The following is a 54,960-nucleotide window of genomic DNA, read 5'->3' on the forward strand; positions in this document are numbered from 1 at the left end:
AAAAATATTTTGGTGTCGCCACTGCTAGTGACGATTTCATAAAAAAAAATTAAAAAAAAAAAGATATCGCCACACTATTCTTGTAATTAAATCAAAAGTTGCACTAGTTTGGTAAATTTATTTGAAACTTGCACTAGTAATGTAAAAAAGTCTAATTTCTCACTACATTTTTTTACAGAATATGGAAGGAAAGTCTTGGGATAAACACATCGAAGCTTGAGGATTTCTGACACTAAAGACAAAATATGCATATTAGACATAAGATTTGATTATCAAGATTTTATTTTCTTAGTTTGTATTGAAAAGTTAATTAAAATTATATGGCTTTTCGGGACAAGGTTAAGGCTCTTACTTTTTTCTCATGCTAGAGGTGGTTGGTACTTCCAAGTTTCACATATGCTGCTTTATATTGTTGCTTGGTACTTCCACGTACATTACTTTGAAAATTGTTCTATTCGAATCATATATAATTTTATAGTTAATATTCAAATGTAACAATAAAACCTAAAATTGGAAATAGAAATTAGAGAGAAGTATTGAAGAGAGATTCCACAAATTTATTTTATCATAAAGTGTTTTTAGGATAAAAATTATATATATCGTAAAGAATTGTTATAATTATTCATTACTATTTTCAAAAGAATTAAAATAGTTTTAGAAGGAAATATATTAAAAGGAACATAAATTAGAAGGTAAAACTAGAGCTTCCACGAGTACTAAAAGATTTTTTTTCTTGATAAATTAACTCCTATTAGCAAGATTAATTTATGTTGTTACTCGGTACTTTCATATTACTTTGAAAATAGTTCTATTCGAATCATATATAAAGAAATAGAAAATATTTTTTAATGTTACTTTTTAAATACAAAAGCATTGCAATCTGATTGTCAAATTAGGGATCTCACGGAGAAGAACATTAACACTAAAATATTTCTGAATTAAAATAATTTTTTTTATCAATATTATAATTTTTTTTAATAAGTTTAGAAGTAAATATATATAAAAATATAAAATTTTGATATTAAAAATTTGTCACACGGGGGAGTGGAATAAATTAACAAATAATATGGTCTATATTTATTTGTGTAAGCTACTTAAAGCTCATACAGGGATGAACATTTTACATGAAAATAGTTTCAAGTTGAAATTAATAGAAAATAGTTTTAATTTAATTTTAATACTTTTCCCAAACTTTTTAAATAACATAACAGTAGATTTACAAAATCATTATAATTTGATTGTGAATATAGGGCTCCCACAGGAAATTAGAGAAGAATAAACATATTTAGTATATATTTATTAATTATATAGTAAAAAACTCCTACATGAGGAACAATTTGCATGAAAATACTTTCAAGATGAAACTAATAGAGAATTTTTTAATATAATTTTAGTAATTTTTCATTCCTTTTAAAATAATTTAAGAGTAGTTATACAAAAGCATTATAATTTGATTGTGAATATATGGCTCTCACGGGAAATTAGAGTAGAATAAACATATTTAGTCTATATTTATTAATTATATAATAAAAAGCTCCTACATGAAGAACATTTTGCATGAAAATACTATCAAGTTTTTGAGAATATAAAATGTTTTAATATAATTTTAGTAACTTTCATACGTTTTTTAAATAATTTAAGAGTAGATATACATAAGCATTATAATTTGATTGTGATTATAGGGCTCTCACGAGAAATGAGAGAAAAATAAACATATTTACTCTATATTTATTTATTATATAGTAAAAAGCTTCTACATGAGGAACATTTTGCATGAAAATACTTTCAAGTTGAAACTAATAGAACATATTTGAATATAATTTTAGTAATATTTCCAAACTTTAATTAATTTTAAAAGTGGATATACATAACCATTTTAGTTTTATTGTGAAAATAGAGATTCCACGCGGAAGAAAATTTATATTAAAATATTTTCAATTTGAAAATAACAAACAATACACTTTGATATAATTTTAGTTTTTTTTCATAAGTTTAAAGTTAAATGTATTATATGTAACTTTTATTTATTTATGTTTAAATTACATATTAAATAGCTCATACGCGTAGGAAATTTTTACATGAAAATACTTTGAAGTTGGAATTAATAGAAAATATGGTTTAATTTAATTTTGTCCTTTTCCCAAAATTTTAATTAATTTAGGAGTAGATATATATAAACACTATAATTTGATTGTGAATATATGACTCTCACGTGGAATTAGAGAAGAATAAACATATTTAGTATATACTTATTAATTATATAGTAAAAAACTCTTACATGAGGAACATTTTGCATGAAAATACTTTAAATTGAAACTAATAGAAAATGTTCTAATAAAATTTTAGTACTTTTTCCATACTTCTAAATAATTTTAAGAGTAGATATAAAAAACCATTTTAATTTGATTGTGAAAATATAGATCTCACGGGGAAGAACACTTATATTAAACTATTTTAAAGTTGAAAAAAAAAGTGTAATTTTAGAATTTTTTCATAACTGTAAAGGTATATGATATAAGGAAATTTTGACGAGAATTGGAATAAATGAAGATGTATAGTTTAAATTTTTTATGTTTAAGTTACATATTAAAAAGCTCATACGGGGAGGAACATTTTTCATTAAAATACTTTCAAGTTGAAACTAATAGAAATATTGTTTTGTTATCATTTTAGTTCTTTTTTCAGACTTTTTAAGTAATTTTAAGAGTAGATATACAGAAGCGTTGCAATGTGATTGTGAAAATGAGGATCTCACAGGGAAGGACATTTACATTAAAATATTTCCAAGTTAAAAATAATCAAAATTAAATTTTAAGAAGTAAATATATATATAAATATATAGGAACACGAGGATTGAAAATATATATTCTATATTTATTGGTGTTTAGGTTACATAGTAAAAAGTTGATATGATTAGGAACATTTTGCATGAAAATATCTTCAAGTTGAAACTAATAGAAAATGTTTTAATATAATTTTTTATACTTTTTCTAGACTTTTTAAATATTTTAAGGAGTAGATATACAGAAGCATTACAAATTGATTTTGAAAATAGGATCCGACGGGCAAGAACGTTTACATTAAAATATTTCTAATTAAAAATAACAAAAAAGAAAATTTTATTTTAATTTAATGGGTCGAGTGAGAGAGGGGGGGGGGGAGAGAGAGAGAGAGAGGGAGAGAGAGCAATTCCCAAATTACATGAAAGCTTCTCCATCTTTTTACGCATATCCCCATTTCAAAGCCTCCGTTTCAAATGCTCCGAATGAGCTATCTGTTGCATTCTTTATATATTTTTTAAATGTCCGTATTTATTTAGGGATTATGAAATCAAAATTATACAGTGCAAAAATATTGTAATTTAATGTGATCCATTTTTTCTATCACATTTTCCATATGTTCTAAATTGTGTATAATTATTTAGAGATAGGAAAAACGAAATAAAAAAACGAAAATCATGTAATTTACTATATTCTTACATCATAAACACATTAATCAAATATACAATTTATTTTATATTTATTTTCATTTATATAAAAAAATTAATCCATATATTAAAAACAGTTTTTAATATGTTCGGAAATATGCCCCGGTGCAACGACACAGGTAAATTTAATATGTAATCCATATTTTCTATCATCGTATTTGGTGATATGAAAAACGAAAATAAAAGGATAAAAAAAATCATACAAATTATTGTTTTATTATATCATAAACAAATTAAAAATACAATAAATTATATTTAGATTTTTTGTTCATTCATACAAAATTAATAATTCTATATATTAAAAACAAATTATTATATACTTGGAAACATGTCCCCCGTGCATAGACACGAGTATACATACTAGTACTATATAGTTTAAGACTCATCAGAATCCTACGTGTCAATTATATAGAGCTTCATCTTTAATGGACACGTGTCAATCAATCAAAATTCAACAAATAATCAATATGAAATTTTAATTATACATTAATCCTATTCTTTTTTTCAAAATTTTAAAATTCAAAATTTATGAATTCAAAAACTTGAAAAAATCGTAATTGAATTTAGATTTTTTAACTAACTCTGAATTTGTGGATTAGTTTAGATTTAATCAAGAAGAAGTATTTGAGGTTAACAATGCACTTGGTCTTATATTCATCCATCTTCAACTCATAAAAAAAGAGGCAAATTCAAAATTCAAAATTTAAAATAATTTAAAAAAAAAACCTTCATTATTAAAAACCATTATCACACACTTCAGAATTCACTTTCTCCATCTAAAAAATTCTCACACAACTTTCTCTACTTCCCCCTTCTTCCTCCCAACCATGACAGACCTCATATCAGATATTTGTCTTTCAAAAGGCAACAAGTTCCTTTGCTGCAAGGTATATGGACGCTACCTTCCTTTGATAATCCATCAGATATATGTAGTATTGACATGGTATTGATAGCTCATCATAGGTATATTTACAAACTTTACAATTGTTTTCTGGTGTAAGGGTTGAGAGATTTTATTCATGTGTGCTTCACAATCTATTTTAAGATTCATGAACTGAGAAAATGACATCTATAAGTGTTTTGTAATCTAATTTATACTTTAGATACCAGTGTTTTTTCTCGGTAACAATTCATAATCAAAAGATATTAGCCTATTTCTATGTGCTTCTCCTTTTAGTCTCTATTTTTGGTTTATCTACTCATAGTACCATACATTCATATTGTTTTTATGTTTCTCTACTTGATTACTGACTTTGGTTGTATTATGCTATTGGTATCTGGTTTTTAGTGCATGTTGGTAAACACTTTTCTTTGTGACTCCTTCATCATGTGCCCTTATATCTTATGATTCTTATGTTAATGCTCATGTGCCCAGCTTCTTAGGTTTGCACTGCATATGATTTGCTGCAAAATATCTTGCAAGTCCCAACATTGAGGGTATGCTATTGGGGCAAATGTGATATCACTGTTTCATGTGTACCCATGGATGAAAGGTGTAACGCCCCAATTTCTCAACTGAGGAGTTACATTAGTAACCTAACAAAGTCTAAGGACTATTTCGTAATCCTAAGAAAACACGATATATTTTTTTTCTTTTCAAAACAACTAAACATAGTTGAATACATAACATAGTCTTAATTAAACAACCCGTTCCCGACATATAATAATAGTATCTTACAATATCATAAGCAAGTTTCCAAAATAAGTACGCACACTTAAACAGTGGCGAAAACAGGGTTTTAGTAGCAGGGTTTTCAGATAACGAAGAAGACTCAAAGCATAAACTACTAAGAGGAAACTATACAACTTCTTCCATCCTTGCTCCGCCGGTTACTATCCCTCCTCCATCTCAGCATGGCTAAGCATTGTCGGAAGGCTCTCCATCGCCTAATAGCGTTAAGCACCCAAACAACAAGTAGCAAATAGAAAGGGTTAACTCCATACAACTACCACATATAAAAGAGAAAAGCATGCTATTCAAATTTGTTTACTTAGCATGGTAAATAAACTAGCAACTTAACTCAAATTAGATGACAACTCATCATATCGATCATGAAATCAAATCATATATTTAACAGAATCAAACGATATGGTTTTAAAACAGATATCAACAACTTAACAACCTAAGTTAACTCAGGAATCAATAACTTAACAGCATAGATAAATTCAGATAACAATAACTTCAACAATATAGATGTAGATCAAATTTCAACAAAACCAACAATACAAATCAACTCATATATCAACAAAACCCACAATATAAATCAAATCAGATATCGTCAAAACAACAATTTAAACCAACCCAGATATCAATAGAACCAACAATATAATCAACTCGGATATCAATAACCTCAACAATATCAATCAAACAATAACGTCTCGCAAGACAGGACAATCACGTGGGACAAACCCACCTCATCGCCACTTTATCGTCTCAAAGGACGGGACAATCACGCGGGACAAACCCACCTCATCGCCACTTTATAACGTCTCAAAAGACGGGACAATTCCGTGGGACAAACCCACCTCATCACCACTTTAACGTCTCAAAAGACGGGACAATCGCGCGGGACAAACCCACCTCATCGCCACTTTATAACGTCTCGAAAAGACGGGACAATCCCGTGGGACAAACCCACCTCATCGCCACTTTAACGTCTCAAAAGACGGGACAATCGCGCGGGACAAACCCACCTCATCGCCACTTTATAACGTCTCGAAAAGACGGGACAATCCCGTGGGACAAACCCATCTCATCGCCACTTTAATGTCTCAAAAGACGGGACAATCGCGTGGGACAAATCCACCTCATTGCCACTTTATAACGCCTCGAAAGACGGGACAATCCCGTGGGACAAACTCACCTCATCGCCACTTCAAGCAAACCAAAACATCTCATCCAACTCAGTGGTCACTCAAACAACAATCTCAAATTCAATAATCAAATCAACATAATCACATGTTATTCATATTATCAACAAACATACGTCTCATCAAAATTCATACTAACTCAGCTCAATGACAGAAACCAGTAAACGGCCGAAGCCTCTTAGAAAACGGAGACACACGTCTCAATAAGTTCACTCGGCCGAAGCCTCCAGAAAACATTTTCCCAGTTCAGCATAATAATCATAATCCAATGCCAATCAATATAAACATCTCCATCTCAAACGCAGACAGTGCGATAAAAGCATGCAAGACTCAAAGACGCTATAAAACCGAGTTACCCTTACCTTCGTGAGTAGAAGTTGTGCATGGAAATTGCGAACCTAGAACAAGGAAACACAATCGTCAACACAAGCCCTACTAGAAACAACACTATCTAATAACACTAATCGAAACCGGAAAGAAAGCTTTTAAAGCTTCAGAGTTCACATTTAGGCACAAATGGACAACGGAGACTTCGTTCGCTAAAACGAGCATAACTCGAGCTACATAACTCGAAATGACACGAAACCAACGCCAAAATTTTGACAATTGAAAGAGCTACGCAATGGCTCAGGTCATAGAGACCCAAAAATTATTTTTGGACACAGTACCCTAACAAACAGGTTTCGGCCACTTTAGAAAATAGAGCTTCCGAACTTTTTCTTCGATCTAAATCAATTCCTAGGTATTCTTAGGCGATATCTAGGCCAGGGAAACTCTCAGAAAAATTATCGGATCGAAAACTAGAACAGGGGTATTTTGGTCAAGATTTTTAGCTCAGAAACTCAAAATCGGAATTTCGAAAAATAAATTTGATAAGCTTGATCCTAATGAAATTTATAACAACTAATCCTACTGGCGCTAAGCTCAGTCGAGAGTTTTCGAACCAAAAAGCAAGGCTTTCTCATAAAAATGGGTATTTCTACAGAATTTGATCTCTGCGGAGATTTGGCGAGATTCAGCGGAAAACAATTGGATATTCATGTTCTTGGGCATGCAGGGAATAAGTTTAGACAGAGAAATCAAGTTATTTGGACACTTTTACAAAAAGTTCGAAACTTTGAGCACAGAAAGATATAGAGAAAAGCGACAGAATTTACGATCAGAGGTAAGGAAAATCATCAGTACCTCGAGGCCTACGTATAGCAACTGTCAGTGCGACGATCAGGCAAGAAACGACGAAAATCTTCCTCTCCCTCCTTCCTCTTGAGCTCGCGGCCTTGGTGGTGAAAATGGTGAGGATTTTGAGTTTTTTATGCTATTTATAGGAGATGGAAAACGCAGGGAAATGAAAATTTCGCGATTCCGATTTTTCCTGTGCATTCTTCGGTGAATTATAAGATAGAATCCGACGACAGAATTCCAGAACTCGAACCAGGTTTCTTGGAATTTGAGCAAACGATTCACTAACGGTGTTAATCGATTTAACCCGAAAAGTTACTTTTTGCAGTTGATGTCGGAAGAGAAAACTTCCTTCTGAAGAAAGGTCGAAAACATCGAAAGAAATGGGTGCATGGGTGTGGAATCTTCATTTGAAGCTCCGAATAGAAAAAGTCTTCATCGACAGTTTACTTTAAGGTTCTTGAGCTATCAGGGATTCAGTTTCAGCAAACTTCCGAGAATTGAAATCGGTCGTTCGTACAGTCCAGGGTTTCGTGTCGAAACACTTGTCAAGGAAAGGAATAAGAGAAATTCTTATATTCCTCTGAATATTTTTGAATATCGTTTCTACAGTGCTTTAAGAGCAGATTAGTCATTTACTAACGTTCTTGCCCTAAGGCGGAAGTGAATAAGACTCCTACTATAACCTATAGCGACTATAGAACTATTCTTAGTCATTCCCTGAACTTTCTTTCTCATAATACTAATCCAAACATCAAACATAAGTCAAGTTCCTCTCACGCTTACACAGAATCCTATGCATGAGGTGAAAATTAATTAATTTATTTTAATTCTAAAATCCTGGGTCTTACAAAAGGTATATATATCTTATGATTCTTATCGCACAAGTAAGGCATATACCACACAATTTTGCAAGAGGGCAAAAACCTTAACTACCAATAGTCTATTTTACTATATATTGATATCTATTTTACTATATATTTATATTGGAGCTGATAATTGTCATGTATCTAGCAGTCATGCATTAGATTATGAGCTGTTAACAATTGATAGAAAGGGATAGATTGTTCAGTTTGCAAAAAAACTAAAAGGTTTTTATCTGAAGGCAATGATATATTAATAGTTCTTCAATATTGTTTGAATATGTCATGTCCCTTTTGCTTCAATGAATATGTTCATGTAGATTACTTCCCATCTAATCATAATTGAAACCTTTAATTAGTGCAGCATGTTGACACCGAGCGGTGAGTAGAAAGAATCCCGCAGGTACTTCTCTTTTTCGGTGTTTGCCAATTTTTATTTTATGAGTTCTTTGTGATTGTGTTGGTTGAATGTTAGGGAAAAATAGTGGGTTGAAATTTTACGTCTATATCTCTTTCATATTTATTAAATAGGTGTGACCCTTTTATATTAATGAACAAAAGATAAACATAATATTTCACTTGACATTCTCATTCTTTATTAAATTTTCAAATTTCAGGATACAAAACACACACGAAAAGGAACAATTTACATAAAAATGTTAGAACTAATAGAAAAATAAAATTTAATAAAATTTCAAAAAAGTGTTTCTTAACCTTAATCATTTCAAAAAAATTGTTTTAGTATCTTAACCTTAACCATTTGATTTATTTCAATTTAAAAAATGATTCAAAAGTTTTATTACCCATTTTTTCTTAAGTGATTTTTTTTTAATTATATGAAAAAAATTATTCGTACATTGCACAACATTGGGTAGATACACACACACACCCTAAATTTTATTTTTCTTCATTATTCACCCTTCACCCGTGCAGGGCACGGGTACGAATACTAGTATCAATATATTAACAAGATAGGGAAGCTGCCTGCCGGTGAGAGTAATTCATATAGTCGATAGGTGTGAGATTAATTTTTTTCTTCACGGTCAACGCACTAAGCGATATGAGTTAGACAATGAGTTTTTTCATTCATAGAAGTTGAGATTTGAAACTTCAATCACTCATTTAAATGACGTAGTGCTGAACTACTACATCAACACACTTAAAATGTGTATTTTTTTTTTTACCAAAGTATTCATATGGTAACCATGAGATTAATCTCTCGTTGCTCTCATAGTGTGCTAATCAATAAGTTTTTCATTCAAGAGTTGAGATTGCAATGTGTATTTAGAAGCAACAACAAGTAAGAAGTTAGCTTAAAAACAACTTCATACACAATTTTGTAGCCATAATATTGGCTTTTTGCATTGATCTCTTGGGCCCGACTAGAATTAAAAAACTGGGCTTACTATCACTTTCGTTTGACACTGCCTCCAAACTTGTTAGCCTTGGGCTTGTGATCCTGAAATGCTTCTCAAGCTTGTTAGCATCTTTCTTGGGTATGCAAGCACTGACGGCAAAGTGAGACTCCATTTGGTGGTATGAAGATTGAAGAGACAGTTTGTTAGCAGACAAAAAAAAATAGACAGTTTGTTCTATTTACTATTATAGGAGGCTATTCAATGCCCGTTCTAGCAGAATTGAGTGTTCCCTCCTACTAAATATTTGAAGGCATCGTGACCTGGTAGGAAGACGTTGGAGATTTGTATTATTTTCATTCATTTATGATAGTATAATGTTTGTAATTTTTTTTATTTGCGGATTTGTTTTGTTTTTGTTAAATGAAAAAAAAAATCAGTCCAACCCAAGGATTAATCACATAACAACAATAATACTCGCAGGAATTCCTGATCAAATATAGAAAAAGAAACATGACTGTTCAATGCTCTGCACAGATTCAAGTTGTGTAAAATGTTATGTGCAAAAATAGTTAGATAAATAGTTTAATCTAACAGATCATTGATGGGTATTGAAAGAAGATTAATCAGGTTAGTTAGTTAAATAAACACACAAGTCATATGGCAGGTGAGGCTTGCACTTTACCTAAAAACGTGAATGGGTATTAAAATGGTTGAGTGAGCCACACTGATAATACAACAACCCCCTTCATGGGTCATGGCTCGTGTCCCCACCGACACTGGTTCACTTTAACGCAGAGGCCATGTCTCTATGCGCTGCTAGCTTTTATTGGATTTGGATCCACACCGCATATGAACATTATCCGTGACACATGCGTTTTTTTCCTTCCCTATAAACCAGTTTAATATAATTATTATCAACCATTTAAGAATGAAAGGTAAATTTTTACCCCTATAAAATAGAAAAAATTATATCGCCACACTACTTTAGAGATACTCTATCCAATTCAATTAAAATAAAAAATATAAAAAAAATGAAATTTTATTTCATATTTGATTTTCAAACCCAATATAATCCAATTCAAATCAAAATTTGCAAATATATATATATATATATATATATATATTTATATATATATAATTATGTTTATTTTTTACATCGGAAAAATAAATTACACTTTTTAAGGATTGATCAATGGATCTCTCACTCTCAACCCATATATCCCTAGCTTTTACCACTTGAGTTATTTTTTGGGACATATGGTTATGCTTATACATATATCATTCACTATTTAAAAAAGAAATATCATATCATTCATACTTACATATTAACATTTTTACATGTTTATATATTTATTATATGATACATCATACCATTAACACATCATCAACTAGAGATAGATGAGAAGAGAAGAAAGGCACATGAGTAAGATGATGAATGATGTCATGTGAAAAATAAAGATAAAAAAATAAAAAGCGGGTTGAAATGAGAAAATGTAGTATAAATATATCAAAAGTACTAATAATATCACGTACCCACATTTTTGTATTAAAAATGACAAAAGATGATTGGCAGAGTACTTTGGAGAAAAGGTTTAGACACCCAAATATTAATAAGAGAAAATGAAGAAAGATGGGTAAATAATATATGTGATATAATAAAGAAAAAGAGAAATAGAAATATGTGTGTGTGAAAATGTTATCATTTGAGTAATGATATATGCACACCTCATTTTCTCTTTTATCTCATTTCCACATCTTTTTTTTTATCTCTCTGCATTTCCTGTCACATCACAAATCATATTATTCATTTCTCTCTCATTTCTACCTAATCTCACAAGGTGGAGTTGGAATTGGTATGTCAACTAAACATTATTCTAACTCAGCATTTGTGGTTCATATCATCATCCATCTAATCATAAGAGTGGAGGGAATCAAAGCCTACACCAAATTCAGTGACTCCTTACATAATCCTAAATTTAGTTATCAATCTTTTAATGATGATAAGTACAAAATAAAAATAAAAAACTCTTAATTAATAATTAGTATTGTTTTTTTTAAACCACTAATTAAGTATTGTTTTTTTTTTGAAAGAATTAAGTATTGTTGTTACTTGTTAGTATAAGTCAGAAATCATATTAATGGATATCTTTAAAGAATTAATTACAATTAACTATTAACATTTATGTCATTATATGTTGTATAATTTTATAGAAATAGAAAATAAAAAACAATCACATCCTAATTCTACGAAAAAAAACTCATTAGTCAACTCTTATCACTCAAGGGTTGAGTTAATCATAAACAAGAGATTAGTTTGACAATAGAGATACATTAGTCTCAAAGCTGACTACTGTGAAAATACATGGTCATCAAGACAATTTTTTGGTGTTGTAAATGTCAAGTTTTAAGTTGGGGGTTAACCAATATCATAATACCACTCAATTAGTGCTCACAAGGTATCATTACACCACCCCTTTCCCGTTTCTCATTCCGCCACTCACCGTGACACACTGCGCATTTCACCCTCTTCCCATCACTCTCTGCTGCATCACTTCAGCTCCAACCATGGAAACCATCACCAAGCACCAACAACAACAACAACAACAACAGAAGAAGCGAAAATGGTTCCTCCCCTTAATCTTCTCCCTTCTACTCTCCACCATCCTCATCCTCCTTTCAATCTTCGTCTCCTCCGATTCCTCCTCCCTGCTCTACCTCTACCGCTCACGCGCCACCCCAGACCAACCGCACTTCGTCGAGTCCAAGCTGAAACCCTCCACCACTTCACCCATCAACTCTGTTCCCAGGATCGCCTACTTGATCTCCGGTTCAATGGGTGATGGGGAAACTCTCAAGAGGACGCTTAAGGCCCTTTACCATCCCAGAAACCAGTACGCTGTGCATTTGGACCTGGAGGCTCCTCCTCTTGAGAGATTGGACCTTGCTAACTTTGTCAAGAACGAGCCTCTGTTTGCTCAACTGGGTAATGTTCGGATGATCGTGAAAGCTAACTTGGTTACCTATAGAGGACCTACCATGGTCACCAATACCCTTCACGCTGCTGCTGTTTTGTTCAAGGAAGGTGGAAACTGGGACTGGTTCATCAATCTCAGCGCTTCTGATTATCCATTGGTTACACAAGATGGTACCCTTTTTTCATCTCATGTTTGTTCTTGACGGGTATAACGATGTAGATTTTTTTGTTGGTTAGTGTTAGTGTGTTTTTTATGGAAATTCATTTAAAATTCGTTATATTTGAGATGGGGATGGATGGATGATTATTCATTGGCTTGGCTGTTTCCTAGTTACCGATTTGGTGTTTGGTGATTTAAATGCTGTTTTGTTTTGTGATGCATTAGTTGAAAGTTAGAAGCTGACTTGCTTGTTTCTTAGTGAGGTTATTGCCAGCTGACAGCTGCATTTTGTTGCTAATTTTGCTTATAGATATATGTAGAGACTTTCTGGATTTGGATTAGTCTGATCTGGTCCCAAATTGTTGTTATTATTACAACATTTGTCAGCAGGAACCCCCCAATTATGCTCTTGTATTGTAGGCCAGGTTTGGAGGGAGGAATGCTGGGTTTCAGATAGAATTCATTGAAACTCCAGTCCACTAGTTTTATTTTTTACTTTGAGTTGACTTTATGTTTGCAAGTGTGTAACCTCTCTGCCATGTGTGTTGGATGGATACCATATAAGAAAAAAATCTAATGAGAATTTTGATGGTTGCTTGTTAACTCCGTTAATTCATTGGAACATAAAAGAGAATTAGGAATGTGAATCATATTGTCTTGTTTTCACAATCATCCACTGACTCTTTCAATTTACTATGTCTCTTTTGCACAACAGATCTGCTGCATACGTTATCATCTGTTCCGCGGCACCTTAACTTCATTGAGCACACCAGTGATATTGGATGGAAGGAGTATGTTGCTGATCCTTTCATCCCTTCTTTTTATTGTATGATTTGTTTGAAATTCAAAAGTAACCTGCAGTTTTATGAAATATAAATGTGTCTTATCTTGATTAGTAAATCTTTACTGTTTTCTTTTTTCAATAGAGATCAGAGAGCCAAGCCTGTTATAATTGATCCGGCACTTTATAGCATCAATAAATCTGATGTGTTTTGGGTGACAGAGAAAAGAAGTGTTCCCTCAGCATATAAACTGTTCACAGGTGAGAAACCTGGTTTCTGATGCCCTCTCAGCTTTATTCAATCTCTATTTTAATATTTTTCTTCTCGCCAGCTTAATTATTTTGCTCTTTCAAACTTGTAGAATGTTTCAATAGTCTATGAGCCATCTAACCCTTGAATAGATTGAAGATATTTCTAAAACCCAAATAGCTGTAAAAAAGTTCTGGAATGAAGTCAAACAGCCATAATAAAAAGGTAAAAAGAGAGCAATCATAGTGTTGCCAATCCAATTTATGGACTAACTTCAGTATCCAGTGGTTTTGAGTATGATTACTCAGAATTATAGCACCTTTTCCCTTTTCTCTTTTCACATAATTCTTGGACTCATTATGCCATATGTCATGGGTACTGGTTGGTAATTCTAAAACAGCCTCTGTGTATCCCTTCTCCGTAAATCATTTCATTCTCACATTAGGTCTAATTGCACATGCTCATTCTGGTTCCTTTTTCCTTATTTTGAGTTCTTTTAAACAAGAAGCCATTTGCAGCTAAACTACCTCATGAGATCACCCACTTTACTCGAATCTGTGACATCAAACAAGCTTTTTCAATAGCTGTTTATTACCTGGAAAACTCAAGATCTGGAGATCATAACTTGCAATATCATTAGTCTTGGCTCTGTGCTATCTATCTGACTTTAATTTTTGCTACCTGATTTTGTTTAGGTTCTGCGTGGATGATGCTCTCTCGCCAATTTGTTGAATATATGTTATGGGGATGGGATAACTTGCCGAGAGTAGTCTTGATGTATTATGCCAACTTCCTATCTTCCCCTGAAGGGTATTTTCACACAGTCATCTGCAATGCCGAGGAGTTTCGTAACACTACTGTGAACCATGACCTCCACTTCATATCATGGGACAACCCTCCAAAGCAACACCCACACTATCTCACAATGGATAACTATCAGGGAATGCTGGACAGCAATGCTCCTTTTGCTCGGAAGTTCGGCAGGAATGAACCCCTCTTGGATAAGATTGACAGTGAAATCCTGGGACGAAATGATCATGGTTACGTACCTGGCAAATGGTTCACTCAAGCAAATCCAAACATCACCAAATCGTATTCTTTTGTAAGGAACATCACGGAACTCAGTCCCGGCCCTGGAGCAGAAAGGCTTAAACGGCTTATCAATGGCTTATTATCAGCTGAAAATTTTAAGAACAACCAGTGTGCTTGAAACTCAGGTTCCCAAAACCTGCTATGCTCGTTGCTGTTTTTCCATCAGCTAACAGTTACAACAGGCAAACAGTTGTTATGTCCTCCAGTTGACACTGAGGTTGGTTGCTTTGAGACCAATCATGATATAACAGATTATACAACATAAAGGATAGCTTCTTCGGAGATACGCGCTGCCCTCGATTTATATTTTTACACTAATTTTAACATGACCCCGAATTTTGAGTCCATATGTATCACTTGTTATTTCACATGATTCATTAAAATTTTACTGGATGGCTGTGTCAAGTCATCAATGTTGTTCTTGTACTCTTTGGACTGTCTTTATAGCAAATAATCTTCAGTTATGTAATACAGGGACAGGATACCTGTTAGGTTGGAAGTGCCACAAACCAGTGAAAAATACTCACCAAAACATCTTATGCAAGTAGCTGGAGTATACCCCTCTTTTCCTTCTTTTTCAGGTAATATACTTCATAAATTCGAGATTTGAAGGCCAACTTCTATATGAATTTTTTTCCTTTGATGTAGACTCTTGCCAATAGGTAAAGGAATTACATTATACTAGCATGTAAGGAGGCCATTTCCTACTGAGCAATCAAATGTAGTTCACCAAAAGGGTCTCACAAGTATCTCATATTTTTATCTCTCATGACCTAAGTTTATGTATATTAGATCATAGATTTCCAATCAGTAGCTTGATCACAATCTTTACATGAACACAGACATCCCGGGGGCTATGAATCTAGCTTTTCTACTTGTAAATTAACCTCTCTTCTTCATTAAACTACATTAACGTTGAATTGAAGCTCTTAATTCATAAATCTTATACTCTCAAATTTCTTTTACATTCCGTGTACCTAATTTATTGAGAGAGACAATAACTGGATTCTTTTGTAGGGGAGATCCTACATTTCTTTGCCAAAACCCTTCCATATCGTTCCAAAGCATAAAAGGCACTTAAACTCAGGCTAAGTTTGTCTACTTGTTGGGGTCAAACCCTATGTTGGCTCAATTTGACAACATAGCTTCCTCCACTTTCATCTCTTAGAATTCAAGATGCCGATATGAATTAACGTTCTAATAAAAGGAAATGTATAAAGCACCACCTCAAAAGTTATGTTGAGATTAACTAAAGATACATTCAATTCAACTTCATTTCTCCAACACCATTAGGTGTTACAAGAGGTTGTGAGACAAATCGCAAGAACAATTCGCTAGTCATATCATCCTTAAAAATAAAACTCGATAAGACATGATTGAAATGTTAAAACAATCGGACGTGAGAATTTATTTTGTGACTTGATTTTCGCTCTGAAAAATCTTCCTAACAACAATAATTCCCCATATTTCTCAAGTGATTATATACATCAAAACTAGAAAAAATGCAAATGATATTTAAATTAAAACTCTTAAAAATAAATTATGGAACTAAAATGGTTGTTCTCTGTGATTTATCAAATAATAAAGCATTATTATGAAAGTGAAAGAAATTCTTCAAAGTTCACCTCACTTCACGAGAGCTGGATTTGGCACCCCAACCCTTAGATTTCACACTCCCAATTTTCGGATTTTCGGGTTCCGAATTATTTCGGAATCTTATATTCCGAACTTAATTCATGATTTGTAGTGCAAAATACATGTAACACCCCACTTTTGAGTGAAAAAATACTTTGAAAACCTTATTTCCGAAATATTTCGGAAACTAAGTTTCCGAAAGTGGGGTGACATTTCTAACGAGTGGGGTGCCAAATCTAGTTCTCCACTTCACTTATCACCCGAGAATTAGATTTCCCACCCCATCCATTAGAATTGTCGCCCCACTAAAATACTCCGGAAGATTAAGTTCTCTGGAAGATAAACTTTTAAAGTCCTTTAAAAATGAGGGTGCCAAATTTAATTGCGTAGTAAATAAATCAACTGATACGATCCGAAAGTTTAACTCCTGGAGCACTCCAGAACTTAATCTTTCGGAGTATTTTAGTGGGGTGACAATTCTAACGGATGGGGTGGGAAAACTAATTCCCTTATCACCCCTCATCCTAGTTCCCAGAAGCTGTCATTACCACTCCACAGATCCAAATCTCAATTTTCCGGGAAACCAATTTCCGTCACTTTCTCGAGAAAATCCCCCTTCCATAGCAGAACCTTTGATCCTTCCCACAGTCCTTTTCCATGGCGAATGCCTGGAAAAGAGATAAACCCACAAGATTCCTCTCCCCAAAGTTTCTATTTTTACTCTTGACTTCCACTCTTCTCTTACTCATCTTCTTCTTCGTCTTCCTCACCCCAACCCCCTCAAACCCTAACCCTAGCTTCCTCACCATCAACACCCACCTCTTCTCCACCGCAATTCCCCCTTTCGATTGCATGAAATCCCCTCAAGCCCACCCCGTCGTCGCCAGCGTCGTCGAAGGCGTTCGGTACCCGTTTCTCTTCTCGCTTTCCGATTTCGGAAACCTACCCGATAAGCCGCACAAGAACATCGTGAGGATTCTCAAGGGGAAGCCATTTCGGAAGCCTGATATCTCGGTCACTGTTCAGGAGGTTCTGGAGAAGGCGAAGAGTGAGGGGAGAGATGGGTTTGTGGTGGATGTGGGTGCTAATGTGGGTATGGCGAGCTTCGCCGCGGCGGCTATGGGGTTTCGGGTTGTAGCGTTTGAACCTGTTTTTGAGAATTTGCAGAAGATTTGTGAAGGGATTTACTTTAATAGAGTTGCGGATTTGGTTACTCTCTTTGAGGCTGCTGCATCTGATCGTCTTGGTAACATTACTGTTCACAAGGTGAGATTTCTCTCTATTGTATCTGAGGTTTTGCGATGTTTGAATTGAATTTTGGTTGCTATAGTTTGTGGTGAGTTTGTTATTGAATTATAATGAGAGACTGTGGAAGAAGGGTTTGTTAGTGCTTCGTTGTATCGTTCGATACTAATCTAATTAACTCCGAAACGATTCCAGTTGATGGGGCAATAATGAACAGAACTGTAGATTTTTGTGAAGTATAAGTCTGGATAATGATGAATGGACATGTGAAAACTGAAAATGAAAACTGTTTTCCTCGAATTTTTTCAGTGTGTTTATCTGCCTCTACTGCTCCCTGGTGTGTCAGCCCAAACTTCTGGTTGGACATACCATAGTTAAAGGATTATAAATCCAAAAATTTAAGGATGATCTTACATTTTAACTCTACTTTGAAGATTGACCATGAAATGCCATATGTAAATATAAATAGTCAACTTCTCCTTGGAGTTGGTTCTAATTTTAGTATAGGAAACAAATAGTGCTGTTTCAATCTAGTCTCTTTCTTCAGTTTATGGTGGAATTATTTTGCCACTAGCTTCCTCAGGAGTCAGGAGCTATCTTTTGCATTATCCTGTTTCATTTACCCAATATAAAAGATGACAACCTTCCAATTTAAAGTTATGCTGAAGTATAAGGGAATTTTTCTTAATGAGCCGTTTAAGAAAACTTGATATGGTGTTAAGATTTATGTAAGATTTTGAAAGACTTGATATAGCTTAGGTGGTTGGGTTGGTATGGAGATTTAAATATGGTGTTAAGTTCAGGTGATGGTAGTAACTTCCTAATATGTCCTGCTCAAAAAATCCACAAAGTGCTGATTAAAATTGTTAGGGAAGGTTAGACCTGACAATTGCATTACAATATTTTGAACAAAGATCCGATGATCCATTATAATACGTATTTAAAGAGTCTGCTGGTTTGTATTAGTTGGATAGGCTTGGATGAATGTAGTAAGTCTCAATATCTCTTGGGAAGTTGGGATAGCAGTGTGATCTTCAAAAGTTTAATATAGCGCCGACAGTTAATTTCTATTACATCTTAAACATAATGCACACAGGGGTGTACATTATGGTTGTAAGACTTGATTTTTGTTGAAACGTTACAACAAAAGTTTGTTTCTATTATTAATTTTGATTATAATTGTGAAGTCTGTCTCCGTGGTCCCATATGGAAGTTTATGTTTTTGGAAATAAGATGATGAGGAAGTTTAGAACATGAGGCCTTCAACTTTACGAGTTAGAGTTAGTAATCTTAAGCCAAGGCCCTATTGTTTCTGACATGAGAAGATAAAACAACAAGAAAATGAAATCACATATTGTGCAATGCAACTTCTGCTTGTCTTTTGATTGCTGATCATGTCATTTTTCTTTTTCAAACTTTAATTTGCCAGTTGGTTGGTAGGCTGGACAACAGCGCGGTTTCTGCCACAGGTGCAAAGCTGGCATTTAAGTCCAATGAAGAGATCGCTTTTCAAGTAAGAACTGTTCCTCTTGACGAAGTGATTCCTGAATCAGAGCGTGTGCTACTGCTCAAAATAGATGTTCAGGGCTGGGAATATCATGTTCTTAAAGGAGCATCAAAGTTGCTCTCGAGGAAAGGAAGCCAAGCCCCTTATCTCATATATGAAGAAGATGAGCGTTTGTTACAAGCCAGTAATAGCAGTGCAAAAGAGATTCGAGACTTCCTCCGGAGTGTGGGTTATCATGATTGCACCCAACATGGCACGGATGCACATTGCACCAAGAAGGATTGATCATAAATTTGGTTCAGTTTTGCAGCCCCTAGAAGTTAAACTAAGTCATTGCTAGTTTCTGTCTACACATTGCAGTTGACAAAAACCACATCTCACCTAATTTCAGAGTGGTGAAAAATTAGATGAATTGATCATAGATGCTGATGGGAACATATTAAGACGGGTTGGCAACTGCACACATGACACAACTAACAGGAAGCTGCTTGATAATGATCATTCCAAAGTTTCTCTGTATGGAAGTTGGAAAAGACATAGGTTCCTCGACATGCATTCCACTATGATTCTTGTGTAGATCTTTTTCAGTTTTTTCTAGGATTTTGTATACAAGCTTTTAATTGTAGGCATTTCTTAATGCACGCCTTGAGTTTGGATCACATTGAAACCTATTTATAAGATATTTGTATCAGACTTACAAAGAAAAGAAAGCTCATGTTTGATTTGTCATAGCCAGTATGAAGTGCTAAATTATACAAGGAATTGTATCATCTGTGAAGGCCAACATAACTGGCCAAGCTCAAAGAAATAGTTGAATTGTTCATTTAGCTTCAATTGCTAGGTTCTTAAAACAACCGAGAGCAGTGCTTTGGAAGGAAACAGGAAGTCTTAGTTATCTTCTCATGAACAAAATCAACATCAATCGAAACTTCAGAAGCCTCTAAGTGGAGGTCCCAGAATTATTTGGTTTGAGGTACCCAACTGCAAAAATACAAGCCGTTTGAGAAAATTTAGAACCATTCTATTATAGGGTAACTTATCAAATAACCAATTCTGCAGACACCGATACCACATGAAAATTTATCTGTTGATAATTTGTCAAACATTAAAGCAAGGGCTATGTAACTTGTGGCACATCAGGAGAATTTCAGTAGACTTACAGTTATCCTTCAAAAATTTGCTTAGACCCTCTTATGCTAAATGATTAAGGGGAGAAAACATAAGTCACACAACTAGTGACCTAAGCAGGGACCTCATACAAATTAGAATTTTACAGCCTAATGAGGTTGATGCTCAATCTAGTAAGTTAAAACAGGATGCACGAATGGAAGACAATTGCCAATTGTCAAACTATACTGCCTAGTAACATTGGCATATTAAACAGAAACCTGTATCTCGTTACTAAATTTGGTATACCTGAGGTTTTAACCATACAGCGCAGACCTTAGGATTCTCTTGGCCCACTATTTTTTGAAGGGCCGGCTCTTTCCACCATGATGTCATAAAGCTGCTTTCCATTCTGCTTGCCAAAATATATCAGCAAGAAACTATGAACTTGTTAAAAGCTTAATGTTGGCAACTCAAGTAAGAATGAAATCTAATATCTGAACTAGTTCCTATATGTGTATTCGCTATACTTTTGCTTCCAAACTATTAGAAATATAATATAAAATCATTCATCTATCTTTTAACTAACAACTAAAGCTTTTGAAGTAGTTAGTTCATGACATGGTTACAAAGTCTCTATGACCAAGTGGTCTATGTTCAATTCTTGTTGCCCCATTATTTTAATAATATTGAATTTCAGCACAAGGTAATTGATCTTATGGGTTGTTCACGCTTCAAGCCTGTCAAACTCTTGCAAGAGGAGGGCATATCAGAAATATAATATAGAACTCATTCAGATATGTTCACCTAACAACTTAAGTTTTTGAGATAGCTAGTACTTACAAAGATTATTGGGAAGAAATGAATCTGTCCCTCGGGCTTTGTTTGTGTCTCCTTGAAGTAAACCAAGATAGGGAAGTTTGGCCACCAGAATTCCCAATTAACAAATGTTGAGTAACTGCAGCATATCAAACGGGTTTTCTTGTCAACTGTTTTGAAATTCTAGTTAGTGTGGATATGTAATAGGATACTTACTTCCACCGGTTTTTTCCTCCCACAAAAGCATTCTCACCTGACTCCTCGAGCTGATCACCTACCTTTACCTCCTAAACCACAACTTTGGTGTATAACTCTTATATGAATAACTAAAGATAACAGATTACAAATCACTCTACAATTAGATGAACATATGCATACACAAACAATATGCAGATGATGTACTGAAGTTGGATGATGATTTTAATATAAATATAAGCCATACTTAAAGAAATAACAATTGGTCAAGCTGCAGAATTTTAGAACTCAGTATGTCTAGTAACGAAGTTTAGTCTTTTGTATCAAATTGATGAAATTTAATAATAAACTCGCGGAACAATTTGAAGGAAAATGAGGCAGAGAAACATAAATGTTTGAAACATAATTGTTCTCAGAAATCACGGGGAAGAATTCTATAGGTGCACAGCAGGGGCACTTGCTTTGTGGATACAGAGAAAAAAGAATCTGATGGATTCAGTTATGTAATGGCATGACACATTGACACTGAAAAATTGCAACATATATGAAAAAATTACGAAAGTGTATAAGTGGTGGCTTTTGTGGTTAATTTGAACTGAAATTTTAAATCACTGGTCAACAATGGTAAAACAGAATTTTATGATTTTAGGAAAGAAATGGGGATGAGTAAATACTACACATAAATCAAGAAGTTCTTGAAGGGGTAAGGGAACAAACCAGAGCCTCATCATCAAAGACGAATCTCACTCTAGTCGTCTGGGGAAACAGAAAACAAACAACAAGAGAAAAAGTCAGCTTTTGAAATTGGAGCAGAAAGGACAATATGTTGTTTAGCAGAAAAAAATGATGTTATTGCAGCTATGAAAAAAGTACTTTGGATCATCATGCTAGTTTGCAACTTTCTTAATTACACCTTCCTCTACTAATAATTACCTGGAACAACAGAAGCAATCCAAGAAGACCAACAGGTACTGCAGGCACTAGATTATCTGTGTAAACCAACCCACCAGCTATACCTGATAGTACAATTGTAATTGTAAGAGTCATAATAGTTTAGGTGGATGTTTGTGAACCCGCTTACATAAGAAAAGGTGAAAAAGACCAAGTTAACAACACTTGCAGATTGTCAAAAGAATTCGCTAATCTCATTCCTCAAAATTTCAATACAATAAGGCTATGCTAGAATTGATGGAAAGGCATGGAATTGAGTGGAGTGAAATGAAAATATATCAGGCTTTGTTGTTTACTTGTTTGGATTGTTTAAGATATGCTATGACACATACAAATAAAGAGAGAATCAGTAACCACCGAGTAACACAATAGGAATCCTGTAATCTGGTTCAGGAATCACAGTCTCTCTTCTACTCTTAGTCTTCACCCTCTTACCAAATCCAAGCTGTCAACAAAAAATTCCCCATTCAGAATCCACAGAGACTATATATATGAAAGAGACTTACAATAAATGCAAAACACAACATAAAGATGAAGTATTAACCAATGAGTTAACAACAAAACGGTTTCCATTGCTTCCACTTATTTGTCTCCCAGAGAAATTTGGACTGAACACAACTTGTCCACCACAAATTGAAGTCCTGAAACCACTCAAGCATCCAATCTTTTCCCTCCCTGAAACAAATACATTAAACTTTCCAACTTTCCCACATAAGCATCACAAAGTACAGTATCTTAATCAAAATATCCACATTTTTTCAAAAGGGTAGTGAAATTTTGACTAAAACTGACACAGAACATTGATGAGTAATCAAACCCAGACGAATTTACATGCAAATAACTCACTTTGTGAGAGAAGACAGGTGTGAACAGACAACAAAGTGCTCGCCATTTGTTTCTGCTTCAAAAAAATCTATGTCCTTGTTTTATGTGGGGTGAAGCAGAAAAAGAATTTTACGGAAATGCCCACTATTTTCTGATGCCAAAGTTGTTATCTTTCAAGGTCAATGGAATATCCCCAAGGACATTATAGTAAAAAGGAGTGAACTTTAACCACGGATATGAGTGCCTTATCTGCTGAAAACTGAGAGAAGCTCACTCCTTCATTCGGTTCAGTTAAAAGAACCAAGCTTTACTACCCCTTTTGATATTTTGAAGTCTCTGTGAAGTGATTTTTCAATGGCTCACTCTCTGAGTTTTGCTCCTATTTGTTCTTTGAAATCTTCAAACAGAATTGGTATGCTTAACTCTGTGTTTGTGTTTTCTTGTCTTTGTGGGGTTTTGTAGTGCTTATGTTATTGTAATGAGAATTTGTATGGACTTGAATAGGAGCAGTTACCGGTAATTCGGTTGCCCGAACGGCTTTTCCGATGAAGGAAGCATGTCAGAATTCTAAAGCTCGAAACTTTCAGTCTTTGGAGGTTAAGGTGAGATTGACTTTTGTATCTTATATACAAATAATGATGCTTTATGCTTACTTTCTCATGTTAAAATTGCTGGGATTGGGACATTGGTTAATAGTATTTTTGGAAATCATTCAATAATTGATTATAAAACCAAAGTCAATTCTGAAGAGAAGCTTATGTGAGTAGCTTATGAGTCTCAGAATTGCTTTTGAGAAAAAATAAGTTGATCCAAACATGTATTGATTGAAAGTCAGTCATGTGCTATTTGGTTCATAAGCTTATGCTCACTTTCTCATTGAAAAAAATGCTGAATTTAGGGTATGTTTGTACATTTTCCTATAACTAATTCTGAAGCAAAAATCAATTATGGAGTGAAGCTTCTATGAATAGTTTCTGAGTGCCAAAATTGATTCTAAGAAAAAAGAAGCTAATCTAAACATGCTATAAGACGTCAATTTGGTCAATTGTCTGTCATGTGTTATTTGGTTCATAAGCTGAAAAGCAGGCACACTGTAGCATGACATTGATTCTGGTAATATTTGGAAGAAGCGAATACTAAGTATGAGTTAAGTTCTTTGAAAGGATATGGAAAATCTGTGTTTGGATATCTATTAGTATTATCTAATGGTGACTGGAATTTGATGGACTGAAATGGGATATAATCATTATTGTGTAGATATTTTTATGATGAAATGGAATTAGACTTGATTTCATCCTATATAACCTCTTGGTTCCATTTCATTGCATCTTATTTTAAACAATCCTTACAATGGAACCTAGTATTGTTCCATTGTATCTCATTTCATTTCTTTCTTTCTATCAATCTAAGTATAGCCTTGAGTAGATCATTGGGTAATTTAATTTTCCTGACAACGTAATAGAATGTGGCACATGTGATTTGAACATCATTAGATGTAACTAGTTCCCTTTACTGTGTTTAAAAATACATTAACCACTCTCTATTTTTTGATTCAATAGGCTACAGATGATAAAACTCCAAGCACAAAAGCAAGGAGCATTGTTTGTGCTGATTGTGATGGGAATGGTAAGTGACAATGCAGATTTTAGTTTCTTTGTTATCACAATCTTATTGTAAATCTCTTATTCTCTATTTAAATATGGGTCTCAGTTAATGATAGTTAATGATATGACGTAGTGAATTAGCAATTGCTAGTTTTGTACAAAAAAATAGAAGAAAAAGGCCAGACTTATTATTTAAACTCACTGGGTTGTTTTGTTATCTTTTTTGCTCAACTGCCAGGTGCAATATTATGCACTCAATGCCAAGGTAATGGAGTTAATTTGGTAGATCACTTCAATGGACGATATAAAGCGGGTGGATTATGCTGGCTATGCAGGTAACTGCTTCAAATACCACACTCCTCCTGCCTAATGCTCTCTAAGCATGTGCGACTATGCTTTGTTGTGTGTTGTATGGTGTGTCAGTATGTACTTACATGCATAAATTTCTACAGAGATATATGCATTGATATCAGTAGAATTGTCGTGCTTCCACAACATGCTTGCCATCACGGTGTAGGTAGAGAATAATGAACAATCTATCTAAGCTTATAAAGTTCAAATCTGAAGTTTATGCAGACATTTTAGTAATAGCTCTAGCAGAATGAGTATGTAGTACAAATTCTTTCCCTGATTTTAAGAATCTACTCAATTGATTATAGTCATGAACTATACTGCCTGGACCGAATGAATAGATAAACAAATGAGACTCAAGTTCTGGCAAAATGCATAGAATAAGATTAAATGACTGTCCAATAATGAGCTTGCTTTACTCAGTCCCTCCATCACACTTCTTGTCCAAATGGTATATATGACCTCATTTTTTCTTCTTTTCCTTGAAGCTAATTGGTTGGCTGTTTAAAACAATAGAATGGCACCTTTTGATCTCAGGGTAGAAGATGAAACTTCTAAGTTTTTTTGAGTCTTCTTTTGTTTCTTCTTTGTTAGTTTTAACATCCTGCAATTACTATACTGTTATTTGCATGAAATGGTCTAGTTTATTTATGTAAAAGTTGATGATGAGTATCTAGGGATCATTTTGTACTTATCTATAGTTCAATGCTTCATCTGTATTTGTTAGCATGCATTTTCTTGCATAAATTGGTATCATTACTTCTAGTAGTTGTATGATTCTGTTGCATTCCCTGCTTATAACACAGTTGAAAAGTTAGGTTCTAAAAACTCATAATACTCAGTTCTAGTCTCAATATGTGAAAAGATAAATAAAGAAGAGTAGTCTCAACATGTATGTTTCTTTGCAGGGGTAAAAAGGATATTCTGTGTGGAAGTTGTAATGGGGCTGGTTTTATTGGAGGATTCATGAGCACATTTGATGAATAGAAGATTGGCTTGATGGAATCCTCAAGATTCCTCATAGCTAAACAATGAGAAAAGGAAGTGGGAATCCACTTGTTCCTCTGACTGGTCTATTTGCAATGTGTATTCATTAATGTATTATGCAGTTTTGTGACAATACAATTTTGAATTTTGTCTTAATTCCTGAATTTTCCCTTGTTAAGTGTGTGCACACTATATTGCATGTTATTGAATTAATTCATGATTCCAATGCCGTTTTTCTTTTAAAAATTGTTTTGTTGAAGTATTTACATATTCGTTTACTTTTCTTTGTGTCTTGTACATACTCATTTAGAATGAATTTTTTAAAAAAGAAGTAAAAAAAAAAACGTATTTCTAAGGTAAATTAAGAATTTATAAGATGTATAAACCACCCCAACTTAATATGGAGTTAAATTAAATACCCAAACTTCTCTGAGATAATAATGTTTTGACATGTGTCTTAAAAATTTCCACTCATAACATATGCTAAAATATTATTAGGCTCAAGGCTATAGTAATTTTACCCTATATTTACATGGGTAATTTATTAACTCCAAAATTGTGTTTTAGTTTCTCAATGTTTCTCTATAGTCGACATCTATGAAACTAGTCATTGGAGGCTTGGAGATCATGTTAAGTGGGTATGTCTCTCTCAACAAATGTTTCTTCATATAGTACATCGCTTAGGGATCGAACAAACAAACACTGAACAATATCTTTAAGGAGATCAATGTAAGTTTTCACTAAAAAAAATTATCCAAACATATAATTGACGTTAGTAAAATTAATTTTAACACCCCAAACAAAACTATTTTAATTAAAAAACCAGGAAAATAAAGTCATTAAAATATTTACTTTACTTATAAGCTAATTTTGCAGAATAAGCATCAAAGTCGCTTTGGCCGAGTGGTTAAGGCGTGTGCCTGCTAAGTACATGGGGTTTCCCCGCGAGAGTTCGAATCTCTCAGGCGACGTTTCTTTTTTTAATTTTTAAATAATTTTATCTACGCCACCTTCAATATATTAAATTTCGTTTGCTTTTATTTTTCACTACAGCAAATGGTCAATTAAATTTTGAGCACACTTTTCTAATCTCACCATGACTCCCAGTCTTCACCTCCACACCACTCATCTTGATCATAGCCTTTGGAAACTCAAAATTAAATCTCAACCCAAGTAACCCTCTAATGTTGCCACCATAATTTTGGACCACACTTCTAGTAGCAGAATCTTCCCACAGCCTCTGATCAGACTCTAGCACCCCATTACCATCACGCACATTCTTGAAGAAACTAACATCAAATTTGGCTGCACTACCTTTATCCAATGCCACCTTTCTCAACCCATCTCCATTTTTTGGACAAAGTGCTTGGAGCTGGGATAAGAAAGCTAGGCTTATAGAAGGATCTGCATTGCCAGAGGTGGTGAAGTTGTATAATCGGTAGCTGAAGAATCTGCAATCTGTTTGGCCTATGGTGTGTGCACCTGAAGAAAAAGTGAGGCATAATATAAATCATTGTTCACATTGGAAAACCCAGAATCAATTCTGGTAGAGTAAAATCAATTCTGTGGTGAAAATATTGATGTATGAGAGTCAGTTTGGAGAACTATTTCAGACCCAAAATTGATCAGGTAGAAACTTCTGCATTAAACGTAATCATTTGTGGGATTTTAGTTTACAACTGAATTTTACAGCATTACCAGCAAAACTGATTTTTTCGTAAATGATCTAAAGATAAATCATTTCACTTTCAACTCACTTTTTACTCTAATCAATTTCACCTCGAAATCAATTGTGACAAATGTTGATGCAAACATGCACCCAATATGTTTGTTTTGTATACACTAGACACTATTTTGTGTGATTGGTTTCATGGTTTGCATATAATTTAAGTCAAGTTTACTCATAAGCTAAGTGTTTGTTTGTAAATTCTTCTAAAATTTATTCTAAAATCAACATCAATTATCAGGTGGTCTTTTACGAGTAATTTCTTAGCGTTAGAATTTATTCTATGGAATAAAACTGATCCAAACATGCTATAAGACTTAGTATGTGTTTGGTCACACGTTTTGACAGCCTTAGAATCAATTTTCATCGACAAAATAACTTTTAGATGGTTAATAGATTTTTGGTAGAGGTTGAGAAAGTGGCTTCTACATTGGAGATAATCAATTGTGTAATTTCATAAATGGATTTCACAAGATTATCTTATAAAAACCATTATTCCTATAAACGCATTCAAATATAAAATGACTTCACTTTCAAGTATCAACTCACTTTAACTCACTTTTGCCAAAATCAATTCTATTCAAAATCAATTATGACTAGGCTGATCCAAACACGCAATTATAGCATCTGAACAGAAGTGATTCATGCGGGAGTTCACTGTGGAACCAAACATGCTATGTGAAAGAAAGCATACCAACTAAGGTGACAAGGTCATGATCATCTAGACCTTTGGCAGCAAATTTTTGCCTCTGGACAGAAACAGGATCAAGTGGAGAAGGCATGTTGGAGGCTTGAGATGATAAGGAAACCCTCCCATCTCTTCTTCCTGTGGGTACTTGCCAACTTGGGCCATCACTCTGCCATTACCACAAGTGTTAAGTTATAACTTGACCATAATGCCTTCAAAAAGACAGGTTTGTGTACTATTTAAAAACTAAAAAATTCATTGAGTTGAGATTATTTGAATACCAAATCAACAGCATCTCGTGCTGCCAATGCTAGGATATCAGCACATGAAACAACACCAGGACATTTGGCCTCTAATTGAGATTTTGCATCATCAATCACTTCAAAACCTCTTAGGCCAAGGTTTGGCAATGCATTCCTCTCTGCAGAAGAGCCTGCAATCAGAATTGAACCATCGCAGCCCTGTGGCATATGTTGTCAAATTTCTTGTTAACTTGTAAGCTAAAATCAAAATAAGTTTTACAAATAAATATTAAGGTTTAGCTACTTAATTTAAACTGAAATTATACATAGCTGATTAGGAACAATTTCATAGTTTGTAACATGCATAATGGAATTTTAACAATGAGGTTTGAGGTTGAGGTAGCTTCAATTACCTGGACAAAGCAATCATGGAAATGAAGCCTGAGCAGTCCAGGAGCAATGGTAGGATCTTTGTTGAAGTAGGATACAACTGTGGACCGTATGATGGTCTCAGCACTTGGACATGAACTAGAATAAAACCCTGTTTTTAGTTGGGCATGTACTGCCAATGCCATCACCAAAATCATTAGGCAGCATAATTTTACATTCATTTTGTACTAATTAATAACAATACAAGTAGAAACAAGTATGGTGCCAACTTTGAACTTGGTATTTGATAGTTAGTTCTCTCTAACTATCCCTTGCTTGCAGCATTTGTACCACTGATAGTCACTTATATAAGGGTCTGTTTGTCTCATGGCAAAAGTGGATCTTAATTACGGGATGTGATTAAGCTTTTAATAACGTTAAACATTTTGATTAAGCTTTTAGTTTGCAGAGGTCTTTCCATCACTCTTTTCTTATCTTTGATGCCTGTGCTTTATTCCTTAACGCGTTTCTGCTTTCTCTGTGTGTTATATTTTCGTCCATAATGTTCATCTTTTTGCTTTAGTTGTTGACTTGTTTTGGTTTTGTTCACATTAAATGGTTCATGTGTATTTTGGGTGAAAACTTGTTGGGATCACTTCGGTGCAAATATCGTAAATTGAGTATAAAATAAAAGATGATAGGCATTTAAATTTTAAGTAAGCACTACGCGAAAAAAAAAAAGTTGAATGACAAGCATATGGTTTTACAACCTAAGTAGAATGTTTGAAGTAGTGTTAATACTAAAATTTCTAATTTGATCAAGTAAAACATGTTAAGTTCTACATTGGTTGGATATATGAGCACTAAAGTGTTTATATATGGTAATACAATCCTCACATCATAAGGTAGTTTTTGGGTAGAGTTTAGGTTAGTTTAACTTTAAGAAAAGAGCTTCTTTAAGAAAGAGTGAGATTGAGAAATTGTTTCGAGATATATAGAATTTGAGGTCATAATTGGGAAGTATTAGTATACATGAAGAAGAATGAATGATGCAACTATGACTCGGAATCTAAGTCAATGATCTAGGTGTTGAAGAGTTCAAAACCCTATGCCCCATTCATATAGCACGAGGGAGTTGAGGTTGAATTTATTTCGAATGAATTTTAGCATTCATTTCTATCATCGTCACTATCTTCTTCTTCAATTGTTGGGAACGCGACTTTTAACACTTTGAGTATTTTTTTCTTACCCATCTCCTCATATTCATTGAGTGTATTGAGTTTCAATCCATGTCATCGAATCTTTCGAAGAATATTGCAAGAGACATGTTGGCTAGGTTTCTTGATTTCACGACTTTCACCCCGAGATATTAATTCCTACTCAAATCTTCATCGGCGAAGGTCTATTCTAAGAAGGTGCATTGTTCGTGTAAATATAATGATGTTAAAAAGAGTAGGCTTAATTGTACTTTTGGTCCCTCAACTTTGGCCTTCCTGCGAAAATCGTCCCCAAACTTTAAAATTAGCAAAAAAAAGTCCCTAACGTTTACACCCGGTTGCAAAATTGGTTTTCCGTCCAATTCCAACGAATTCTGGGATAAAAATTAAAAAAAAAACCTAAAAATTGGTGAATGTTCATCTTCTTCAAACATCTTCATCATCATCATCTTCAACATAAAGCTGAAACAGGGAAAAAAAAAATCAATCTCCTCAAACCCAGTCACCATCAAACACCTTACATAAAAAGAAAACCATCAAACACCTTACATAAAAAAGCAAATCCTTTCCATTCTCCTTTCACTCAAAGAAATCAGAGTACATTTTTAGGATTTGAGGTCAGATATGTGGGAATCTAGATCCAGCACCACCACCACCTTCTTCTTCGAAACCACTTCCTTCTTTCGCTAGAGCCATTTGCCACCACTTCCTCCTCTTCTTCAAAATCAAGATCTGGGAGCATCACCACCAAACCTCGCCGCCACCACCACCTCTGGGTTCGCAGCGCCTCCTTTACATGGATCTCCAGTCCATGAAGCACCACGCCACCACCACCTCCGTTAAAGCTCTTCAGTCACCAGCCACCGCCGTCGCGTATCTACTCATATGCCTTCTTCATCTCTACTCCAAACCAAACAAAAACAGGCAAAGAAAGAGAGTAGGATCGAGGGAGGAAGAGAGATGGAGATGGAGGATTCGAAGAGGAGCGGCGGTGGTGCTTCGGTGACGACGAGGAGCGGTGGGGTGGTCTATGGCAGATTCAGATTTGGGTTCAATGGAGGTGGGTCAAAATTCCAGGTCAAAACCCCACCTCCTCTTCTTTGGTGCATGTCAAAACCCCACCTCTGAACAATATTTTTAATTTTTGGATTTGGGTGAGGGAAAAGGAGTATTGGCTTTTATTTCTGGAAATTTTTGTGGTTGAATTTAATATGGGTTTGTTGTTGGGAAGATTGTGAATTTGAGTTTGAGTTTGTGAATTTATGGGTTTTTAATATGAAGATGATGAATGTTTCAGATACTAAATTTTTTAATTAATTTTTTGAGGAATATTTCGTTAGTTTTTGGATGGAATTGGACGGAAAACCAATTTTGCAACCGGCTGTAAACGTTAGGGACATTTTTTTGCTAATTTTAAAGTTTGGGGACGATTTTCACAGGAAGGCTAAAGTTGGGGACCAAAAGTGCAATTAAGCCAAAAGAGTACTTATGAGTTAAGACCCTTATGTTGATTCCATAGAGATCAATTAATACCACTACTCTCTATCAGTCATCTTCAAGTTAGAAGTTTATTTTGGAAGGAAGTTAGAAGATTAGGACCTACTATTTGATTTTTTAATATGTACTTTATTCTTTTTACATATAGTATAATATAATATCTCTTTATAAAAAAATTCATTATAAATTACTTAGTTAAAATAAAATTTAATTGAAAAAATATTAATTAATACTCCCTCCGTTCCTCCTGATCTTTTGTTGTTTTAACTTTTGGTCTAAATTTTAAATTTTTTGTTGTTTTATAAACCCAATGCATTTTTTCTCAATTTATTCCATGTATACCCTTATTTAATACTATATCTCTCACCTATCATCTCTTAATTTCATCAATCAAAATCATAACAAGTGTCTTAACCAATAACTATCATTCTCTTTCTTCACTTTAACTCAACATTAAATAGGAGTGTTTATGTCAACAAATATATCAATGATTGCACTCTTAAACAATGTGCATAACTTCAAAACAACAAAAAATCAGGAACGGAGGGAGTATTAACTTAATTTAATTAAAATAATATAAATAATAAGAAATCTCCTAAAATTATGCTTATTGAAAAATAAAGGGAATATAAATGTATAATATTGGGATTGTGAACCTTTATTTTTTATTTAGAAAAATAGTAGTAATATTTTCCCATTCACGAATTCATCATATTTGTCTCCGAAAGATAGCTCAAGTGATAAGAGCTAGGGACATAAGCGTTGGGTGAGATGAAGGGTGAATGGCCCATGATTCGAACCATGAGGAAGACTAATTTACTAACATTACTAACAACTAACATTTGCCCATAAAAAAACGAATTCATCATATGCATTAGCACTACGCCACCTTTTTAAGATAAGATGCTTAAAAAAATTTAAGGGTTACTAGTCAAATTAATCCGTGATTTTGTAAGCGAGTTTAATTTTAGTCTTTCATCGGAAAAATAACGTATAGTGACAGTAAAAAACAGCCCGTAATTGTAAAATTGATAGGTACTAAATGTGATTTTTCCGTCAAGGAACTAAAATCAATCTCCCTCATAAAATCATAGACTAATGTGACCATTAACAAAAAAAAAAAATTAATAATTAAGTTTAAAAGCAAACCTCCTACAAGATGAAGATCTTAGTAGTAGTCCCAAATCTCATTTGGCGCCCTAACTTAAACCTCGCCGAAGCTTCTGCTTCACGTTTTCGGTCTCTCGTCAGAAGCTCTTCACCGTCCAGGTTTTTCCTCTGTCTCTAGAATTTCAACGATTGGATAATTTCTTCTTCAATTTCTAGGGTTTCATCTCCACATTGTGAGTTTTTCGATTGATTTAGATTCAAAGCCTAATTGTGAGAGGATCCGTCTGAGTAGCATACATTGGTCTACGATTGTTTGTATTTGTGAGTAGTCATATATTTATTTTAATTTTTTTCCAATGAAATGATAGAGTGAAATTAATGAATGAGAGAATCCAGATTTATGTTTTGTGGGTGTTATCATTTGATAATAGTAATGATTCTGGTAGATGCTTTGCCAAAAATTCCCCTAATAATGATCGTAAGCTTTTTCTATCTGAATCATTATTGAGTTAGTTAAGAGTTAGTTTCTTTTGGCACTAGTTTTCACACCTAATCTGCATTCTAACTTTTCAGTTAGTTATCAGGTTCCAGTTCGGAGGCCAATAAAGAGCTACAAATTCCTTGAGCTTGGAGTCTTCTGTAGGCCTTCAATGCCCTTCTTCACATAGTTCATTGTGGCGTATAGCAATAATTTATATCTTGCAAAGAAAAAGTCTACATCTAAAACTCCATAATCCATAATCCATAGGTAGGTTACTTATTTGATGGCCTTTTTGTCAAGCTTCTTCCAAGTTGATTAAAAAATGTTTATTATTTTTATGCAGATATTGCTTTTGGATAGTAGGGAATGCATCCACTTTAATCGATTCTTGATGCTAAGAGAAGAGATTGTTTCTATAATGTGGATGTGGGCAAGAAATTGGCTCAGGCTATTGAGGATGTCGTGTTTGGGATTTGGTACCTGCAGGTATGTGGAACCATATCGCCATAACATATTTTCATCTTTTGATGATTTGATAATGCTTGATAAATTAAATTAAGGTTGTTGAGTTAGATTTTTGCATACACTTCTTCAGTTAAACTCCATTCTATACTTTGTTTTGTCTAATCAGACACCCATTGTGCTTGGAATGGTGTAATCACCTCAATTGATATGCATTTTAGTTTATTTTGATGTCATTAACCTCCCATTGCTAGAAATTTGCATAGGATTTGGATGGTTTTTTACTTGTGAATCTGTACAATTACATGAGAAACATGTTTTCACTTGAACTCCCTATAGGATGAAGAATATCATGACTCATGGTCGGATAATGAAGTTCTATTCACTTGTGTACTGTCATGGTGTTGAACTTTTACAAAGGCTATGTTTATTCATATGACTGCTTGCTGGTTTATGTCAAGGGAATAGATCATACACATTATAATTCATCTTCTGTGCTGCCATGGTGTTAAACACCCCCCGTGTCTTCTATTATTATTTGGGCTAGGCATGTCTGATTTAGATGCCATTTGACTTGTTGAAAAGGTAACACACCAAAATTTGTGATATCAGTTTCAATTTTAGAGAAATCAAAAGTGAGAGCAAATGTGCAACTTTTGTGGGTAACATTTCATAATGAAAAATTTACAATTTACACTAGCTGATTTAATCCTAGAATTAAGGGTGGCCATACATGTGATGTCACCATCCTAACTGATAGAATATTCTAGAATGAAATAACAAGAACAGAAAAATAACTAAGGTTAATATTCAAGGTAAATCTTCAACCAGCTGACTTTAGTTATCTTTCTGGACCTTGCACTAGTATAAGACACTGGCCTAGTCTGTGATCTATTATCATGATCTCCGTTCTTAACAAAACTCCATCGTGGTGTATGACCCTCACTCCCCCTCTCCCTTCTTAAAAGTGGCTACACAAAGTTAATATATAGGAGTTCCATCCTTTTTTTTTTCCTTTTCTTTTCGTCATTTAATATAAATCTTCTCTTTTGTTTATCAACTTTATGCTTTATTTTATTGCTATCGCTTTCTGTTTATTCAACTTTATCTTAAATTTTCTTTTATCTGCTTTCCAATTCAGCACTCTCTTTCGAAAAAAAGGTCTTAGTTTACCGGAGCCTTGATCACCTCAGTTATCACCGGAAAAGTTGGTTTTTGTTTGGGTTGAAACCCTAAAATTAAAACAGGTCGGGTTCTGCCCATTCTAATACTTTTTTTTTAAGAAAACAGCACGTGGCAAAGAAACATACATGTCAGCATGTGAGGCTCCCTGGAATGCCAACTCAGCTCTCCATCCGGTAAAGGGGCGAAAACCAACAGGTTTTATAAGTTAAAGGATGAAAAGCCGCAAAATTTTAGTTGAAAGACGAAAATCAAATTCTCGCTTTAGTTCAGGGGCGGAAAACATATTTAACCCAAGATCTTAATAAAGTCCCAAATCCCATTTCACGCCCTAACTTAATTCCCTCGGAAACCCGAAACTGCAGGTTCTCTCTCATGCTGTCACCTTCACAGTTTCCCTCAGAAGCTCTCATTCGCTCGCCGAAGCTTCTGCTTCACGTTTTCGGTCTCTCGCCAGAAGCTCTTCACCGTCGCGAACCAGGTTTTCCCCTGTCTCTCTCTATAACCCTCCTCCTAAACAGAAATATTTTCAACGTCATTGGATCATTTCTTCTTCCATTTCTAGGGTTTGATCTCCACAATGTGCCTGAATACTTTCCTTTTTTTCTGATTGATTTTGATTCAAAGCCTAATTGTGAGAGGATCCATCTGAGAAGCAAACATTGGTCGCCGATTGTTTGTATTTGTGAGCACTCATATATTTATTTTAATTTTTTTTTGTCAGATTCATACTATGTAGGAATAGATATTGTTAATTTTTTTCCAATGAAATGAAATGATAGAATGAAATTCATGAATGAGAGAATCCAGATTTATGTTTTGTGGATGTTATCATTTGATAATAGTAATGATTCTGGTAGATGCTTTTCCCCCCTGGCAGTAATGATTGTAAGCTTTTTCTATCTGAATCAATATTGAGTTAGTTAAGAGTTGGTTTTTTTGGCACTAGTTTCCACACCTAATCTGCATTCTAACTTTTCAGTAATCAGGTTCCAGTTCTGAGGCTAATAAAGAGCTACAAATTCCTTGAGCTAGGAATCTTCTGGAGGCCTCCAATGCCCTTCTGCACATAGTTCATTGTGGCTTATAGCAATAATTTATATCTTGCAGAGAAAAAGTCTACATCTAAAACTCCGTAATCTATAATCCATAGGTAGGCTACTTATTTGATGATCACTTTGTCAAACTTATTCCAAGTTGATTCAAAACTGTGGTTATTGTTGTATGCAGATATTGCCTTTGGATACTAGGGATTGCATCCACTTTAATCGATTCTTGATGCTAAGAAAAGAGATTGTGGGCAAGAAATTGGCTCAGGCTATTAAGGATGTTGTCTGGGCTATAACTTCTGAATTCTCTAACTTTTGACAGCATTCAAGTTGCATGTTGACATGTACAGTTGTACATGATTAAGGTATGCAAGATTGCTTATTTATTATGACCTTGACATCTTTATGGATAAATTTTCAGCCTTTATATAGTGAACTGGAGTTATTTTTGAACTTGAGCTACTATTGGTTTTATTTTCTTTCTTTGCATTTGTTCTAGAGGAGATTTCCATGCATGAGCTTTGGATGTGAACCTTCTTTAAGTATCTTGTTGCTATATTTAGATTAACATTTCAAGTTGCAAATCAATAGGATTTTCAGTTATGTCTATTGCACCAAAGTCACATGTTTTATCCTTGTCTTATCGTTGCTTTTATGATTCACATGCTGTTTTGAGGAACTTGAGGTGAAGAATGACCTATAATTATAATATACTCCTATTGATAGGTTTAGAGAAGAAAATTTGTTATTATTCACCAATACCAATGAACTACAACTACTGGTTATTCGAGAGAACCAACACTATCCCTAGAATTCCCTTATTACCCTTCTATTTCCCTCTCCCTCTTATTTATAATCTCTCCTCACTCTCTCTAACAAGCTCATTAATTAGCTAACTGTTACAGTAACAACTGATTGATGCTAACAGACTCACTTCGTTTAACTAACTAACTAACCATAACAACTATTGGCTAGTTGTTACAATATCCACCTCTTCTTAAGAAGCCTAATTCCTTTCAAGTATTTGACACACAACACTTGTGAGGGATTTAAGTTCCAACCATCTGAAAATAGTTAAAAGACCTTTTGAAGGCAATTGTATGTACTTAATTACTTCTTCGACTTCCTTAACTAAGAATTGATTGTGTAAAGAATCCATTTATATTGATTGTGTACTTAATGCTATCTTGATTTGTGTTAACTATAAATTTAAGGCATTTCACATGTATATAAACCAAGGTAGTCAAATCGAGATTCGTATCGTGTATCGCTAGACCCTAATTCCGTGTCGCGTATCGTATCGTAACGTGTATCGTAAGATACGGACACAAAAAAAATTAAGTCATAAATTAAATAATATACTAATATATCATCTAAAATCTAAATATAGTTCAAAATAATCAAAGATCCAAGTCATAAGTAGAAAAATAGTCTCACAAAGTTCAAGTTCAACCTAATTCCAAGCCATAAGCCAAACTAAAGTACTAAACATCAAAGAGATGAAATTAAATGCTCACTCCCTAATTCCAAGCCATTAAAGGGCTGCTGAAGTTGAACGTGAAATATGAAAGGGCTGCTGAAGTTGAACGTGAAAGGGTGAAAGAATCAAAGAAAACATCACTTTTTAGTGCAATTTACTAATTTTTAATGAAATTAAATGCCCACTCCCTAATTTCTAGGAGAGTAAGATGAAACGGCATTTGAAAAACCGTTTTTGTATTGTATCGGGATACGTATCGTGCGATACTCATGCGATATGTGCGATACAGGTCACTATACGAACACAAAAAGATACGTTCATGGGATATGTTCATGGGATACGTATCGTTTGGTTGATTTTCGTATCGTATCGGGATACGTATCGTGCACGCACGATACTGACTACCATGATATAAACTTGTTGTGTAACTAATATACTGCTGTACGACTTGTGTCTAAATGTCTTAGACTTGTTGGATCTGACTTGCCATTTTTGTAAATAGTGATTGTTTGTTGAATTAGGTATAGAAGGCTCATCTACAATTTTTTTAAAAGCATGTGGTGTTTTATAACACTTTTTTTAAGAATGCTTTGTAGGATGCATATACTCTTTAAAATAAGGGTTGTAGAGTTAGAATCTGCCGTTATGATATGTACATGCAACAAAACAACATTTATTTTAAGAAAGATTGTAGGATGTTTCACATTCTACGTCGTTTTTTTAGAAGAAACATTCTACACATTATTGTTCTACAATGTTTTAACTTTTAACGTGCTGTAAAACATGAAAAAATAAGCGTTGTAAAAGGACTTTTCTGGCGTACTTTTATCTTTTTTCTAGATAAAGTCCTTTAATTTATTTGTAATTATTACTACTTGCTATTATTTTAGAGTGTGCTTATTTTGATTTTCATAATCACTGATTCTAGAGTCTTGGACTCTTCATTAAAATGAAAACATAAAAGGATGTCCATCTGTTTTTTTAAACAACACCACCTTGATTAATAATTTGATTTCCTTTTAATCAGTGCATATTTGTGGATTACTCATTCAAATTGATAACTTTAAGAAAATACTACCTACTGCTAAAACATGAATTAACATAGGAAATAACTACATTAGCTTTTGGCTTGCTACCTTATTGTCTCATCTCAACTCAGGTCTAAGAGACAAGCTCAGGAACTGAAAGGAAACTAAACATACACGACAGAACTTAAAAAACAACTGAGAACCCCATGAACGCTGTAAAGCTGCAACATGCTCTTCACCGACAAAAATCACATAGAACTTGAATTTGGGCAAGGAGGAATTGCTATGTCAGTAATCCCTTCTAACATCAACACCACACTCTTCATTGCTGGCCTGAGAACAGGTTCATCTTGGATACACCAAAGTGCCACCTTAACCATATTTTCCAGAACATTTTTATTTATGGCTTCCCAAGGAACAAGCTTATTTAACTCTTTAGCTACAAAGCACTTATAGGACCAACCAGAGAGAAGAACCTCCTCAGGTTCTGAGACATTAATTTCGATGTTTCTTCTGCAGCATAAAATTTCCAACAGCACAATTCCATAGCTGTAAACATCTGCCTTCACTGATATTGGGGTGTTCTTGTTCCACTCTGGGGCCATGTACCCTCTTGTCCCTCTAGCCCCTGTGAAGGTTCTGGTTTGATCTGGCATTAGAAGTTTTGCCAGCCCAAAATCAGATATCTTGGCAGTCCAAAACTCATCCATCAAAATGTTTTGAGGCTTGAGGTCACAATGAATGATTGGTGCCTCACATCCTTCATGGAGATAGAGGATCCCTCTTGCAATGTTCAGTGCTATTCTTACTCTCTCCTCCCAATCTGGACGTCTTTGATCACCAAAGATAAGCTGCCCAAGTGAACCGTTGCTCATGTATTCATAAACCAGAAGTCTTTTGGAACCTTCAGCACAAAATCCCAGCAACCGAACCAGGTTCCTGTGGTGGGTTTTTCCGATGGCCCGCACCTCTGCTTGAAACTCCCTTTCTCCTTCTTCCACTAACTTCTCTAGCCTCTTCACTGCAATCAGTCTCCTACCTTTGTATAAGGCCCCCTTGTAAACTGCTCCAAAAGAGCCCTTACCCAACTCTTCTTTGAAATGATTAGTTGCCCTTTTAAGCTCATTGTATGAAAACCTTCTCAGAGCTACCTCTTCATTCAAACCCAAGTTCCAAGTCTCTGCCAGCCTTTTGTAGCTTAATACTCTAATTTTGTACATGTAATGGCTGGAGATTGCAATCATTGAACATAAAAACAATGTAAATATCAATATGACAACAATTACATGCACCACTGCTTTGTTACTTGAACTCTGGATTAGAGGTGCTGGTTGTGTTGATATAGGTTTTTGGTTTGTGAGGCTGCTGTTTCCCACTTTTAAGAATGCCATGGGTGGGACAGGTTCATCTAGCCCTGTCCTTTTGACATATCTCAAAGGCAGCCCATGTTTCTTGCATCTATTTTTTTGATACAGTGCAGCCCAACAGCTGCAATCTGCCAAACATGCAGAGGAGCATTCTTCTTCCTCTGACATCTCAGCCTCGAAATAAGGATGATCCTCCCATTCAATATTGTTCATCAAGGCCATGTTATAATGGGCTAAACTGTCTTTCTCACTTGTACACTCAGCTTTTGATGAGTTCCTTTGGCAGCCAAGTGTCTCTTGATTTGCATCTTTGAATTCAAACCCTGCAAGACAATTGCACACTGGTTGGTCGTCATTGAATGTGCAGTAGCTGTTGAAGCCACAAAAACCCTTTACTTGACATGCACTGCCATCCGGCCACAATGCGATTTTTTTGCCACTGCCATTGTAAACATGAGCATACAGCCGTAAAACCCCATCAAATTCCAGGGTTGCACGATAAATGTTCTGGCTCCTATTAGCCAAATTTGAACCACCAAGCATATGAAGATCTTTAATGTTCGAATCACTTCTATTCCTGATCTGCAGTAAACCTGTGTTGTTAAGGTAAAGGCGATTCTTGGGAGAACCATGACGGTCATCAGTACCAGTGGCCCAGTAAGCATCCCTTGCTGTGTCCGTAGTGTTTGCTGGATACAGAACAAGATTTCCATCATCCTGCATCTTGAGTCGAAACCTTCCAGTTGAGGGGTTAGTCCCTGATAAACTAGAGAACAGTTGACCTCCACAAGGCAGAGATTGACCCCCCAACATAGTATCCGTTGGGTGATCAAAACTCTGCCATACGACCTGGGAGTTATTGTTGTACAGTACAAAGTTCCCAGAATCAAGCATGGAGGCAAAGGAAGCTGTTCCATTAGATTTAGCAATAAGCTTCTCTTGTCCTTTCTCTATTAGTATTAGCTTACCATCAACTGTAAGTTGTAGATTTGCATTTGAGGTCACAGGAGGATCATCTCGGTTTGCAGTCCATACCACTGTTTCCTCCACCGTGCTAACCAACCAAATTCCAAGGAAAAATCCACGGTCATGCTTATAAAAGCCAAATGCAAAGAGGTGGGAAGGGGAAAGCCATGGAGTACCATTGGTGGAAAGTGAGGTGCCAAGTGTTACTTTCTGCTTTGGTGGTTGTGTTTCAGCTCTTATAGCTGCTGCTGATGAGGACATCAACAGCAGGAAGGCAATAGTTGCAGCAATAGTGTCCATAACAACTTAACTGTTTGGCCTTGATGAACCAAAAAAGAAAGAGAAGTTGCTGTATGCTAACTCTGTCACTTGCCTTGCATTGTTTAAATTAATAGAAGGTAAAAAAAAAAAATCTTCACCGCCAAATTAAACCTCCACATATATATATATATATATATATATATATATATATATATATATATATATAGAAATGGAAAAGAGAGAATTGAAAGATATAATGAAGGATATGATAGGAAGAAAAAAAAAAGAAATAGGATGAAAAATGTGTTGTAATGAGATAGAAAAAAAGTGAATGTGAATGTATCAAAACTCTAGTAGAAGTGGCACAGAAAGACTTGCTTTTCTGGTTCAATGTATCAAATTGACTGACAATTTGGGATATTAAGCAACACAAGACTTTGACAGGCGAGTCTCAGCCATACAATTTTTCGGTTGTGTCTACCGTGAAAGAAAGAAGTAAAGTTGTTGTATGCTATCTCTGTCACTTGCCTTGCATGGTTTAACTTAATAGAAAGGGAAAAAAAAAATTCTTCACCACCCAATTAAACCTCCACATATAGATATCGAAATAGAAAATAGGGAATTGAAAGATATATGAAGGATATGATAGGAAAAAAAAGGAGAAATATGAAGATAAAATGTGTAGAAATGAGAGAACAAAAATGAATGTGAATGTATCAAAATTATAATAAAAGTGGAACGAAAGACTTGCTTTTCTAGGTCAATATATCAAATTGACGACACTTTGGGATATTAGCCATGCCAGACTTTGGCAGGCGAGTCTTAGTCATACAACTTCTCGGTTTTGTCTACAGTGAGTCACTAAAAAAGTGATTTACCGTGGTGTAGTTTGATAAAGAATATTTGATTTTTTTATTTTTAAAATTAAAATGTTCAGATTAAAGGTGTTGATAAAAGTTAATTACCATGATATTTTTGTTGTTGAATTTGGGATGTAGGGTGTTGAAATCAAAATGGATATTACCTAGCAATCAAACAGTCTCCCACGAAAAAAAGCCTTCAATTATGGGTGTTCAAATGAACTTAGTTTTCATTCTGGACAAAATAAATGTAAACATTACAAGTTTCTTCTAAAAAAAATTCTGGGTTGGTGCAAGGTCTGGATTTTGGATAAATGGATTTTCATAATCACCGCAAAATCTAGATGTCAAGCTGTTGAATTGGGGATGAAGCCATGAAGGGTGTTGAAATCAAAATGGGTTGCTTGTTGCTATAGATTTGGCGGTGTGGGGTTTGAGTCAAAGTGGATAGGATCTTGTAGCCGGTGGTGGTGGTGGTAGTCGGAGACGGAAGCATCAACAGTTTTGCAGCACAGTGGTTGGCGGAGGCTGAAGAGGTTTAAGAAGTTTGGGGAAGAAAGGCACTCGAGGGACTTTATTGTAAAATAGAAATTAAAATTGTAATAAATTTCAAATAAAAAATTGCAAGTTTAACTGGTTACACATATGGTATTTTAATAGAATATTCCATTTGTGTGGTTATAAAGATATCATGCACCGGAGCAAGACCTAATGTGTAATGCACCATAGAAAACACTACATAAACTCCATCATACAAGATTTGTTCTTTTGGGGGGCTTTAGTTTGATCTTGCCTATCATGTTTCAAACTTGCCATCTGCATGCAAGTTTTATTGATTTGAATCAATTCCTTATGTTGATTGAGTGGGTTTGCAACAATGATTTTGCATTTCTCATATTATGTAATTTGGAAGTTGGAGGAGAGGGGTAGAGCTGCAATGTTGGTTGATATGGGCATTATTGTCAAAGTGGATTGTAAAACTGAAGGTATAATTATCATCACACTTTAATTATATATATACCGGACCACCGTGGTTTTGTTGCCCTTACAGGTGGTGGACCAAAGCAGAGCTTTGCCCTCACCCGTAGAGGTCATTACATCTTGCGTACATTAACACTATGTTTGGTAGGATAGAAAGAGATAGAGGAGAGAGAGTAGAGAAGAGAGAAGTTGAGTAGAGAGAAATATGTGAGAAATAGAGTGGATTTAAGAGGTTGTTTGGTATGATAGAGATAAAAGAAGAAGAGATGAGAAATAATGAGGTGGAAGAAAGAGAAAAAATAACTTTTGTAGTAAAAGACACTTTTGTACACAATGGAATAAAGAAAAGAAAAAATTGGTCTGTGCTAGTTTGTGAAAATTTCGTGAGTGTGGAGGGGATAATAGAAAAAGGGGAAAAAATTGTATGCATGTGCCAATCTCTGCTTGATTTGCGAAGACCATGAAAAGTGTCTTGGGCCCACAATTTGTTTCTCTCTTCCCTCCTATCAAATGCAACCAAACGAGGGTGGAGTGTGCATCTCTCCCCAACTTCTCTCTCACCTATCTCTTTCCACCTAAAGTATCCGCAAACAAACACAGTGTAAAAGTTAGCCCTATCTCCAAGCAACGAAATTCAAGTAACCCTAGGTGGTGTTGTTACCCATTGATTTAGTAATTGCTCAAAAAAGAGCCTTACGAGATAGAGACCGGATCCTTAAAAAAGAGTAGCAAATGCCCTAAGAAGAGGCTTAACACTGTGTTTGTTTGCGGATACTTTAGGTCGAAAGAGATAGGTGAGAGAGAAGTTGGGGAGAGATGCACACTCCACCCTCGTTTGGTTGCATTTGATAGGAGGGAAGAGAGAAACAAATTGTGGGCCCAAGACACTTTTCATGGTCTTCGCAAATCAAGCAGAGATTGACACATGCATACAATTTTTTCCCCTTTTTCTATTATCCCCTCCACACTCACGAAATTTTCACAAACTAGCACAAACCAATTTTTTCTTTTCTTTATTCCATTGTGTACAAAAGTGTCTTTTACTACAAAAGTTATTTTTTCTCTTTCTTCCACCTTATTATTTCTCATCTCTTCTTCTTTTATCTCTATCATACCAAACAACCTCTTAAATCCACTCTATTTCTCACATATTTCTCTCTTCTCTACTCTCTCTTCTCTAACTCTCTCTATCCTACCAAACATAGTGTTACACATGCCCGTGCATTCAAAGTCTAATACCTTAGCCGTACATATGAGTTAGGTCATGTCTTTAAAATTTAACAGTAGATGCTGCTAACTTCTCCCTAACGTTCCAATATTTTGTTTGGAAAATGGCTCACTAACATCTTTTCCACCTCCATCCTTAAGAGTAAAAGTAGAAGAGAAAAAAATATGAGATATGATAAGTGATGTGATAAGAACGGAAGAAAAATATTACTAGAAAAATAAAAAAAAAATTGATAGAAAATTAAGAGAAAGTTGGTATGAATACATCAAAGTGGAACATTTTTTTAGGTATTTGTCGTGTCTAAGACTTACCTCATACTCATTTAGGAAAAATTTAACCTTGTCTACGATGAATTTTTTGTGGGTGCACGCAATGGACATAAGACTCATTGTCATCCGTAAAAAGAGAAGGGAAAAAATAGAGAGAAGCCATAAGAAGAAAAATATAGAGCAGAAAGTTAAGCGTATTAAAGACTCTGATTTAGAAAATAATTTAATCACATCCCATTCCATCCCCATCATTATAGATTTGTATCACAACCGGACGGAAATACTCACATACCGAGAGAATATTAAGTTTTATTGTTCCAAGACTTCCATTCCATGAACGACAAACAAGGAAACTAGCTTTTGATATAATTCATCACAAGAACAACATCAACAACAATTCAAGATGAAAACTGAAACCACAGTATTACATATAGTAACTATATGTGTGGAAAGAAACTTCTTTGAGTATCTTCTGGGTTTAATTTAAAAGGGATTATGAGAAAAGAAAAGTTGATTCAAACATGACTACTCAACCAACTGGACCGGAGATGGAGGAATTGGAATATCTTTCAATCCTTCCAACATCAAGATGACGTTCTTCATTGAAGGACGAAGAGATGGGTTATCTTGCACACACAACAACCCCACCTTCACCATTATTTCCATTATCTTCCAATCTACATCTTCGTCATGTGTAACAAGCATATTCAACTGCCCAGCTGCAAAGCATTGATATACCCACCTGGAAAGAAGTATTTCCTCAGTTGAGGAAACGTGCATCTCTATACTGCTTCTGCGGCATATAATCTCCAATACTACCATGCCAAAACTGTAAATGTCAACTTTTACGGATACAGATGCATCCTTGTGCCATTCAGGTGCCAAGTACCTGCTTGTCCCTTCATCCCCTTTTTTAGTTCTTGAATAATCCGGCTTTAATAGCCTTGCCAATCCAAAATCAGAGATCTTTGCAGTCCATGCTTCATCCATGAGTATATTTCGAGGGTTTATATTGCAATGGATAATGCGGACTTCACACTCTTCATGTAGATACAGGACTCCTCTGGCCACATCCAATGCGATTTTTATTCTCTCTTTCCATGATATCCCCCGCATCTTAGAATTGAAGAGCAGATTTGCAAGAGACCCGTTGCTGACATATTCGTAAACAAGCAGCTTGTTAGATCCTTCTATACAAAAACCAACTAGCTTAACCAAATTCCTATGATGTGTTCGAGCTATGGCAGTAATTTCAGCTCGGAATTCCCTCTCCCCTTCATCAGCAACTCTCTCCAGTCTCTTGACCGCAATCCTTCTGTTACTACTTCCACCCATCATGCCTTTATAAACAGCTCCAAATGATCCTCTGCCTATCTCTTCTGTGAAGCCTCTAGTTGATTTCACAAGTTCATCATAAGAAAATGAACGCAAAGAACACTCTTCACTAAATCGCAAATCTTCATTTGCAGACAACATTGTATACCTATAAACTCGACGCCGGTAAATGTAGAAAGTGGACACTGCAAAGACCAAACACAACAATGAAATGCAACCCAGAGTAAGGGAAAGAGTCAATATCAGACTTCTCTTGTTATCAAAAATGACACTAGGCATGTGCATGTAGGTGGTGTTTGAAGTTGGAGCTGGCTTCATGGCATATCTTGAAGGCACCTTTAAAAGTGCCACTTTTGATTTATCATGAACCCTTCTGCCATAGATAAGGGGAAGGTTATATTTATTGCAGTGGCCACTGGAATACAATGCTCCCCAACAATCACAATCTCCGTGGCAAGACTTCTCACAAGCTTCCTTCTTCATTGATATAGCTGAATATGGAGTATCACCCCAAGTAATATTCTCCCAGTGAATAACATCATACCACACCATTGGGTTTCCACTTCTTTCACAATCATCTTTGATATGAATTTGTGTGCAGTCTAGAGGCATGTTTCGGCTGCTATTGAAAGGGACAAAACCCGGGTAACAGTAACACACAGCTTTACCATTCATGCTCGAGCAATAACTGTTCAACCCACAGAACCCCTCGACTTCACATGTATCATTCAATGCTTGCCACACCGTACTTTCCTCATGTAAGCTTGTACTATTGCCTTCAAATCGGTGCTCATACAATCTCAAGTTCCCATCTACATCCAGTGTTGCACGGTAGATTGAAGTTGTGTTCTCTGACTTGCTTCTAGGCTTATCATTTAAGCATTTTTTAACGACATGGCCTTCTAAGCAAAGAACACCTTCAACATTAAGACTGAGCTGATTGGCTTCAAGATCGTCAGTATAAACCCAATAATGATCCTCATCCTCTCGTGAGCTATTGAAAGGGTAAGCAACGAGCTGTCTATCAGATCCCGGGTTGAAATCGAGATAGAAACGCCCTCTTGAATGGTCTGTTTCGGACATACTAGAGATCAGTAAATTGATTGAAGTGAAGTTCTGACCTCCTAATATGGTGTCAGTTGGGTAGTCAAAGCTTTCCCAGATAGCATCAGACTGCTTATCAAATAGCACAAAGTTGCCAGAATCACGCATAGATGCCAAAGCTAATGTATAATTCAAATATGGAATGAGACGTTGGTCTAACTGATCTCCAGTTCGAAGAAGCAGGCCTTGCTCGGTCAAATTCAGTGAAGAGTTAGAGGAGAGTGGTGGACTATCACGATCAGCAGTCCACACAACAGTGTTTTCAGGTGAACTGACCAGCCATATTCCAACTGCAAAGCCATTTCCTTTGGGGTAAAACCCAAAAGCAAACCGGCCAGAACTTGATGGCCATGAAGTGTGTTTTCCTTTAGGAGAGAGTGAAGACCCCAGATGTATGGTGCTATTGCTAGAGGTACTTCTTTCAGCTGTGAGGAGCGTTAACAACAGTAAGAGCAAAACAGAGATGGATGCCATGAGATTTAGAAATTAATTACTTTAATTTTCTGGTGTCACCAAGAAAAAATAGGAATTCTAACATATCAACTTGATCGATCACTAGTCAAAGCAAAGCAGAAAGGTAGCTAGGGACCAAACTTCATTGTGTGGGGACTACTCAATCATGCTCAAATTGACTTGACTGGCTCTTATGCATGCATTGCCTCAAGTCAAGTCTCCCTAGATTCTGAAATTCCACGGATGATTCCAACAAGTGGTCCACATGCATGTCGTGTTGATCGATTAATATCGAACTTACGAAAGAACCAAAATCAAGTAGATTTTCCTCTGCATTGCAGGGATGGGTAGAAATTTGATTCATCAACCACATGTTACTTTTCATTCCATCACATTTTCATTCATTTTTTTTTATTATTGTCTCTCTTTTCTTTTCCTAATTCTTAGCGGAAAAAAAAACTAATTTCACTGGAAGTCAAGGGATTTTTGGAAAGTGCTGTCACGAAGAAAATGATGATTCTTTCATATCAACTCAAAACAAATCAGAAAGATAGCTAGGGACCAAGCTTCGTTGAGAGGACTTCTCAAAAATTCTACATTGACCGCCTCTCATGTATGCATTTATTCAAGTCTCCCAAGATTCTGAATTTCCACAAAAGAGTCCATAGCTAGTGGTCCATATGAGTTATAATATATGTAAGAATTATTTATTTATTCTCGTGGGCTTCAATCAATTGCAATTTTTGTTTTAATAAAAACGGGCTAATTCATGATCCAGATAAAATCCATATGTAAGCCAACTTAATCAGTTAAGTGATCTATTTATTTAGGCTTGGATATCTGTATTGATTAGTGTTGGTTACAGTGTAGGCCTTAACCTATAGGCCCGTGATGGGAATGACTAGGGTTAAATATATGTTGGCTAGGTCCCCTCTGTAATCACTGATCTAATCTGGCTCCACAGCTTGTCCCATTGATAGCTGTGAAAGAGAGTGTGAGATACATAGGAAGTCCTAGTCACTTTCAGTGACTGTGACTGTCACAAGATCCTGTAATGAAATCCATAATCCTTATTCGGTTCATGATTTATCAGGTCTGAAATCTATCTCATTCTATTTTGGTGTTCTATATTAGAAATTGGGAGACATATACTCAACCACAAAAGCTAGCTCAAGAGTTAAGGTTTGCACTACCCTTATAAAGGCTATCTATGCTCTATCTCTAGCCAATGTGGGACTTCTAACACATTGGCTAGAGATGAGGCCAATCAAGTGCTTATAAAGGGTAAAGCAACCCTCAACTCTTGAGCTAGCTTTTGTGGTTGAGTATAGACCTCCCAATTTCTAATATGGTATCAGAGTCTATCCTAGATCCATTTGTTGTTTGTTGTGGAGCCGTCCCATATTCGGGACACCCGTTGTTGTTGATCCCACGTTCCAGGTTGTTCAGTCCTGGACGTGAGGGAGTGTGTTAGAAGTCCCACATTGCCTAGAGATAGAGCATAGATAGCCTTTATAAGGGTAGTGCAAACCTTAACTCTTGAGCTAGCTTTTGTGGTTGAGTATAGGCCTCCCAATTTCTAATATTTTATAATCATGTATGAATTCCAATTTAGGATTACAAGTGCTATCAGAGCTTCCATATTTGATTTTAGAACCCATTCTTATTACGATGTTGGAAATTTGTTTTCACTTGTGAATTGAAATTGATTGTGGTTTCTTTTGTATGTTGCGATCAATTGTTCTCTTCCAAAAATTTGGGTTTTACACCCGTTACTGTACAATTCACCACTACCTTGCTTCTGTGATTGCATCCTATAAAATTAGTGATATATTATAAATATGTGACTTCTCGGTTTTGCTTCGTGTTCTGTTGATTTTATAAATTTTACCATTTTTTTTTGAAAGGGATTATAAGAAGCGAACCTAAATCCTTGTAAAGGTCATATGAAATCAACTATTACATATACGCGGATAATTTTGAGTGATATTGTGTTAATTTTGTATTTCAACCTTTATTTGCGCACTATGTGTGCAATAAGGCAAATTCACCTTTTGAGTGGTGTAATGTTTAAAAAGAAATTGATTTAGACCGGGACTCTGGGAGTCGAACACAGAACAAAATGAACATTGTATTTTCTGTGCAACATGTGCTGTATAATCTTCATTGATTCTTAATTTTATATCAATAATTTAACTTCCGCTGGAACTTTAGGAATTGTAAAGAAAGGAATTGTTCTGGAATTGAGCATCTTTCAAATAAGTAGCATTTTATTTTGAACAAATATAAAATTTATTTTGCTTGGGAAAATACTTTGAGATGCTATAAATTTGTTGTTATTATTTTCCGGAATGCAACTGTGATGATATTGCTAGTCTTGATTGACACTGTCTTCCATGAATCATTTTCTTATATATTTCCGCTGTGTTTTTGAATATATTTTTTTTAAAATATATTTGGAGTTAGCATATCATGACTCATATATTATTTTGGTGCTAAGCAACATATCCTACCATTTTTAAGAATTTGAATGGAGTTAGTATCGCTTCCAAGGTTATAGTGATTATTGTTGGAAAGAGTGGGAGCATATGTACTCAAGAAGTGGATTTTTCAATGCATTTGCTTAGCAAGTTTTCTTGGAAGATGATTATGTGGCTATCTTGATTATTATCAACGGTAGACAATGCTTGTTTATTTGTTCAATAAGATCAAAACTAATTTTGTAACAATATTGTAATGCTATTTACTTTAATTTTGATTTGATTCACTTGTGAGCAGTGGCGGAGCATTTAAGTGACTGGGAGGAGCCTCAGCTCCCCCATTGTCTCCAAAATTTTTTTTGAGTACTACTAGTAATACTATTATATTATGTGTGTAAAAGGAGTGGGCCAGACATATAAAACAAAAATGTGAAGCTTCTCACATCACAATTCTCACTGTCAAACCAATTTTCTCATATAGATATATTATAATAATGATAAATATTAGAAAGTAAAGTAACTTTGCTTTCAAACTTTCACCCTCTTGTGCAAAACTCCAGGTTTCTAACTCTAACACAACCTTTTTATCTTCATTTTTCTTTTAATCTTTTTCTTGCTCTGACATCAATATTCTTTGAGTGCAGCTCTCAAACTCAAAGCTTTTATTAACCACATTTTCTTGAATTACTAATGTAATGTTTATACTACAACTCTTGAAAGGAACCTTATTGGCATGGTGATTGGCATGGTGCAGGTTAAATTTGAGAAGAGATCCTCACCAAATTTCATTATTGATCTCAGGAGATGTTTTTCGGCCAGCTAAGCTAATCCTTGTGGGAACCATATCTTCTGATGCATTTACTGCTAGTTGAGGGGTTTGTTGTAGGTGTGTGTTTAGTAAGATTTCTTTGAACTAGAGCCATTGAAATTTGTTGCATGTAGGTTTAAACACCCTTGTACTGAATTGAATACATTTGAGCTTATAAAAATTAGCTTATGTGTTAAAAAATTTATTTTAGCTCCTCCTAATATTTTGGTCAAGCTCCGCCACTGCTTGTGAGACTCGAGCAAATTACACGTAGTTAAAAGTTTTGGAATGACCTCATCATTTGAAAGTGTTTGGCATAAGGGTAAAATATTTTACCTATTCCTTTCATTGAGGTATGTTTTCTCCATAAACTTATTCATATTTTATGATAATGAGAATTCGTATGGAGAGTAATAAAAGGTGAATCATTTTATTTATTTTCCAGCTGATATTTTAAAAATAATATTATGCAAAAATAATATACCATGTACTTGATTTTATTAAGTGGTGAAACTGAGTTCTATTAGCCTATTTAATGTGCATGGTTTGCAATTTTATTGGATTGTGAGCTTCGGTTTGAACTATGCAAGTACAAAATTTATTTAAAATGCTATTTGAATTCATGACCAATAGTGTTTATTTATGGATGCACATGGGCTTGAACTGAGTCATGGTTTTGGCAAGAGAAAAATTATTTCCTATGCAAGAACTTTATAAATTATTATGTGTGATACCACCAAAGTGAGATTACTCATTTTAGTTTATATAAGTCTCTTTGTAGTTTGAGGAATATTTTCAATCACTTCAGGCCTTTGCCTGTCCAAAGGGGGTTATTTTATGTAGAAATTAATTGAGATTGACTTATGGATGAAGCTATTGGGAGTACATTGGTCTAGGTGGTCTATCCGCCCAAAGAGGGTAGATTTCTAAACCCAGTGTATGCTCATTGAGTAGCATATTTTTAAAACTTATGATTGTAGTTATTGGGGGTGCATTGGCTTAGAGAATTTATCTGCCCAAAGGGGATGAATTTTCAAATCCAATGCATGCTCATTGAGTAACTTCATTTGAGGTTCTGGCCTTGGTTGCGACCTTGGTGTGTACTTTCTGCCCAAAGGAGAATGTGCACTAATGTTTGCCTCATTAAGATAGCTTATGTTGATTAAAGCTATATATCCTGCTGTGCTTATTCTAATGCATTCTAGTTTGAGTTGATTGTGAAAGTATATGTAAAAGTTGATCACCAAAGTGGATCATTTACATAGATTGTAATGACAATTTGTTTGATATTGTGCTATGATATATCTCTTGTTTTTCTCTAAATTGTTGCATGTGACTGTTTTTCCAAAGAGGGCTATCATGTGTAGTAATTTAGGTGAATTTCTTTCTTAGCACTTGCAAGGAGATAAAAAACTTGAAGAGTTTTATGCTCCTAAATGATAATATGTAATAGTAGAGTTTTCTTCAACGGGATATAAAAGGTTAGATACTCTATATTAAAGTCTCAACGTTAATATTGATCTTATCCATTTATTTGAAATTATAAAGAATAAGAGGCCGTATTGTATATTATTTTCATTTAATTGTCCTTTAGTTAAGAAATTTTCATTGAAATTTTCCTTATTTATTTTCCCCCTTATTTTTAAGATCTACCATGAATTGAGAATTGAGATGCTTGTGTTAATTGATTACTCGTATTAATTAGCCATAGTAAAGATCTTGACATCAGTGAGAGGAATATGACCAAAATCATTATTTGATGTCAAGAATTTGAATAATAAATCTTAATAATATATAAAGCTCATCCACCAAAGTGGGCCACATTGTTAATTAATTTCCACATGTTTTTATTTCATTGGTTGTTACTATTGAATTTCCAAATGTCCTAATCTTATTGGTCCACATTAGTTAGTTTTCATTGGTCTAAATTAATGAGTCAATAAACCAATAAATAAATCATTAAATACCACATGTTTATGCAATACGTTTTCAACACCAAATTTGAGCGTGAATCATCATTTTGCATTTATTTTTAATGTTTATAAATGGAAATTTTGACAAAATTAATTGAGCACAATCAATAAATCAACTCAAGAAAATGGCTAAGTGCACTCTTTTTCAATCTGTTGTTTCTCTCCTCTACTTATGCGGGCATCATTTTTTTCAAATGTCAAAATTGAAAGAAACTCAAATATCACAACTGATTCATCAACGTTGATATTTCTTCCCTATTTTTTCCTCCTTGGCCGCCTATTGCTTATTGTCTACTTTTTGTACACATTATTATAAGGTAAAAATCTCTCACAAGGACGAACACTTTACCTGAAAAACTTTCATTATGGTAACAATATGTTGTATCGTTATTAGAAAACAACATATATACAAACTATTTTAGTTACAACTATTTATATACATATCTATATATGTATATAATAACAAATATTTATGTTTAAATGACAAGCAAAATCTTTCATGAGGAGGAACGTTTTACACGAAAATGATTTCATGTTAAAACTAATTTAAAAATATATTTTTATATAATTTAAGTACAATTTTCATGATTTTAATATTTTTTTGGTATCAAACAATTCATTTTAATATTTTAAGAGTATCTATATATAAAGTTTTGAAATGTAACAGTGAAATTATAATATGTTGAAATTAGAAAACGTTAATTTAAATAAATATATAGTTACAATTTTTTGTTTAAACTACACGATAAAAAATATCTTTTTCTTGACACGTCTTAGGTCAAGAAAAGCATAAAAAGAATCGTTCGTCCTAGATAAAAAAATATATATCCAAAGTTTCCGTTGTGTTTTATAAAAGAAAAAGTTCAGCTACCTGTCTTGACACATCCATCTCATTTGTTGTCCAATCTAATGACAAGGTGAATATGAGGTCTAAACATCTCAGAGAAAATATTAGAGCTTACGACAGAGCATTTTCTTTTACATTAATGGTCAGTAAAGTTGAGTCCTCAATCAATGACGGTGGTGGACCTCATCAATTCATTTTGAGTGGACAAAATTTCCAAGAAATTGAATGTTTATTGTTGAAGAATGACAAGTGTCAAAATGTGTGTAGTTGTATATCTATGACACTCTTAACAAGACATTTAACAAAATGCATCATTTTAGATATGAACCATATGCTTACAGTTGTTAATCATTTATTAAGTGAAATAATTTTTTTATTTTAGTTTATTTCGGTATGTACATTAATGTCAAATGACATGTTTTAGGCGGTAAGGAAAATCTTTGATTAAGGACATAACTAAGATGATTGATAAAGACAACGGGGTTGCTCATCCATTTAAAAGAGTAAGAGATTACATGACAATTGCTCCAACAATTTAGTCTTAGATTATACAAAGGAAGAAATAAAGATGCAAGACTTTACAATTTCCTAATATGAAGTGATTGCCTTGATTGTTGGGGACTTTAACAATATAGATTGCGAACAAGATGTTGTTGTTAAGGATATTAAAGGTTAATTTAACAAGTTTTAACATGATATATATCCAATTTACTTATTTATGTTTTTTCTATTATACGTGTAAAAATGAAATTAAAGTAATTTATTCATGTATAGAAAAATAACAAACTAAAATATGGTGCAACGCAATAATCATCATAACTAACATATAAGATGTATTAAAAAATATAAATGTTAATTAATTTGGTCACCATATAGAAAAACTACTATCTAAATTACCGTGCAACGCAAGATTCATCATAACTAACGTATAAGATATATTAAAAAAGTATAAATTTTTAATAAATTTATTCATATATAAAAAAAATTACCGTGCAACGCACGGGTCATCACATCAACAAAACCAAATTTTCATCAAGTATATTCATTAATTTTTAATTTTAATTAATTACACTTACAATTTTTTGTAACACATGTTTTTTTCTCTTCATATTTGTAACACATGTTTTCCAATCCCATCAACAAAACCAAATTTTCATTATCACGAAATGATTAACAGCTTTTTGAAATAATAAATTTTACTAAAACTATATTTTAAAAATAGTCTTTCATTAAAAAATATTTCAAATATGAAAAAT

At 34.4% G+C, this 54,960-nt stretch overlaps 7 protein-coding genes, 1 long non-coding RNA gene and 1 other non-coding gene across 23 annotated transcripts; 5 read left to right on the top strand and 4 right to left on the bottom strand.

The window, feature by feature from the left end:
* Positions 1-12,185: 12,185 nt before the first annotated feature.
* On the top strand, positions 12,186-15,961 carry LOC130711548 (beta-glucuronosyltransferase GlcAT14B-like). 6 transcript variants are annotated; one of them, XR_009010716.1, is made up of 6 exons: positions 12,186-12,903; positions 13,608-13,683; positions 13,819-13,934; positions 14,619-15,232; positions 15,490-15,596; positions 15,664-15,961. XR_009010716.1 is itself a non-coding variant. In XM_057561220.1 (4 exons), exons 1-4 carry the CDS (start codon positions 12,324-12,326, stop codon positions 15,131-15,133), a joined length of 1,287 nt encoding a protein of 428 aa, XP_057417203.1. In that variant the 5' UTR covers positions 12,186-12,323; the 3' UTR covers positions 15,134-15,961. The 6 variants fall into 6 exon arrangements, 1 of the variants encoding a protein (XP_057417203.1); XR_009010717.1 differs by having other exon boundaries at positions 15,678-15,961; XR_009010713.1 differs by having other exon boundaries at positions 14,619-15,596.
* A 1,211-nt stretch (positions 15,962-17,172) lies between these two features.
* On the top strand, positions 17,173-20,137 carry LOC130711549 (uncharacterized). Its single transcript, XM_057561221.1, has 2 exons — positions 17,173-17,916; positions 19,325-20,137. The coding sequence occupies exons 1-2, from the start codon at positions 17,308-17,310 to the stop codon at positions 19,685-19,687; spliced, it is 972 nt and encodes a 323-aa protein (XP_057417204.1). The 5' UTR covers positions 17,173-17,307; the 3' UTR covers positions 19,688-20,137.
* LOC130711550 (uncharacterized) lies at positions 20,097-23,455 on the bottom strand. 2 transcript variants are annotated; one of them, XM_057561222.1, is made up of 9 exons: positions 23,321-23,454; positions 23,019-23,149; positions 22,832-22,919; positions 22,457-22,539; positions 22,241-22,279; positions 21,545-21,615; positions 21,353-21,467; positions 20,819-20,921; positions 20,097-20,383 (listed from the first exon to the last, which is right to left on the bottom strand). In XM_057561222.1, exons 1-8 carry the CDS (start codon positions 23,364-23,366, stop codon positions 20,847-20,849), a joined length of 648 nt encoding a protein of 215 aa, XP_057417205.1. In that variant the 5' UTR covers positions 23,367-23,454; the 3' UTR covers positions 20,097-20,383; positions 20,819-20,846. The 2 variants fall into 2 exon arrangements, with proteins under 2 accessions (XP_057417205.1, XP_057417207.1); XM_057561224.1 differs by lacking the exon at positions 20,097-20,383 and having other exon boundaries at positions 20,471-20,921; positions 23,321-23,455.
* A 95-nt stretch (positions 23,456-23,550) lies between these two features.
* Positions 23,551-26,467, top strand: LOC130711551 (protein BUNDLE SHEATH DEFECTIVE 2, chloroplastic-like). Of its 2 annotated transcripts, none has more exons than XM_057561226.1 (5): positions 23,551-23,711; positions 23,810-23,901; positions 24,859-24,925; positions 25,142-25,238; positions 26,163-26,467. In XM_057561226.1, exons 1-5 carry the CDS (start codon positions 23,654-23,656, stop codon positions 26,239-26,241), a joined length of 393 nt encoding a protein of 130 aa, XP_057417209.1. In that variant the 5' UTR covers positions 23,551-23,653; the 3' UTR covers positions 26,242-26,467. The 2 variants fall into 2 exon arrangements, with proteins under 2 accessions (XP_057417209.1, XP_057417208.1); XM_057561225.1 differs by having other exon boundaries at positions 23,552-23,711; positions 23,804-23,901.
* Positions 26,468-27,072: 605 nt separating this feature from the next.
* LOC130709855 (peroxidase 25-like) lies at positions 27,073-29,614 on the bottom strand. Its single transcript, XM_057558981.1, has 4 exons — positions 29,311-29,614; positions 28,937-29,116; positions 28,662-28,824; positions 27,073-27,723 (listed from the first exon to the last, which is right to left on the bottom strand). Exons 1-4 carry the CDS (start codon positions 29,506-29,508, stop codon positions 27,302-27,304), a joined length of 963 nt encoding a protein of 320 aa, XP_057414964.1. The 5' UTR covers positions 29,509-29,614; the 3' UTR covers positions 27,073-27,301.
* Positions 27,131-27,212, top strand: TRNAS-GCU (transfer RNA serine (anticodon GCU)). The gene has a single exon. It is a non-coding gene; the product is annotated as a tRNA-Ser (tRNA).
* A 3,389-nt stretch (positions 29,615-33,003) lies between the features above and the next one.
* LOC130711089 (uncharacterized) lies at positions 33,004-51,088 on the top strand. 8 transcript variants are annotated; one of them, XR_009010571.1, is made up of 6 exons: positions 33,004-33,249; positions 33,675-33,838; positions 33,915-34,057; positions 35,324-35,696; positions 36,205-36,368; positions 36,446-36,883. It is a non-coding gene; the product is annotated as an uncharacterized LOC130711089 (long non-coding RNA). The 8 variants fall into 8 exon arrangements; XR_009010566.1 differs by having other exon boundaries at positions 33,006-33,249; positions 36,198-36,368; XR_009010572.1 differs by having other exon boundaries at positions 33,008-33,249; positions 35,581-35,696.
* Positions 38,786-41,535, bottom strand: LOC130711088 (G-type lectin S-receptor-like serine/threonine-protein kinase LECRK2). Its single transcript, XM_057560547.1, has one exon. It carries the CDS (start codon positions 41,403-41,405, stop codon positions 39,021-39,023), a length of 2,385 nt encoding a protein of 794 aa, XP_057416530.1. The 5' UTR covers positions 41,406-41,535; the 3' UTR covers positions 38,786-39,020.
* Positions 45,039-47,756, bottom strand: LOC130711087 (G-type lectin S-receptor-like serine/threonine-protein kinase LECRK1). Its single transcript, XM_057560546.1, has one exon. It carries the CDS (start codon positions 47,615-47,617, stop codon positions 45,230-45,232), a length of 2,388 nt encoding a protein of 795 aa, XP_057416529.1. The 5' UTR covers positions 47,618-47,756; the 3' UTR covers positions 45,039-45,229.
* Positions 51,089-54,960: the final 3,872 nt, after the last annotated feature.

Source organism: Lotus japonicus, chromosome 4 (genome assembly GCF_012489685.1).
Source record: "Lotus japonicus ecotype B-129 chromosome 4, LjGifu_v1.2".
NCBI classification, from domain to species: domain Eukaryota; kingdom Viridiplantae; phylum Streptophyta; class Magnoliopsida; order Fabales; family Fabaceae; genus Lotus; species Lotus japonicus.

What these genes read in the sequence shown, in the direction of transcription:
- LOC130709855 (XM_057558981.1), bottom strand. Translation starts at nt 29,508, where the DNA reads ATGAATGTAAAATTATGCTGCCTAATGATTTTGGTGATGGCATTGGCA. An exon ending in TCCATGATTGCTTTGTCCAG is followed by an intron (nt 29,117 to 29,310) that starts GTAATTGAAGCT and finishes CATATGCCACAG; the next exon opens with GGCTGCGATGGTTCAATTCT. An exon ending in CACGAGATGCTGTTGATTTG is followed by an intron (nt 28,825 to 28,936) that starts GTATTCAAATAA and finishes TGGTAATGGCAG; the next exon opens with AGTGATGGCCCAAGTTGGCA.
- LOC130711550 (XM_057561222.1), bottom strand. Translation starts at nt 23,366, where the DNA reads ATGGCGAGCACTTTGTTGTCTGTTCACACCTGTCTTCTCTCACAAA. An exon ending in GTTTTGTTGTTAACTCATTG is followed by an intron (nt 22,920 to 23,018) that starts GTTAATACTTCA and finishes TTTTGTTGACAG; the next exon opens with CTTGGATTTGGTAAGAGGGT. An exon ending in GGAGGAAAAAACCGGTGGAA is followed by an intron (nt 21,468 to 21,544) that starts GTAAGTATCCTA and finishes GATATGCTGCAG; the next exon opens with TTACTCAACATTTGTTAATT.
- LOC130711548 (XM_057561220.1), top strand. Translation starts at nt 12,324, where the DNA reads ATGGAAACCATCACCAAGCACCAACAACAACAACAACAACAACAGAAG. An exon ending in AGTGATATTGGATGGAAGGA is followed by an intron (nt 13,684 to 13,818) that starts GTATGTTGCTGA and finishes TTTTTTCAATAG; the next exon opens with AGATCAGAGAGCCAAGCCTG. An exon ending in AGCATATAAACTGTTCACAG is followed by an intron (nt 13,935 to 14,618) that starts GTGAGAAACCTG and finishes GATTTTGTTTAG; the next exon opens with GTTCTGCGTGGATGATGCTC.
- LOC130711551 (XM_057561225.1), top strand. Translation starts at nt 23,654, where the DNA reads ATGGCTCACTCTCTGAGTTTTGCTCCTATTTGTTCTTTGAAATCTTCA. An exon ending in GAAATCTTCAAACAGAATTG is followed by an intron (nt 23,712 to 23,803) that starts GTATGCTTAACT and finishes GGACTTGAATAG; the next exon opens with GAGCAGTTACCGGTAATTCG. An exon ending in GGATTATGCTGGCTATGCAG is followed by an intron (nt 25,239 to 26,162) that starts GTAACTGCTTCA and finishes GTTTCTTTGCAG; the next exon opens with GGGTAAAAAGGATATTCTGT.
- LOC130711549 (XM_057561221.1), top strand. Translation starts at nt 17,308, where the DNA reads ATGGCGAATGCCTGGAAAAGAGATAAACCCACAAGATTCCTCTCCCCA. An exon ending in GTAACATTACTGTTCACAAG is followed by an intron (nt 17,917 to 19,324) that starts GTGAGATTTCTC and finishes TTAATTTGCCAG; the next exon opens with TTGGTTGGTAGGCTGGACAA.
- LOC130711087 (XM_057560546.1), bottom strand. Translation starts at nt 47,617, where the DNA reads ATGGCATCCATCTCTGTTTTGCTCTTACTGTTGTTAACGCTCCTCACA.
- LOC130711088 (XM_057560547.1), bottom strand. Translation starts at nt 41,405, where the DNA reads ATGGACACTATTGCTGCAACTATTGCCTTCCTGCTGTTGATGTCCTCA.